This window comes from Pseudophryne corroboree, chromosome 4 (genome assembly GCF_028390025.1).
Source record: "Pseudophryne corroboree isolate aPseCor3 chromosome 4, aPseCor3.hap2, whole genome shotgun sequence".
Classification (NCBI taxonomy): domain Eukaryota; kingdom Metazoa; phylum Chordata; class Amphibia; order Anura; family Myobatrachidae; genus Pseudophryne; species Pseudophryne corroboree.
The window spans coordinates 99987827-100059915 of NC_086447.1; the positions used below are offsets into that span (position 1 = coordinate 99987827).

Genomic DNA, 72089 nt, shown 5'->3' on the forward strand with positions numbered 1-72089 from the left:
AGGTTGTAGAGGATGCAATGTCAGAGATGTCAAGCCAGGTTTCTCTTATTGCAAAATGGTTCATAAGGTTTTAGAGGATTAGGGTATAGAGTGATAAAAGATTGTTACAAATAGTTCTAATTTTCCAGAGTGCACAAGTAAAAGGAAGTCACAGTAGCTGAAAGATACAGATAAGGTTGGAGGTATTTGCATAAAAAAAAAACCTATATAACATATTGAACTCTTCCCTGAATATTTTTTCCTATGTATAATACAAATGTGTATATATTTTTAAGCATATTGGCTGTAAGTATCCTGAAAGTTAAGTTTTGCAATAAAGGTTTTTAAACACTTATTTAAACTGACTAGTGAAACAATAAAGTATATAATTGCTTGCCAGCTGTCGTGACTGGTTTTTGGTTTTTCAAATAACTGAGATTACATTTAGGGGGTATAAATACAATAGGTGTAAGTCAAGAAAGCACAGTACAAGTACATTTAAAATTACAGACTGTGCGATTTAAATCACTTGAGATGTTAGCGAATCTAAGCAAAACCTCTAATTTTATTGTAAATAGCTATTATTCAGAAGAATACTTGATTGAAAAATAAAGGCAGGGAAAAGTTGCATGAAAGTTTGCATTACTATGATTCAAAGAATAAAGAAAAGAAAAAATATATATTTTTTTCCATTTAATTAATTTGAGTTCATCTATTGTACTAGAGCTGTACAGGACAAAACATTCTCATTTCCTGCCTTATTAATAAAGCCGCTTCTTATAGAAAAGAACTACTGTACTGATAACACAATGCACACATACAGTACAAAAGAGAAATTTGCTGTCAATGTATGTCCTTACCACTGTGAAATGAAAGAGTGAGGTACAGTATTAACATAAGCTTACAACTCAACATCAAAGGACTTATTCTCAGTTGAGAGCAAAACAAAAGAATCAGTAACTTTGTATTTGGTACAAACCATGGCCCTCATTCCGAGTTGTTCGCTCGCTAGCTGCTTTAAGCAGCTTTGCACACGCTAAGCCGCCGCCTACTGGGAGTGAATCTTAGCTTTGCAGAATTGCGAACGAAAGATTCGCAGAATTGCGAAAAGAAGTTTCTTTGCAGTTTCTGAGTAGCTCGAGACTTACTCTGCCACTGAGATCAGTTCAGTCAGTTTCGTTCCTGGTTTGACGGCACAAACACACCCAGCGTTCGCCCAGACACTCCCCCATTTCTCCAGCCACTCCCGCGTTTTTCCCAGAAACGGCAGCGTTTTTTCACACACACCCATAAAACGGCCAGTTTCCGCCCAGAAACACCCACTTCCTGTCAATCACACTACGATCACCAGAACGAAGAGATTTCTTCGTAAAGCCGTGAGTAAAATACCAAACTTTTTAGCAAATTTACTTGGCGCAGACGCACTGCGAACATTGCGCATGCGCAGTTTGCGACAAATCGCTCCGTTGCAAAAAAAAAATAACGAGCGAACAACTCGGAATGAGGGCCCATGTTGCAATGCAAGGGCAGCAAATGCACTTATATTTTCATACAGGTTAAATACTGGCTGCATTTGCTTGTGGAAAGCTTTGTTTTTTCACTGCAATTTAGATTTTAACTTAGACACATACTGTATCTCTCATATCTAAATCTCTTTAAACATTTTAAGTGCACCCACCTGCAGTGTTGCCTATACTGTACTTGTCTACTTTCTTGGACTCTTCTCCAGGAGATATCCAGAGAGGAGACTCTACAGGCAACTTAGGGGGCTGGCCATACTGTTACGTCATTTTGCCCCACCCCAGTAACAGCAAAATTGCTGCATTTTGTGGGTCTGAAAGGAAGGGGCGGAGCAAAATGATGCAAATTTGCATAATTTCACCCCACCCCCTGAAAACAGAGCCATGATTCCCAGTGTTTTCTCCAACATCTTCCCAGCTTCACTAGGAAGTGGGTGGGATGTGGGAGATCTGGCCTCTCTCCTGTGAGGTGTGGGGGACTAGTCAAAAAATGGATCATCTCCTAAGTGTTCTCATTTATTATAGCAGGTCCTACACTTACAGATGCAGTTAAAATCAAGTACATAGACTTCCGAAGAGGGTCACAACTGAGAATCAGCTGTTTGATGTTGGGTTGCAAGCTTATGTTTTGACCAAACTATGAAATAATACCTCACAATTTAGCTTCACAGTTTTGCAGTGCTAAGAACAGACACTGGCCCTCATTTTGAGTTGATCGCTAGCTGCCGTTGTTCGCTGCGTAGCGATCATTTAAAAAAAATGGCAAAACTGCACATGCATATGCACCGCAATGCGAATGCTAGGCGTACGGGTACAAAGAGCATCGTGGTTTTGTACAGGTTCTAGCGACACTTTCAGGCGCACTGGCGAACGCAGGGAGATTGACAGGAAATGGGAGTTTCTGGGTAGCAACTGACCGTTTTCTGGGAGTGTTTGGAAAAATGCAGGCGTGGCCGGGCGTTTGCAGGACGGGTATCTGATGTCATTACCATGTCATTCGTCGCAGCAATCATCGCACAGAATAAGTAACTTCAGGGCTGGTCTTGTTCTGCACAAAATGTGTTTGCTGACGCTCGGCTGCACAGGCGTTCTCACGCCTGAGTGTAAATAAACTCCCCCGTGGGCGGCGACTATGCGTTTGCACAGCTGCTAAAAGTAGCTAGCGAGCGATCAACTTGGAATGAGGGCCATTGACAGCAAATTTTTATTTTGTATTATATGTGTGCGTTGGATTATCAGTAAAGTATTTTATCTCTTTTCTATAAGATGCAGCGTTATTATTAAGGCAGGAAATGAGCAATGTTTTGTCTAGTGATGTGCACCTGAAATTTTTCGGGTTTTGGGTTTTGGTTTTGGGTTCGGTTCCGTGGCCGTGTTTTGGGTTCGGACGCGTTTTGGCAAAACCTCACCGAATTTTTTTTGTCGGATTCGGGTGTGTTTTGGATTAAGGTGTTTTTTTCAAAAGACCCTAAAAAACAGCTTAAATCATAGAATTTGGGGGTAATTTTGATCCCATAGTATTATTAACCTCAATAACCATAATTTCCACTAATTTTCAGTCTATTCTGAACACCTCACACCTCACAATATTATTTTTAGTCCTAAAATTTGCACCGAGGTCGCTGGATGGCTAAGCTAAGCGACCCTAGTGGCCGACACAAACACCTGGCCCATCTAGGAGTGGCACTGCAGTGTCACGCAGGATGGCCCTTCAAAAAAATACTCCCCAAACAGCACATGACGCAAAGCAAAAAAGAGGCGCAATGGGGTAGCTGTGTGACTAAGCTAAGCGACCCTAGTGGCCGACACAAACACCTGGCCCATCTAGGAGTGGCACTGCAGTGTCACGCAGGATGGCCCTTCAAAAAAATACTCCACAAACAGCACATGACGCAAAGAAAAATGAAAGAAAAAAGAGGTGCAAGATGGAATTGTCCTTGGGCCCTCCCACCCACCCTTATGTTGTAAAAACAGGACATGCACACTTTAACGAACCCATCATTTCAGCGACAGGGTCTGCCACACGACTGTGACTGAAATGACTGGTTGGTTTGGGCCCCCACCAAAAAAGAAGCAATCAATCTCTCCTTGCACAAACTGGCTCTACGGAGGCAAGATGTCCACCTCATCATCATCGTCCGATTCATCACCCCTTTCACTGTGTACATGCCCCTCCTCACAGATTATTAATTCGTCCCCACTGGAATCCACCATCTCAGGTCCTCGTGTACTTTCTGGAGGCAATTGCTGCTGGTGAATGTCTCCATGGAGGAATTGATTATAATTCATTTTAATGAACATCATCTTCTCCACATTTTCTGGAAGTAACCTCGTACGCCGATTGCTGACAAGGTGAGCGGCGGCACTAAACACTCTTTCGGAGTACACACTGGAGGGAGGGCAACTTAGGTAGAATAAAGCCAGTTTGTGCAAGGGCCTCCAAATTGCCTCTTTTTCCTGCCAGTATACGTACGGACTGTCTGACGTGCCTACTTGGATGCGGTCACTCATATAATCCTCCACCATTCTTTCAATGGTGAGAGAATCATATGCAGTGACAGTAGACGACTTGTCAGTAATCGTTGGCAGGTCCTTCAGTCCGGACCAGATGTCAGCATCAGCAGTCGCTCCAGACTGCCCTCCATCACCGCCAGCGGGTGGGCTCAGAATTCGTAGCCTTTTCCTCGCACCCCCAGTTGCGGGAGAATGTGAAGGAGGAGATGTTGACGGGTCGCGTTCCGCTTGACTTGACAATTTTGTCACCAGCAGGTCTTTGAACCTCTGCAGACTTGTGTCTGCCGTAAAGAGAGATCCAAGGTAGGTTTTAAATCTAGGATCGAGCACGGTGGCCAAAATGTAGTGCTCTGATTTCAACAGATTGACCACACGTGAATCCTGGTTAAGCGAATGAAGGGCTCCATCCACAAGTCCCACATGCCTAGCGGAATCGCTCTGTTTTAGCTCCTCCTTCAATGCCTCCAGCTTCTTCTGCAAAAGCCTGATGAGGGGAATGACCTGACTCAGGCTGGCAGTGTCTGAACTGACTTCACGTGTGGCAAGTTCAAAAGGTTGCAGAACCTTGCACAACGTTGAAATCATTCTCCACTGCGCTTGAGACAGGTGCATTCCACCTCCTTTGCCTATATCATGGCCAGATGTATAGGCTTGAATGGCCTTTTGCTGCTCCTCCATCCTCTGAAGCATATAGAGGGTTGAATTCCACCTTGTTACCACCTCTTGCTTCAGATGATGGCAGGGCAGGTTCAGGTGTTTTTGGTGGTGCTCCAGTCTTCTGTACGCGGTGCCTGTACGCCGAAAGTGGCCCGCAATTCTTCTGGCCACCGACAGCATCTCTTGCACGCCCCTGTCATTTTTTAAATAATTCTGCACCACCAAATTCAAGGTATGTGCAAAACATGGGACGTGCTGGAATTTGCCCAGATGTAATGCACTCACAATATTGCTGGCATTGTCCGATGTCACAAATCCCCAGGAGAGTCCAATTGGGGTAAGCCATTCTGCGATGATCTTCCTCAGTTGCCGTAAGAGGTTTTCAGCTGTGTGCCTATTCTGGAAAGCGGTGATACAAAGCGTAGCCTGCCTAGGAACGAGTTGGCATTTGCGAGATGCTGCTACTGGTGCCACCGCTGCTGTTCTTGCAGCGGGAGGCAATACATCTACCCAGTGGGCTGTCACAGTCATGTAGTCCTGAGTCTGCCCTGCTCCACTTGTCCACATGTCCGTGGTTAAGTGGACATTGGGTACAACTGCATTTTTTAGGACACTGGTGAGTCTTTTTCTGACGTCCGTGTACATTCTCGGTATCGCCTGCCTAGAGAAGTGGAACCTAGATGGTATTTGGTAACGGGGGCACACTACCTCAAGAAATTGTCTAGTTCCCTGTGAACTAACGGCGGATACCGGACGCACGTCTAACACCAACATAGTTGTCAAGGCCTCAGTTATCCGCTTTGCAACAGGATGACTGCTGTGATATTTCATCTTCCTCGCAAAGGACTGTTGGACAGTCAGTTGCTTACTGGAAGTAGTACAAGTGGTCTTCCGACTTCCCCTCTGGGATGACGATCGACTCCCAGCAGCAACAACAGCAGCGCCAGCAGCAGTAGGCGTTACACTCAAGGTAGCATCGGAGGAATCCCAGGCAGGAGAGGACTCGTCAGACTTGCCAGTGACATGGCCTGCAGGACTATTGGCTTTCCTGGGTAAGGAGGAAATTGACACTGAGGGAGTTGGTGGTGTGGTTTGCGCGAGCTTGGTTACAAGAGGAAGGGATTTACTGGTCAGTGGACTGCTTCCACTGTCGCCCAAAGTTTTTGAACTTGTCACTGACTTATTATGAATGCGCTGCAGGTGACGTATAAGGGAGGATGTTCCGAGGTGGTTAACGTCCTTACCCCTACTTATTACAGCTTGACAAAGGCAACACACGGCTTGACACCTGTTGTCCGCATTTCTGTTGAAATACTTCCACACTGAAGAGCTGATTTTTTTGGTATTTTCACCAGGCATGTCAATGGCCATATTCCTCCCACGGACAACAGGTGTCTCCCCGGGTGCCTGACTTAAACAAACCACCTCACCATCAGAATCCTCCTTGTCAATTTCCTCCCCAGTGCCAGCAACACCCATATCCTCTTCCTGGTGTACTTCAACACTGACATCTTCAATTTCACTATCAGGAACTGGACTGCGGGTGCTCCTTTCAACACTTGCAGGGGGCGTGCAAATGGTGGAAGGCGCAAGCTCTTCCCGCCCAGTGTTGGGAAGGTCAGGCATCGCAACCGATACAATTGGACTCTCCTTTGGGATTTGTGATTTCGAAGAACGCACAGTTCTTTGCTGTGCTTTTGCCGCAAGTCTTTTCTTTTTTCTAGCGAGAGGATGAGTGCTTCCATCCTCATGTGAAGCTGAACCACTAGCCATGAACATAGGCCAGGGCCTCAGCCGTTCCTTGCCACTCCGTGTCGTAAATGGCATACTGGCAAGTTTACGCTTCTCCTCAGACGCTTTTAATTTTGATTTTTGGGTCATTTTTTTACTGATCTTTTGTGTTTTGGATTTTACATGCTCTGTACTATGACATTGGGCATCGGCCTTGGCAGACGACGTTGATGGCATTTCATCGTCTCGGCCATGACTAGTGGCAGCAGCTTCAGCACGAGGTGGAAGTGGATCTTGATCTTTCCCTATTTTTTAACCTCCACATTTTTGTTCTCCATATTTTGCGCACAGCTAAAAGCCACCACAGGTATACAATGTAGATGGATGGATAGTATAGTATTACTTATACTTATGGACGACGAGTGACGACACAGAGGTAGGTACAGCCGTGGCCTACCGTACTGCTGCTTAGTGCTTATATATAAATATAATATACTGTATAACGGACCTGGTGGACAGTGTCAGCAGCAGACTGCTAAACTAGTATGAAGAAAGAAAAAAAAACACCACAGGTATACAATGTAGATGGATGGATAGTATAGTATTACTTATACTTATGGACGACGAGTGACGACACAGAGGTAGGTACAGCCGTGGCCTACCGTACTGCTGCTTAGTGCTTATATATAAATATAATATACTGTATAACGGACCTGGTGGACAGTGTCAGCAGACTGCTAAACTAGTATGAAGAAAGAAAAAAAAACCACCACAGGTATACAATGTAGATGGATGGATAGTATAGTATTACTTATACTTATGGACGACGAGTGCACTGACGACACAGAGGTAGGTACAGCCGTGGCCTACCGTACTGCTGCTTAGTGCTTATATATAAATATAATATACTGTATAACGGACCTGGTGGACAGTGTCAGCAGACTGCTAAACTAGTATGAAGAAAGAAAAAAAAACCACCACAGGTATACAATGTAGATGGATGGATAGTATAGTATTACTTATACTTATGGACGACGAGTGTACTGACGACACAGAAGTAGGTACAGCCGTGGCCTACCGTACTGCTGCTTAGTGCTTATATATAAATATAATATACTGTATAACGGACCTGGTGGACAGTGTCAGCAGACTGCTAAACTAGTATGAAGAAAGAAAAAAAAACCACCACAGGTATACAATGTAGATGGATGGATAGTATAGTATTACTTACACTTATGGACGACGAGTGCACTGACGACACAGAGGTAGGTACAGCCGTGGCCTACCGTACTGCTGCTTAGTGCTTATATATAAATATAATATACTGTGTGTATAACGGACCTGGTGGACAGTGTCAGCAGACTGCTAAACTAGTATGAAGAAAGAAAAAAAAAACACCACAGGTATACAATGTAGATGGATGGATAGTATAGTATTACTTATACTTATGGACGAGTGACGACACAGAGGTAGGTACAGCCGTGGCCTACCGTACTGCTGCTTAGTGCTTATATATAAATATAATATACTGTATAACGGACCTGGTGGACAGTGTCAGCAGCAGACTGCTAAACTAGTATGAAGAAGGAAAAAAAAAACACAGGTATACAATGTAGATGGATGGATAGTATTACTTATACTTATGGACGACGAGTGACGAGTCGACACAGAGGTAGGTACAGCCGTGGCCTACCGTACTGCTGCTTAGTGCTTAATTATATATATAATATACTGTATAACGGACCTGGTGGACACTGCAGTGTCAGCAGACTGCTAAACAAACTAGCATGAAGAAAGAAAAAAAAAACACCACAGTGTTTTTCAGGCAGACAAACGTATACTGGACTGGTGGTCACTGTCAGCAAAACTGTGCACTGTACTCCTGCTATAACTGCTCCCCAGTCCCCACAATTAGGCAGTGTGAGCAGTGCACTCAGCACAGATATATCATGCAGCAGTGCAGCACACTGAGTGAGCACAGATATGGTGGAGCGTTTTTTTTCAGGCAGAGAAACAACGGATTAAACTCAAAACCCTGCACTGTACTCCCTAACAGCTGCCCCCCGTCCCCAATCCTCACCACAATTATAACTAACTAAGTTCTAATATAATACAACGGACTCGGAGAGGACGCCAGCCACGTCCTCTCCCTATCAATCTCAATGCACGTGTGAAAATGGCGGCGACGCGCGGCTCCTTATATAGAATCCGAGTCTCGCGAGAATCCGACAGCGGGATGATGACGTTCGGGCGCGCTCGGGTTAACCGAGCAAGGCGGGAGGATCCGAGTCGCTCGGACCCGTGTAAAAAAAAGGTGAAGTTCGGGAGGGTCGGATTCCGAGGATCCGAACCCGCTCATCACTAGTTTTGTCCTGTAAGGCTCTATTACAATAACAATAACATTGTAATGGTATTTATGGTATTTACTTTAATGAATCATTTGTGTATTTTTGAGGGCCAATATCATATGACTGTAGGAGAATCATGTCATCTTGGCCCCAATTTCCAGCATTATGCCACAAGAAGGTTGGACCTATTGACAAAGGCACATGACCCCGCCCTCATCAGGGATAAGGTAAATGTACCCTAAGGGTCTTTTTCCAGGGGAGAGAAATGTAAAGTAGGAAAAGATGTTGGACAAATACTCTCAGCCTTCATCAGCTGCCCTCGATGGTCCTGCTGGACATTTATCATGTGGGGAGGATGTGACAGCAGGTTGCCCATCTCTGAATAGGTCAGGTTGAGTGCAGAGGATGGAAAACAAAGAAAATAAATAATGTTACTCAGATTCAAATTTACACTGTCATACCACTGGGGACCCAGATTAGGGACTTCAAAGTGTCACCAGGAGCTGTAAAATAAGTATACTATAATGTAAAATCTTCTTTATTTACTAGGAGAATTCATCACCTGGGAAAGTTTACCTCGATAAGTCACCTCTTGTTCATACCCATCCGTTAATCATGACTTCCAGCTGTAGTGAAATGTTGCTGTTGTTAAATGAATCTACTGTAATTCTTAGGAAAACATAAAAATTCATCACTATTTATGAAAGATATGTGCAGGGGTGTGCACAGGCCACTTTTCATGTTTTGTGTTTTGGTTTTGGATCTGGATCTTTCTTCGTGTTTTGGATCTGGATTGGATTTGTCAAAACCACCCTTGCGGGTTTTGGTTCTGGATCTGTATTTTGGGGGGAAAAAAGCATAAAAACAGCTAAAATCACAGAATGTGTTTTTTTTCTTGTTCCTATGCTATTATTAACCACAATAACATTCCTTTCCACTCATTTCCAGTCTATTCTGAACACCTTCCACCACACAATATTGTTCTTAGGCCAAAAGTTTGCACCGAGGTCGCTGGATGACTATGCTAAGCGACACAAGTGGGCGGCACAAACACCTGGCCCATCTAGGAGTGGCACTGCAGTGGCAGACAGGATGGCAGAAAAACTAGGCCACAAAGAGTACATACTGCAAAAAAAAAAAAAAAAAAAAGCGGTGCAAGAAAGAATTGTCCTTGGGCCCTCCCACCCACCCTTATGTTGTATAAACAGGACATGCACACTTTAACAAACCAATAATTTCAACACCAGGGTCTGCCACATGACTGTGGCTGAAATGATTGGTTCATTTGGACCCCCACAAAACAAGCTGGCAATGAATCTGTCCATGCACAAACTGGCTCTACAGAGGCAAGATGTCATCCTCATCGACCGATTCCTCACCCCGTTCAGTGTTGTGTACATCCTCATCCTCACAGTGTATTAATATGTCCTTGCTGGAATCCACCACCACAGGTCCTTCTGTACTTTCTGGAGACTGGTCTTCCTGGAAGAATTGATAATTAATTTTGATGAACATCATCTTCTCCACATTGTGTTGAAGTAACCTCCTACGCTTATCGCTAACAAAGTTACCGGCTGCACTAAAAACTCTTTTGGAGTACACACTGGAGGGGGGGGGGCAACTTAGGTAAAATAGAGCCAGTTTGTACAGGGGCCTCCAAATTGCCTCTTTTTCCTACCAGTACAGGTACGGACTGTCTGACATGTCTACTTGGATGCTATCATCGATGTAATCCTCCACCATTCTTTCAAAGGTGACAGCATCAATGCAGTGACAGTAGACAAGTCAGAAATTGTTGGCAGGTCCGTTAGTCCAGACCAGATGTCCAAAGTTGGTCCTGCCTGCCCTGCATCACCGCCAGTGGGTTGGTTAGGAATCGGATATCTAAGTTGTTTCCTGGCAGAAAATTTGCCTCGTTCTGGTAACCAAGTCTGGCGGGAAAACCCCGAGCTGGACTCTGTTCCCGACTTGGACAGAGGGTGTTTGGTGGGGGTTTGGATTTCCAAAATCCGAACCCGCTCATCCCTAGTGCAGACCCCAGTGTTGTGGTTTGGGCTCTAAAACTTTATTGTGTTTTGGTTATGGCTAACCACTCTAAAAATGTTTTGGTTTAGAATCTTTAAAACTTGTTAAAAATACCCCAAATCATGTAATTTGGACCTGTTGTTGTTCATACAGTATTATCAACATTAACAGCATTCATTTCCAGTAAATTTTGACCACATCACTGATCACAATTTTGTTTTTTCCAATATTGGCTAAAGGTTGCAGTGAGCTGGCTGGCAAAACTACAGAGCAGTAGCACAAACACATGGCAGTTTAAAAGAATATAGTACATCTATGAAACATAGTGGAACAGCAGTGGCAGACATGATAAACTATGTACAATAAAAATATAAATTTGGGGCTTCAAAACGGAGAGCTGCAAAAAACCTCTATGCCGCCTGTAGGGCAAAACTATAGTTCTGGAAGGTACAAAGGTGTGGTTTTTGCGCAATCTCCTGTTGTGATAAGATATAGTCACAGTAATATGTCCTTATTTCTCCCTTCTTGTAGTGGGATGGATGCCAAGATAGATTCACAGTGTATAGTTTCAATAAAGATGCCCAAACATATGTGATTCCCTTATTCTCTCCGGTCCGTTTGAGTTATAGGTTCTCCAATTCTCTCTTCACTTTTGGTTCAGAGAAATGTTAGTTGTTCATCTCCAATATATGTAAAGAAAAAATAGGAGGAACCACAATAGTGTAACTCAATTTTAATATAAGAACAAGGGTATAAAAACATATGGCTGGCAGCGTACCTCAAATTAAGGTGTATAGTACACACCAAGTCTCGTTTTTTTAAAGTCTGTGGTGACTCCCTGGAGCAAGAATCCACCGTCAGGGTCCAAAAACTGGGTCACTATCCAGGCAGATGCTGTTCACCGACGCGTTTCGGCTCACCAGAGCCTTTATCAAGGTGTTTGGGCTGATGTGAATGTAGGTGTATATATACCCCTTCCTGCTGCTGGTGGCCGCTGACGTCACCCGGCTCAGTCAGTCAGTGTGTGACGTCGCAGCAGCAGTAGTATACTACACACACTGACTGACTGACTGAGCCGGGTGACGTCAGCGGCTTCCAAAAATAGTCCCCAAAAAGCACATGATGCAAAGAAAAATGAAAGAAAAAAGAGGTGCAGGCATCGCAACCGACACAATTGGACTCTCCTTGGGGATTTGTGATTTAGAAGAACACACAGTTCTTTGCTGTGCTTTTGCCATCTTAACTCTTTTAAGTTTTCTAGCAGGAAGATGAGTGCTTCCATCCTCATGTGAAGCTGAACCACTAGCCTTGAACATAGGCCATGCCCTCAGCCGTTCCTTGCCACTCCATGTCGTAAATGGCACACTGGCAAGTTTACGCTTCTCCTCAGACGATTTTGATTTAGATTTTTGGGTCATTTTACTGAGCTTTATTTTTTTGGATTTTACATGCTCTCTACTATGACATTGGGCATTGGCCTTGGCAGACGACGTTGATGGCATTTCATCGTCTCGGCCATGACTAGTGGCAGCAGCTTCAGCACGAGGTGGTAGTGTGTCTTGATCTTTCCCTATTTTACCCTCCACATTTTTGTTCTCCATTTTTTAATGTGTGGAATTATATGCCAGTAATATATCAATAGCAATGGCCTACTACTATATATACACTGCGCACAACTGAAATGCACCACAGGTATGGATGGATAGTATACTTGATGACACAGAGGTAGGTAGAGCAGTGGCCTTCTGTACCGTACTGCTATATAGTATATACTGTTGGTCAGCAAACTGTGCAAAACTGAAATGCACCACAGGTATGGATGGATAGTATACTTGACGACACAGAGGTAGGTAGAGCAGTGGCCTACTGTACCGTACTGCTATATATTATATACTGGTGGTCAGCAAACTGTGCAAAACTGAAATACACCACAGGTATGGATGGATAGTATACTTGATGACACAGAGGTAGGTAGAGCAGTGGCCTACTGTACTGTACTGCTATATATTATATACTGGTGGTCAGCAAACTGCAAAACTGAAATGCACCACAGGTATGGATTGATAGTATACTTGACGACACAGAGGTAGGTAGAGCAGTGGCCTTCTGTACCGTACTGCTATATAGTTATACTGGTGGTCAGCAAACTGTGCAAAACTGAAATGCACCACAGGTATGGATGGATAGTATACTTGACGACACAGAGGTAGGTAGAGCAGTGGACTACTGTACCGTACTGCTATATATATATATAGTTATACTGGTGGTCAGCAAAATTCTGCACTGTCCTCCTACTATATACTACAATGCAGCACAGATATGGAACGTTTTTCAGGCAGAGAACGTATAATACTGGTGGTCACTGGTCAGCAAAACTCTGCACTGTCCTCCTACTATATAATACTGCTGGTCCCCAGTCCCCACAATAAAGCAATTAGCACACTGAGCACAGTCAGATATGGAGCGTTTTTCAGGCAGAGAACGTAGATATTTGCACTTGCAGCACACTGAGCACAGATATTTGCAGCACACTGAGCACAGATATTTGCAGCACAATTTGCAGCCCACTGAACATAGAAACTGAGAGGACGCCAGCCACGTCCTCTCACGATCATCTCCAATGCACGAGTGAAAAATGGCGGCGACGCGCGGCTCCTTATATAGAATACGAATCTCGCGAGAATCCGACCGCGGTATGATGATGTTCGGGCGCGCTCGGGTTAACCGAGCAAGGCAGGAGGATCCAAGTCTGCCTCGGACCCGTGTAAAATGGGTGAAGTTCGGGGGGGTTCGGATCCCGAGGATCCGAACCCACTCATCACTAACTGGTAGCCAGGTAAAACATTGATTGATTGATTGATTGATTGACAAAGTCACAGCCTCATCCAAGTTGATAGCTACTATGACTCAAGAGTCAGGACAATACAAAATATTCAATGAAGGCAGAATCACATACAGTACTAGTTAAATATGATATAAATAATTTTAATTATAATTTATTATATTTTGCCTGTCAAGCACACACATAAAAGGATTATAAGAAGGAAGAGCTGGTGATGGGTGACTTATGCTGGATACACACTGGACAATATATTGTCCACTCTATAAAACAGACTATATATAGTTTGTGGATTGGTGGGTGTGTACACATGATATGCCTGCAGCCACCCTTCCTACTGACTCCATCTACTTACTGCACCTCTCTCTGGCCATCCTAATAGTGCCCTAATGGTATCCTAAAGACATTGTAAAAAAATGTTTACACAGTCCCACAATCTTTACCTCCACTGTCAAGTGTGGAATGAGCCTGATCATGAGGGAGGCACTCTTATACGCAATCCAATACATGCGAGATCTGATATTAAGTTTTGCCTTATTTTGAGATCCAAGGTTGTTGGCTAGAGCCAAGCCAGAACTTGGCTCTACGTGGAAACCCCAAGCTGGGATATGTTAGTTTCTCTACGAACTGAATGCGCATATCTCTTCTAAACATATAGGTTGTGCGGCAGAACACTATCCAATATAGCAAGAACTACAATCTTTCAGTTGCACCTTTACTGTATCACCCAAAAGAATTGTATTCCATGACATTTGGAAATTCTACTTTCCACATGCCCTGTAGTATAGTCAGAGAGGGGGCGTAAAAAAATTCCATGTAGAAGGCTTAAATTCAGTAGAAGAAAATAAAAATACTGTATATATTTTTTTTACTTTGTATTTTTTTTTAATTGTCATTATTTATTACACGCATGCTGGCACCAAAATCACAAACATATGTTTTGTCTATTTTTTTTTAATTGTTGATGCTTTACAACTGAGTACAGTAATAGTAAAGTCTTTGGATTCTTTTTTTTTTTTTAAATATTCTATACTTATGCTAATGAATTATCAGCAAGACCATGAAACAACATCGAGCAAGGATTTTCTGGCTGGGCAAGCCACCTGGTCCTGTCATTTATTACAAATGGGCTTATAAAGAAGCATAACAAACAGGCATACCTTAACACGCACAAATCAATCTTTATGATATTTCCCCATAACTCTTTCATCAAAAGACATGGGTATAACAGTATGGGAGAACCAAATATAATTGAACATACAAATAATTTTAGATTTTTATAAATATATACTAAGACAGGTTGAAAAAATCAATATTTTATTATCGTGATTAATGGATGGCAGAGTTTTAAATCTTCTTAACAGTCAATTAACTAAATGTTTTAGGGAAAAAAGAAAAGGAAGTGTAAAAATATTTCTAATATGAAAAGTCCAGTTTAATATTGTCCTTAAAATAAAACCATTGTATGAAAACATTGCTGCTACAACTGTTATAATTTTAATAACTTTGACATGCAGTGTTTGTTTTATATGTTCTATGTTATGAGAATAATTATCTATCTATCTATCTATCTATCTATCTATCTATCTATCTATCTATCTATCTATCTACAGTATCTATCCAGAGCCATAGCCAAATGTTTAGCTCCTTCGGTAGGAGACCTTCCCTGCCCTTATCTTCTGACCTGTAACAAAACTACACTAATTTGTAAACATTAAGCAGAGTTTTTTGAATCAGGCTACTTGAGAGGTCCAAGAGTAGAGATCTAGTGGAGAACTTCAGAGAAAAAGCGGTGATGTGATCAAGCAAAGAGAGTATGCTGGCCCAAAGCCAGAAGAAGCAGAAGGATCAGCATGAGAAGACCCCCAGAAAGAAGATGCGGAAGTCCTTCCCTTTCCAAGAGAGCTTAGTAAACACTTTTCTCTCTGCTTCCCATGTGAGCACCTGGAACAGGTAAGGCTGCTTGCACCTTCCTTCATTAAGGGGCACTACTAGTCTACCAGGCATCACTTAGAGGTCTTGTGTAGCCCATTGCTCACCACTGTCCTCCAGTATGCTCTTTCTATTGGGCAAAAGGCTAGGTCTCTTTTGAGATGTGGGCAGTAACCCCAGCAACCAATCTAAGAGGTACCTTGTAGGTGAAAAAAAAATTTCACAGAAAGAATATAAAAAATAAAATTAAAAAAATACGTGTACCTGAACTTAGGAATCATAAATACAACTATCTTGTAATTATCTTACATGTGTTATAAACAAAAAACACTTGACCCATAAAAGCAATCAGACTACTAAACATGAAAACCGTCTGGCTAGTAGTAATTAGATACTCTGTGTATACATAGAGCAGTGATTCTCAGACTTGGTCCTCAGAACCCCACACAGTGCATGTTTTGCAGGTAACACAGCAAGTGCACAGGTGTATTAATTACTCACTGACACATTTTAAAAGGTCCACAGGTGGAGCTAATTATTTCACTTGTGATTCTGTGAGGAGACCCGCAAAACATGCACTGTTGTATGGGGTCCTGGGGACCGAGTTTGAGAACCTTGTCAAAGAGCATCTGGTTAGTCGGGGCAATAAGAAGTTCCAAAAGGTAAGTAAAAACAGAGGTAAAATACCTAGATCTATGAATAGGGGCATACAGTACAGGTATTATATCTAAGGAAATTAGAATATAATTAAGCTTTAGATGGGTATAAAGAATAATCTATAGGAAGGATAAATCAATGAACTTAATGGATTGATAATAGAATGAAAGTAATTAATTTGATAACAAATTGTTACAAGTGCAGTAGCTGAAAGAAACTTTCCCATAGCTATAAAATAATGTGACAATGCAATGAGCTTTACAACCAGCATGATAAAATTATACATGGATCTAGCTCACTCCAACCTAGAACAGTACAGTAGATGCAATGAACATATTATGAAATTTTAAAAATATATATATACACATATGCAGCGAAGCCCAGCACTCACATTACAGGTAACAGCGGCCTGGTGCCTTCCACAGAAGTATGCTACACAGGGAAATGGAGGTGGCACTAATCGGACTTCTTGTAATGAATAAAGAACACTGTACCAACCACTGTACAGTACTAATGTTTCAGAATTGTATTATTCCTTCATCAGAGTACAAAATACAAAGTGTAAGTGACATACCTATATAGATACCATGCCCAGTTCAATCAAACACTCACAGCGCAGCCTACCCAGCTGTAAGCCATACCTCCCAACTGTCCCGATTTTGGCGGGACAGTCCCATTTTTCACGGTCTGTCCTGCTGTCCCACCCGCGGGTCGCAGTGTCCCGCGAGTAGGGGGGCAGTTGGGAGATCCCTCCCTGTCACTCGCTGCTCTGAGGAGAGCAGCGGTGAATAGACGCTGTGCGCATGTGCACAGTGTCTATTCCTGGCAGAGAGGGACAGGGGGCATGACCAGCAGCTCTCACAGTGTTGTTCATGCCCCCATAATGATGAAAATGGGGGCGTGGCTAGCGATCGCGGCACTTGCAGCGAGGTATGAATGCCAAATTGATTTCTCACAAATATTTAAAATGCCCGCTCTAATATATATTGTAAATGCCTGCACATCTTATTACCAAATCCCATAAATGTGCGCTGTACATCGCACAACACTGCATCCCATAAGAGAAAACAATACACCCACACATTATCTGAGTTCCAAAGCTCATTGATGCATATATTTGTTGTTAAAAGGATATGGATTCAATATATATTACAAAGTACAGTATACCTATAGTTTCATTAATACAACTCACACAGTAAACAGTTAGAACATAGTTAAAACACAGTTACATATAGTTACAGTTAAATGCCAGCGATACAATTACCAGATCTTTCTCATATAAGTTTGTCCCTCCATATGACTCTCTCTTCCTCTCTTTCCTCTGTAAAATCATGCAAGACCTCCATCTCTGTCTGAGTCCATAAAGCAAGTAAGTCTGAGCCCACCAGAGACAGGAACTACTTTCCTTTGAGACTAGTTCCTGGGGGAGGGGTCTCTCTCTCCTTCATGATTGAGTCACTATTCTCTTTGTATATGCTGATCAGGTTCAGCCCTGAAGACTGCCAAAGGGGCTGACCTGAGTTCTCTGTCCACTGTATCATTCATTGTTCTAACAAAGTGATTTTAGCTTTTATACATTCAATCATAATTATCCGCTGCAATGTCCTACAACTTAATAACAAGTATCAAATTAATCTACACACCAATCTGCTTGTTTTAAAAGTAAACATGACAGGTGTATCTGGTTCCGTTCAAATAATACACATTCATGACATTAATTCATTAGGTGATTTTAAATCACCATGATGTCTGGCGCTTGATATTATTATAATTATGTACTGTATGAAATAAGTGTCGAATCCATCTCTGTGGCATGTCCGTGAAAATGCGTCTGTTACCATAAATTGCTGTGCTCGCTGCGCATATTTGCAAGTATAGCGACTTAAATGTGTGTAGTTTGTATGTTCTCTTTATGTAATATTTTTTAATTTGACAGAGGTCACGCCCCTTTTGGTAGGCCACACCCCCTAATTTAAGGCGCGCAGATGTCCCTCTTTCCATTCAAGCAAAGTTGGGAGGTATGTGTAAGCAGGCACTCTGACGTCATCCATCAGCGCCTTACATCAGGCCATGCTGAAACGTTAGTACTGTACAGTGGTTGGTACAGTGTTCTTTATTCATTACAAGAAGCCCGATGAGTGCCACCTCCATTTCCCTGTGTGTGTCAGCATTCGGAGTCTTACCTCCGGTTCTGGTCCCTGCAGCCTTCCTGTTAGCTGGCTGTTGTGGCTGCGGCAGATAGGAGCTGCGACACTGGGAAGCGGAGCATGGCAGCCAGAGGTGTCTGTTTCCAAGTGTCCTGTTGCTGGAGTGTGATGTCTGGGAGGCTGAGGCCAGAGGTAGTGACTGTGTGCAGGTTCCACATGTGTGCAGGGAGTCGCCATGTTGGAGACCAAGCCAAGCCAATAGGTATCCCAGTTCGCGTCCAGCCAATCTGGTGCTGTTTTCCCTTATAAAAAGGGGTTGATGCTTTGCTATGGTGCCAGTGCTTAAAGTTACTTGCTGCTGTAAGGTGCTCAAGCTCTGTGCTCCCAGGTTAACCCCTGATATCCTGGTTCTGTGGAGGTCACCCGGTGGTCAGTTCTGTTATTGCAGTCCTTTGCTTCCAGTCCACCTGCCCTTGTGGTTTAACTGCTGGGTCCTCTATCTGGTAGAGGGTCTCCGTTTGCTGTCAGTGCACACCGTGATCCTCTCTTCAACATCGTTTTTCAAGTCTTCTCATCATTCAGTGTTCTTCAGCATCGTTTACAAATCACAAGTCATTTCTTCATCTAGTGTATTTCAGCATTGTTTACAAATCACAAGTCATCTCCTCATTTGGTGTTCTTCAGAATTGTTTACAAATCACAAGTCATCTCCTCATTCAGTGTTCTTCAGCATTGTTTACAAATCACAAGTCATCTCCTCATTCAGTGTTCTTCAGCATAGTTTACAAATCACAACTCATCTCCTCATTCAGTGTTCATCAGCATCATTCACAAATCACAAGTCATCCCTTCATTCAGTGTATTTCAACATCATTTACAGATCACAAGTCACTTCTCCATTCAGTATTATTCAGCACTGTCTACAAGTCACGAACATTTTGTTCTTCAGAACTCACTCGGACTGGTGTATTATTGAAGTCTCATTAAAACTGAATTAATCTTTCTTCAGTGTATCGTTCTCAGTCATTGTTCTCATTACTTACCCCTCTTCATCTTCAGGCCAACTCTTCAATCCATGAATAAGAACTATATTCAGCCACCTTGTTTCCTTCTTTGTCGAAAGCTGCACCCTCAGTCAATTGTCAGTCGTCAGATCCTCAACTCAAGCCGAGCATGACAGTGTGTGTATATGTATATATACAGTGTATATATATATATATATATATATATGTATTCGATATTGTGGTTTGAAGTGTTAAATGCTATTCAGTATAGAAGTGCAAGGGTTAAGGGGGCTAAATGTAGTATTAATGGTAGGACTGGTTTACTGACATTCTAGTTTAGGCCTGGGGTATGCTCATCCATCTCCCATGGAGAAGAAAGGAAGCACACCTGTTGCAATCAAACAAACCACCTCCGAACCAACAGACACCAATATAGGCAGGTTGGCAAGAGGCCATCTTCCAGGGGCCTCCACACTCTGGGGCCTCTACAAGTTCACCACTGTTATGGGCAACTGAAGAGGCTTCCAGTCCCCTACTCACTTGAGTCCCCACTTGCAGCAATTATACTGCCCTCAGTGGTTTGCTGCCACGTTTATATAAGCAGGAAGCTACGCAAACTGAAATCATGCAGTTTATGCAAAGTATGTCAGCCTGTCTCGACTCTCTCCATGCAGTCATATCTGTAACTCAAGTGCCAGCTCCCGTTCCTACCACTCCAGTTCTAACAGCTCCTGTGCCAGTTCCGTTTCCACAGTTGCAATTACCTTCACCTAGTAAGTTTGACGGTACTGAGTTACAGTCTGTGAATTTCCCAACTGCCCGGACCAAGATAGCTTATATTATTTCTCTGCTGACCAGTCAGGCGTTAGAATAGGAATCGACGAACCGGGCAGGACTTCTTCAACTTCTTTGGAGATTCTGCGTTTGTGACAGGGAATTCGAACCGTCAGTTAATACGTAATTCAGTTTTATACCCTCTCTTCCAAACTTGGTTGGAACAAAGAAACTCTCATAGCAGCTTTCTGGAATGGTCTTTCAGACAAGATTAAGGACGATCTAGCCACCCTAGACATTCCAGACAAGATAGATAGACAAACTAATCTCTCTGTGCAACAAGCTGGATATGAGATATAGAGAGCGTTACCGGGAAAGATCAAAGTCGGACCATCCGAGACCTCGGGTTGCTCCTCTTCCTAAACCATCTTCTCCATCCACAGAGGAACCCATGCAGGTTAACCGGTTCTGTCTCACTGATGAAGAACGACAAAGGCGGAGACAAGGAAACCTCTGTATGTATTGCGGAGCGGCTGATCACATTGTCAAGTCCTGCAGTCATCGGCCGGGAAACTTCCTCTCCTCACGTACGCAGGAGAGGTAAAGTTAGGAGTCTCCTCAGAATTACCTTTCAAGAAAGAATCTGTGCTTAACACTTGTCTAGAGCTCCCCCCTTCATCTCTTTTTGTTTCTGCACTACTCGACTCTGGAGCAGCTGAAAATGTTATCACCTTGGCACTAGTCAAGCAAACCGGAATTCAGACGGTGAAGTTGGATCGTCCTATTTCAATCACTGCAGTTGATGGACGTTACATCCCCAAAGGAATCATTACTCACCGCACTGTTACTCTCAAATTAAAGATTGAAGCTCTTCACTCAGAAAATATCTCTTTTCTAGTAATTCCTAAAGCCTCTCAAGAATTAATTCTCGGATTCCCTTGGCTTAAAGACATAATCCCCACATCGATTGGCAGACTATGGATGTGCTCGCTTGGGGTGAGTCTTGCTTCCATGAGTGCTTGGTGTCTGTGAAACCTCTTTGTAATTTGAATCCTGCTGAACTCCCGGTAGTCTATCAGGACTTTCAAGATGTCTTTAGCAAACAGGGAGCTGACACTCTGCCTACCCTTTGTACTTGGGACTGTCCCATTGATTTGATTCCTGGCAAGACTCCTCCAAGAGTTCGAATATATCCATTATCCCTTCCAGAGACCCAGACCATGTCAGATTACATTTCAGAAAACCTCAGTAAAGGTTTTATTTGCCCCTCTTCCTCTCTGGCCGGGCGAAGGTTTCTTCTTTGTGAAAAAGAATGATGTAGGTCTGTGGCCATGCATTGACTATCGGGCGTTAGATGAGATCACTGTAATAGGAAGGTAATAGGGAGTTAGAGTTTTCAAACAAATGGATGGGGCCGTGATTGAGAGTCTCACTCAAAGCGTATCATGCAAGATGTATGCGCACCTGGAGCAGCCGTCCCAGTGCAAATACATATGCACGAGATGTGTGCTAACGATTGCCCTGGAAGCCCAGGTGACTGATCTAGAGCAGACCGTTACGCAACTGAGGGATATTTATAATCTCGATCAAGGCTTACATAGAACGGTGGAGGAGTTGCGGGAGGGGTCACAGGTAGACGATGATAATCAGGTAGCCAGTTGGGTGACTGTTAAAAGGAAGAAAAAGAGGGGGAGGCATGACATCTTTGAACTATCAAACCCGAACAAATTTGCCCAATTGGACGAAGATTAGGTGGATGATAGCGATGAAATGACGGAGCCGGAGGAGACTGTTCCCTCTAGCAACTGGAGGAGTGGTCCCTCTGGCTCAGATGGGATGAAAGCTAGAGAGGCACCCAGGCAGATGGTGGTGGTAGGGGACTCTGTCATCAGGAAGGCAGATAGGGCAATCTGCTACTGGGATCGTGATCACCATATGGTCTGTTGTCTCCCGGGTGCTCGGGTACGGCACATCGTGGACGGGTAGATAGATTGTTGGGAGGGGCTGGGAACGACCCAGCGGTCTTGGTGCACATTGGCTCCAACGACAAAGTTAGTGATACTTGGGATGTCCTTAAGAAAGACTATAGGGACTTAGGCCAGGAACTAAAAAAAAGGGCATCTAAGGTAATATTTTCTGAAATATTACCAGTGCCATGCGCTAGCCCAGGGAGGCAGAAGGAGATCAGGGAGGTAAATGTGTGGCTTAGAGACTGGTGTAGGAAAGAGGGGTTTGTGTTCTTGGAACACTGGGCAGACTTCTCAGTCAGGCGCCATCTTTTTTGTCGCGATGGATTGCACCTGAATGAGGAGGGGGCTGCGGTGCTGGGGGGGAAGGATGATTAGTAGGTTGGAGGAGCTTTTAAACTAGGAGCCTGGGGGGAGGGTTTAGCTAGAAACTATGGGTCATGCAGTGAGAATAGTAAAGATGGTGTTAGTGAGTTAAATGGAGGTGGAGAAGGGGGGAGGGAAAGAGCAGCTGGCAAGGGCAATGGTATTGACATGGGTTCTAAAAAGGGTATTAACAAAGGTATTGCCAAAACATTAACTAACAAGTGCAAGTGGGAGTAGTGCATAACGATAGTGACAGTAATGATTCATGGTTAGAACTTGTTTATGTGAAGAAGTAGTCCGAGAGAGACTAAGCAAAATAATATTAATAAATCACCTGGTCCTGATGGACTTCACCCGAGGGTTCTTATGTAGCTTAGGTCACAACTAGCAAGACCCCTATACTTGATTTTCAATAGTTCAATTAGATCAGGTATGTTACCGAAGGATTGGCGTATAGCTGAGGAAGTGCCATTATTTAAAAAGGGATCCAAAAATCATCCGGTAACTACAGACTGGTTAGTTTGACGTCTATAGTGGGGAAAATATTGGAAGGAATTCTAAGGGATAGCATACAGGAGTATCTACAGTCCGCTATGATTATTAGCAAGAACCATGCTGGTTCTTGCTAATAATCATAGCGGACTGTAGATACTCCTGTATGCTATCCCTTAGAATTCCTTCCAATATTTTCCCCACTATAGACGTCAAACTAACCAGTCTGTAGTTACCGGATGATTTTTGGATCCCTTTTTAAATAATGGCACTTCCTCAGCTATACGCCAATCCTTCGGTAACATACCTGATCTAATTGAACTATTGAAAATCAAGTATAGGGGTCTTGCTAGTTGTGACCTAAGCTACATAAGAACCCTCGGGTGAAGTCCATCAGGACCAGGTGATTTATTAATATTATTTTGCTTAGTCTCTCTCGGACTACTTCTTCACATAAACAAGTTCTAACCATGAATCATTACTGTCACTATCGTTATGCACTACTCCCACTTGCACTTGTTAGTTAATGTTTTGGCAATACCTTTGTTAATACCCTGTGAGGGACAGATCATGTCAAACTAACTTAATTAGCTTCTACGAGGAAGTGAGCAATAATCTTGACCAGGGAAAAACAGTGGATGTGGTCTACTTAGATTTTGTAAAAGCCTTCGATACAGTACCTCACAGGAGACTAATCACCAAATTAAAGGAGCTTGGCCTAGAAAAAACTGTTTGCACATGGATAAGTAACTGGATTGATAACAGGGTACAGCGAGTAGTGGTCAAAGGGAAGTCCTCAAGCTGGACCCCAGTAGTCAGCGGAATACCACAAGGGTCCGTACTCGGAAATATTTATCAATGACCTAGAAATAGGCCTGGAATGCACAGTGTCAATCTTTGCAGATGATACTAAACTGTGTAGGGTAATTAATTCGGAAATAGATGTGGAGTCTCTGCAGAATGATTTATCTAAACTTGAAACCTGGGCGTCTAAATGGAGAATGAGGTTCAATATAGAAAAATGCAAGGTTATGCATTTCGGGACTAAAAACAAACTTGCATCCTACATATTAAATGGGGAAAGTCTAGGGGTAACAGTATTGGAAAAAGATTTGGGGGTACTCATTGATAATATGCTTAATAACCATACACTACAGTATGTCAAAGCGCAGTAAAGAAGTCAAGTAAGGTGCTAGCGTGCATAAAACGGGGAATTGAGACAAGGGACGAGGATGTAATCCTGCCGCTGTACAAATCATTAGTACGTCCGCACCTGGAATATTGTGTTCAGTTTTGGGCACCACTGTATAAAAAAGATATCGGTGAACTCGAAAGGGTTCAAAGGCGAGCTACTAAATTGATTAAAGGGCTAGAGGGACTGGATTACGAGGAAAGGCTTTCTAGGTTGAATATGTATACACTGGAAAAGAGGCGTCTAAGAGGAGACATTATTAATATCTTCAAATATGTAAAGGGGCATTACAATGAGTTATCAGAGGAATTATTTATTATAAGAACTCTGTTTAGGACACGTGGGCACTCGCTGAGGCTGGAGGAGAGACAATTCCGTATGCAACGGAGGAAAGGGTTCTTCACTGTTAGGGCAATAAGGATTTGGAATTCCCTGCCAGGGAAGGTGGTAATGGCGGACTCTGTAAATGCATTTAAAAAAGGATTGGATAAATTTCTGATTGAAAATGATATCCAAGGTTATAACATTTAAAATACTGACGTTGTTAATCCGGGTGTAACATGATTTATAGTTGTTAACTAGTCATAAAACATTACTTCAGCAGGTACATTATAACCAACTCAAGTTAATACAGGTTGAACACGATGGGCATTTTGCCTCTATTCAACCTCAATTAATATGTTACCCCCGTATTTTGTTTTTGGTTCTAAATCATCATGTTTTGGTTTTGGTAAAACCTTCCTCAAGTGTTTTGGTTGGATTAGGATTTTGATTGGTTTAAAATCCATGAAAAAAAATGATAATCATTCCTAAAAAAAATCAATAAAAATCTATGAAAACAACTAAAATCATGTCATTTTTGCAATCCAAAACACTAAATTCAGATTTAAAATCCGAATTCATGAACCGCGTGAAGATTCAAACTGGAACTCGATTGGGATCGTATCTCCTCGGGGGGATCCAGGCTGGGTTTTGGTTCAGTTCTGATCCACAAAATTCAGGTAGATTTGGATTTCTGGAGAACAAAATTGCTACTTAAAATCTCTACTCTTAGTATATGTACAATTTTAACTTTAGATATGTATTAACAGCATATACATGAATAAAAATAGGTACACCAATAAATCTCGGCAAAGGCTACTGTGTTTTCATTTAAAACATTAAAGAAATAATACATATTACAAAACCCATCTGTGAAAATCAATATTTTGATTTTAATGGGCGCATAATGGGCGGAATGTAATGCCATTAGAGTTGGCCAGAGGTGCAGGTTGCCGGCCGAACTCAGACAATTTTTAAAGCAAAAATCATTTACAAGGCATGGTTTTGCCTAGAGATATGCGGCGGGCATTTTTTGAGTTTTGTGTTTTGATTATGGTTCTGGTTCCGTGCTCATGTTTTGGATCTGGATTGGTTTTGCCAAAACCACCCTTTCGTGTTTTGGTTTTGGTTTTGGATCTGGATGATTTTTGAAAAAAATATAAAAACAACTAAAATCACATAATTTGGGGGTAATTTTGATCCTACGGTATTACTAACCTCAATAATATTAATTTCCACTAATTTCGAGTCTATTCTGAACACCTCACACCTCACAATATTGTTTCAAAGGCCAAAATGTTGCACCAAGGTGGCTGGATGACTAAGCTAAGCAACACAAGTGTGTGGCACAAACACCTGGCCCATCTAGGAGAGGCACTGCAAAGGCAGACAGGATGGCACTTAAAAAAACTAGGCCCCAAACAGCACATCATGCAAAGAAGAAAAAGAGGTGCAATGAGGTAGCTGTATGACTAAGGTAAGCGACACAAGTGTGCGGCACAAACACCTGGCCTATCTAGTAGTGGCACTGCAGTTGCAGACAGGGTGGCATTTAAAATCTAGACCCCAAACAGCACATCATGCAAAGAAGAAAAAGAGGTGCAATGAGGTAGCTATATGACTAAGCTAAGTGACACAATTGTGCGGCACAAACAACATGGGACGTGCTGGAATTTGCCCAGATGTAATACACGCACAATGTTGGTGGCACAGGAGTGCATACCCCTAAACCACACACACACACATACACACACACACACGGCAAAGCCTGTCAAATTAATTTGGATAATAATAACACATTTATTTAGAGCTATTATAATAATGTGCAGCACAGGTGAGCATACCCTTACACCACAAAGGGCAAACCCTGTAAAAATTATTTGGATAATAATATAAGTAATGTGTATACAGTAAGCCTTTTATTTGGAGTAAATAATATACAGCACAGGACACCACCACTGGACTTATGGCAGCACAAGACACTACCACTGGACTGATGCAGCACAAGACAGCACCACTGGACTGGACTGGACTTATACCGCAGTACCCCTACAGTTGTACGGCAGTGTCAGACAGGATGGCACTTTAAGAAACTTTTCCCAAAACAGCACAGGATGCAAAGAAGAAAAAGAGGTGCAAGATGGAATTGTCCTTGGGCCCTCCCACCCACCCTTATGTTCTATAAACAGGACATGCACACTTTAACAAACCAATAAGTTCGGCGACAGGGTCTGCCACACAACTGTGGCTGAAATGACTGGTTTGTTTGGGCCCCCACCAAAAAAGAAGCAATCAATCTCTCCTTGCACAAACTGGCTCTACAGAGGCAAGATGTCGACCTCATCCTCCGATTCCTCACCTCTTTCACTGTGTACATCCTCCTCCTCACAGATTATTAATTCATCCCCACTGGAATCCACCATCACAGGTCCCTGTGTACTTTCTGGAGGCAATTGCTGGTAAAGGTCTTCCCGAAGGAATGTATCATTCATTTTGATGAACATCATCTTCTCCACATTTTGTGGAAGTAACCTCCTACGCCGATCGCTGACAAGGTTACCGGCTGCACTAAATACTCTTTTGGAGTACACACTGGAGGTGGTGCAACTTAGGTAAAATAAAGCCAGTTTGTGCAAGGGCACCCAAATTGCCTCTTTTTCCTGCCAGTATACATACGGACTGTCTGACATGCCTACTTGGATGCTGACACTCATATAATCCTCCACCATTATTTCAATGGTGACAGAATCATATGCAGTGACAGTAGACATGTCAATAATTGTTGGCAGGTCCTTCAGTCCGGACCAGATGTCAGCACTTGCTCCTGACTGTCCTGCATCACCGCCAGCGGGTGGACTAGGAAATCTTATACTTTTCCCCGCAGCCTCAGTCGTGGGAGAAAATGAAGGAGGAGCTGTTGACTGGTCACGTTCCGCTTGAGTTGACAATTTTCTCAGCAGCAGGTCTTTGAACCTCTGCAGACTTGTGTCTGCCAGAAAGAAAGATACAACGTAGGCTTTAAATCTAGGATCGAGCACGGTGGCCAAATGTAGTGCTCTGATTTCAACAGATTGACCACTCTTGAATCCTGGCAAAGCGAATGAAGGGCTCCATCCACAAGTCCCACATACTTTGCGGAATCGCTCCATCTTAGCTCCTCCTTCAATTTCTCCAGCTGCTACTGCAAAAGCCTGTTGAGGGGAATGACCTGATTCTAACTGGCAGTGTCTATACTGACTTCACGTGTGGCAAGTTCAAAGGGTTGAAATACCTTGCACAAGACGGAAATCATTCCCCACTGCGCTTGAGTCAGGTGCATTTCCCCTCCTTTGCCTATATCGTAGGTGGATGTATAGGCTTGAATGGCCTTATGCTGCTCCTACAACTGCATTTTTTAGGACACCGAGGACACTTTTTCTGACGTCTCTGTACATTCTCGGTATCGCCTGTCTAGTGAAGTGGAACCTAGATGGGATTTGGTACCGGGGACACACTACCTTAAACAATTTTCTAAGTCCCACTGAACTAATGGCGGATACCGGACACACGTCAAACACCAACATAGATGTCAAGGCCTCAGTTATCCGCTTTGCAAAAGGATGACTGCTGTCATATTTCATCTTCCTCACAAAGGACTGTTGGACAGTCAATTGCTTACTGGAAGTAGTACAAGTGGTCTTCCGACTTCCCCTCTGGAATGACGATCAACTTCCAGCAGCAACAACAGCAGCGGCAGCAGCAGTAGGCGAACCACTCAAGGATCCTCTGGAGGAATCCCGGTTAGGAGAGGACTCCTCAGTTTTGCCAGTGACATGGCCTGCAGGACTACTGATGTTCCTGACTGATGAGGAAGTTGCAAACGCTGACACATTTGGACTCTCCTTGGGGATTTGTGATACCATTTTAGAATGCACAGTTCTTTGCTGTGCTTTTGCCAGATTAACTCTAAACATTTTTCTAACGGAAGGATGAGGGCTTCCATCGTCATGTGAAGCTGAACCACTAGTCATGAACATAGGCCAGCGCCTTAGCCGTTCCTTGCCACTCCGTGTCGTAAATGGCATATTGGCAAGTTTACGTTTCTCCTCAGACCATTTAAATTTATTTTTTGGGGTCTTTTTACTCAAACTTTGGGCTTTTTGGATTTTACATGCCCTCTACTATCACAATGGGCATCGGCCTTGGCAGCCGACGTTGATGGCATTTCATCATCTATGTCATGACTAGTTGCAGCATCTTCAGCACTCGGAGGAAGTGGTTCTTGATCTTTCCATGTTTTATCCTTCACATTTTTGTTCTCCATTATTTTTCTGGAGTTATATAACAATATGCGGTACAGGAGAGCGTACTGCTACACCACACAGGGCAAACCCTGTGAAAATTATTTGTATTAAATATTAATAACCCCTTTATTTGCAGTAAATAATATACAGCACAGGACAGCACCACTGAACTTATATGGCAGCACCACTTGACTTGATTTATACGGCGGTACCACTGGAATTATATGGCAGTATCACAGGAATTATATGGCAGTATTACTGGAATTATACGGCAGTATCACTGGAATTATGCGCAGTACCACTGGATTTATACGGCAGTACCACTGGATTTATGCGGCAGTACCACTGGACCGGATTTATACGGCAGTATCACTGGATTTATACGCCAGTATCACTGGAATTATACGGCAGTATCACTGGAATTATACGGCAGTACCACTGGACTGAATTTATACGTCAGTATCACTGGATTTATACGCCAGTACCACTGGAATTATACGGCTGTATCATTGGAATTATACGGCAGTATCACTGGAATTATATGGCAGTACCACTGGACTGGATTTAAATAGCAGTATTACTGGATTTATACATCAGTATCACTGGAATTATATGGCAGTATCACTGGAATTATATGGCAGTACCAATGGACATATATGGCAGTATCACTGGTATGGATTTTTACGCCAGTACCACTGGACATATACGGCAGTATCACTGGATTTATACGGCAATACCACTGGACATATATGGCAGTATTACTGGACTTGATTTATACGCCAGTACCACTGGATTTATATAGCAGTACCACTGGCATATACGCCAGTACCACTGGATTTATACGGCAGTACCAGTGGACATGTACGGCAGTATCACTGGACATATATGGCAGTATCTCTGGACATATACGGCAGTATCACTGGATTTATACTGCAGTACCACTGGACATATACAGCAGTATCACTGGACTGGATTTATATGCCAGTACCACTGGATTTATACTGCATGACCACTGGACATGTATGGCAGTATCACTGGAATTATATGGCAGTACCACTGGAATTATACGGCAGTATCACTGGACTGGATTTATACGCCAGTACCACTGGAATTATACGGCAGTACCACTGGAATTATACGGCAGTACCACTGGACATATACGGCAGTATTACTGGACTGGATTTATACGCCAGTACCACTGGATTTATATAGCAGTACCACTGCCATATACGCCAGTACCACTGGATTTATACGGCAGTACCAGTGGACATGTACGGCAGTATCACTGGACATATATGGCAGTATCTCTGGACATATAAGGCAGTATCACTGGATTTATACTGCAGTACCACTGGACATATACAGCAGTATCACTGGACTGGATTTATATGCCAGTACCACTGGATTTATACTGCATGACCACTGGACATGTATGGCAGTATCACTGGAATTATATGGCAGTACCAGTGGAATTATACGGCAGTATCACTGGACTGGATTTATACGTCAGTACCACTGGAATTATACGGCAGTACCACTGGAATTATACGGCAGTACCACTGGACATATATACGGTAGTATCACTGAACTGGATTTATACACCAGTACCACTGGATTTATACACCAGTACCACTGGAATTATACGGCAGTATTATTGGAATTATACGGCAGTGCCACTGGAATTATACAGCAGCACCACTGGACATATACGGCAGTATCACTGAACATATACATCAGTATCACTGGACTGGATTTATACACCAGTACCAATGGAATTATAAGGCAGTACCGCTGGATATATACGGCAGTATCACTGGACATATACGACAGTATCACAGGAATTATATGGCAGTATCACTGGAATTATACGGCAGTATCACTGGAATTATTCGGCAGTACCACTGGATTTATATGGCAGTACCACTGGACTGGATTTATACGGCAGTATCACTGGATTTATACGGCAGTATCACTGGAATTATATGGCAGTATCACTGGAATTATATGGCAGTACCACTGGACTGGTTTTATACATCAGTATCCCTGGATTTATACGCCAGTACCACTGGAATTATACAGCTGTATCATTGAAATTATACGGCAGTATCACTGGAATTATATGGCAGTACCACTGGATTTATACGCCAGTACCACTGGAATTATACGGCTGTATCATTGGAATTATACGGCAGTAACACTGGAATTATATGGCAGTACCACTGGACTTATACGGCAGTACCACTTGACTGGATTTAAATAGCAGTATCACTGGATTTATACATCAGTACCAATGGACATATATGGCAGTATCACTGGAATGGATTTAAACGCCAGTACCACTGGATTTATACAGCAGTACCACTGGACATACACGGAAGTATCACTGGATTTATACGGCAATACCACTGGACATATATGGCAGTATTACTGGACTGGTTTTATATGCCAGTACCACTGGATTTATACAGCAGTACTACTGGACATATACGGCAGTATCACTGGATTTATATGGCAGTACTACTGAACATATATGGCAGTTTCACTGGACTGTATTTATACGCCAGTACCACTGGATTTATACGGCAGTACCAGTGGACATATACGGCAGTATCACTGGACATATACGGCAGTATCTCTGGACATATACGGCAGTATCACTGTACTGGATTTATACGACAGTACCACTGGATTTATACGGCAGTAGCACTGGACACATACGGCAGTATCACTGGATTTATACGGCAGTACCACTGGACATATACAGCAGTATCACTGGACTGGATTTATATGCCAGTACCACTGGATTTATATGGCATGACCACTGGACATGTATGGCAGTATCACTGGAATTATATGGCAGTACCACTGGAATTATACGGCAGTATCACTGGACTGGATTTATACACCAGTACCACTGGAATTATACGGCAGTACCACTGGAATTATACGGCAGTACTACTGGACATATATACAGTAGTATCACTGGACTGGATTTATATACCAGTACCGCTGGATTTATACGTTAATACCACTGGAATTATACGGCAGTATCATTGGAATTATACGGTAGTAGCACTGGGATTATACAGCAGTACCAGTGGACATATACGGCAGTATCACTGAACATACAGTATACATCAGTATCACTGGACTGGATTTATATGCCAGTACCACTGGAATTATAAGGCAGTACCACTGGACATATACGGCAGTATCACTGGATTAATACATTTTTACCGCTGGACATACACAGCAGCACAGGGACACCACCGCTGGACTGATGCAGGATAACACAGCACCATTGCAATGGACTGAATTTATACATCAGCACTGGACATATGGCAGTAGAGGACACCACTACTGTGACTGGACTGATGCAGCACAAGACACTACCACTGTACTGATGCAGGGCACTGAGGACGGAGACACGGCCTCTCTCTACAATCTCCAATGCCGGAGTGAAAATGGCGGCGACGCGCGGAATATTTGGAATACAAACCCAGCGAGAATCCGACAGCGGGATGATGACATTTTGCCTCGTTCTGGTTCCCGAGTCAGATGGGAAAACCCGAGCCTCGGGTAGTGAAGTTCGGGGGGGGTTCGGTTCTCAGGGAACCAAACCCGCTCATCTCTAGTTTTGCCCTGTAAATGCTTGATGCTTTAAAAAAGGCATGAGCACATTCTGAAGGAAGAAAGTATATTACATACTCTTGAAATAAAACAGCAAGACAGAACCTTAAGGAGCACATACACTGTCAATATACAAACCTCGACATCAAACCCCACTGGCTTGCTGGATTTTATGTTCACATGTGCGTAGGAAACATGGACCCTGATAGAAAACATCAGCTGAAGCTGTTGCCTGATATCATGGAAGAAATGCCCTAACAGGGTGCTTCCTGGGCCACCCCACTCACCGACCCACCCTTCACACACGTGATGTCATACCTTCACACAGCAAGCACACGGGGTGGCTCTGGGAGCATGAAGATGGCCGCCAGGCACGTCCTTAGGACTCGGATTTGCTGCCACCTCGGATTTGCGCCTTGCGCAACCCCATCAGTCGCATATCCCTTGTTATGGAATCTACGTAAGCATGGAAGCATAAGAAAACTTTGTGCACATACAAAAAAACAGCATCAGGCCAAAACTATCCAAATGTGTATGGGATATTTAAGAGGGTTGGGCACGATATGTCAACAGTCAATATCTACAGTCATCATGTCGACAAAACAATGTCAATATGGTCATAAGGTCAACGTTCACCATGTCAACCTTCATCACGTAGTCAGTGATGAAATGTCAACATGTCAGTATAACATTTTGTCTTGGTCGCCCTGAGGTAATTTACCTTCTCCTGGCAGCTCCAGTGGTGTCTTCCAGGTCCCTGTGGGTCATGTGACTGCCGCTTCTGAATGAGATCTGCGGTCCCTATCCTTAACTGTAATCTCTATCCCACACCCTGCTTCTAGTTTCTAACCCTAACCTCCCCCTGCAGCCTAACCTTAACTTTCCCACCCACAGCCTAAACCTAACCTCCTTTCCCTGCAGCCTAACCCTAACCTCCTATCCCTGCAGCCTAACCCTAACTTTCCCACCCACAGCCTAAACCTAACCTCCTTTCCCTGCAGCCTAACCCTAACCCCCTCTCCCTGCAGCCTAACCCTAACCTCCTATCCCTGCAGCCTAACCCTAATGTTCCCACCTGCAGCCTAACAATAACCTCCTCCAGCTGCAGCCTAACTCTAGCTCTCCCTCCTGCAGCCTAACTCTAACCTCCTCTCCCTGCAGACTAACCCTAACTCAGTGCCGTAATTACACATTTTGGTGCCCTGTGCCAGAAAAAGAATTGGTGCCCCCTCTCCCACTATATTGAAAATAGGAACAAATGGAGAATAGAATAGAGACCAAAAATATAGAGGGTGTGGCTTTATGGGGAACGGGTGTGGGCACAGAATAGTACCAATTCACATTACACTACAGTAGAGACTCTGATACACATTATGCCAGGTAGAGCCCACATTATGCTAGGTAGATCCCCTGATATGCATTACACCAGGTAGAGCCCACATTATGCCAGGTAAAGCCCCTGACATGAATTACACCACGTAGAGTCCACATTATGCCAAGCAGAGCCCCGATACGCAGTACACCACATAGAGTGCACATTATGTCAGGTAGAGCCAGTGATTAGCATTACACCAGGAAAAGCCCACATTATGCCATGGAGAGCCTATGATTCGCATTATGCCAGGCAGAGCACCTGATATGCATTATGAAAGGAAGATCCCACATTATGCCAGGTAGAGCCCCTAATATGCATTACACCAGGGAGAGCCCACATTATGCCAGGTAGATCCTCTGATAAGCATTACACCATGCAGAGCCAACATTATGCCAGGCAGAGCCCCTGATATGCATTAAGCCAGAGAGAGTTCACATTAGGCCAGGCGGAGCCCCTGATAAGCATTACAATATGTAGAGACAACATTATGCCAAGCAGAGCCTGTGATAGGCATTTACACCAGGAAGAGCCTACATTATACCAGGCAGAGGCCCTGATATGCATTACTCTAGGAAGAGCCACATTATGCCATGCAGAGCCCGTGATACACATTACACCAGGATTACACCAGGAAGAGCCCACATTATGCCAGGCAGAGCCTATAATCTGCATTACGCTATGAGGAGCCACATTATGCCATGCAAAGCCCGTGATACGCATTACACCAGGTGTAGAGAGGGGGTGGTGTGTGTGTGTGTGTGTGTGTGTGTGTGTGTGTGTGTGTGTGTGTGTGTGTGTGTTTGTGTGTGTGTGTTTCCCAACTCCCCCACAGTGCACAACTACAATAGTGACAACAAAAACAAGGGAGGACCACAGTGTTCTCCGACAAACTGCTGCCCTGTAACAACTCCCAAGTACTTTTCTGTTTTCTCCCTCCTGCCCTAACGCTGCACACGTCGCTGTGGGTGGGTTGGGGGTGGCCTGGGAGAGATGTCATCTCTCCCAGAAGACATGAGGGTGGGAGAAGGGGAAGCTGGGAGGGGAGGGGCAGAGCCAGAGCATTAGCATGAAGTCCTGCTGCAGGGCTGTCTGGCTACCTATGTTGGATGAGGTAGCAAGGCAAGGCAGCAGAGATAGACAGCGGGTGGGCGAGTGGACAGACCCAGAGTGTGGTGGTGGTTGCATGGCCCAGTGGATGTTGCCGGTGGTCCTGAGCCCACAGTGTATATGTGCTGTGTGCCAGGCACCACTGGCACACACCTAGTTGCGGCCCTGTCCTAACTTTTCTGTCCACAGCCTAAACCTAACCTCCTCTGCCTGCAGCCTAACCCTAACTTTCCCATCCGCAGCCTAACCCTAACCTCCTCTCCCTTCACCCTAACCTTAACTTTCCCACCAGCAGCCTAACCCAAGCTGTCCCTTCAACAGCCTAACCCTAACCTCCTTCCCCTGCAGCCTAACCCTAACCTCCTCTCCCTGCAGCCTATCCCTAAGTTTCCTGCCCGCAGCCTAACCCTAACCTCCTCTCCCTTCAGCCTAACCCCTAAGTTTCCCATTCGCAGCCTAACCCTAGCTATCCCTTTCACAGCCTAACCCTAACCTCCTTCCCCTGCAGCCTAACCCTAGCTCTCCTGCCCGCAGCCTAACCCAAACCTTCTCCCCCTGTAGCCTAATCCTAGCCCTCCCATCCGCAGCTTAAACCTAATGTTCACATTCTGACAATGTCATCATTGCACCTGTTTATGTTCTGAGAGTGCTGTCAACATCATGAATGTCAACATTATTATTAATGACATTTTGACTGCATCCCCTTTAAGATTTATTTTAAGATTTATTCACTACAGGAGGAAAATATTAGGTACATCTCAACTAAGTTCAGAGAGAGAGATACCCCTTTCACATCGCCAAAATAACCCAGGTATTGCTGGGCTATTGACGGGTTGTTGCCGGGTTGACCCAGGTCGAGGAACAGTGTGAAAGCACGAAAGCGTATAACCCGGGTCGAGCAAACCCGGCATTTTAACCCGGATTAAAAGAAGGGTTAAACATGGGTCGGACCCAGTGTGAATGCCTCTGACCCGGGATATTCAACCCGGGTCTCTGAAAAAGGTGCTGTTTGGCTATTTGTGTGTTTACTCAGAGTAGTCTCCTTCCTTTTCTTTCCTTTAAAACCTCATCAATGTGAGCCAGAAAAGTCCATTTTAAATAGCATCACAGTGTTTAACATGGGTGACCCGGGTTCAGTGTGAAAGGCACCAACCCAGGAATAACCTGGGTCGAAAATGCAATGTGAAAGGGTCTGAGCCTGCTCAGACCCGGGTCGGACCCAGGTTCAAAGCCGGGTCCGAACTGGTTTTGCGATCTGAGGACCCTAATCAGTAAGGATTGTAAATTGTTTTTGATCGGAGCAACTGCATGTCACATCACGCAGCCGCCCCGATCACGCCCATGCCATGAACCCCGCTTGGAAGCTGTCGCCTTGGTAACAGAGCGTTGCCACCCCACGAACACCTCTGCCCGTCAATCAGGCAGAGGTGTTCACATTAACTGCGGGTCACCCACAGAAAATGCGGGCGAGAGAGAGAGAAGAAGAGAGAGTAGCACTAGAATAAGAGTAGGAAGAATACTGTGGCAATGTAAAAAAAAAAGTCATTAATTGAAAGGTTAGTTGATACTCAAAACACTTTTAAAAAGTTACTTGATTATTTCAGAATCATCAACTTTTTGTTTGTTCTTTTTAATTAATCATAATAAAATTGCAAATACCTTTGCAATTAGCGAAATAAAACAAAGACAGTGTACAGAATAGATGTTCGTAATTGCAAACAAAGAACAAAGATATATGGAAAGGCTTTGAGACATTGCAGTCAATTCATTTGCACAAGAGGATTTTTAATCAACTTTAAACTAGATTTTAATTTTCTCTCTTCGCAAAAAAAAAAAGTTAATTCTCCCATCTAAGAAGAGGATGAAAACGTAAACTGCAAGGAATACGAGGAAATGAAGACAGGAATAAATATCAACCAGTACAGAGCGTTCCCTGGCAGGTTACTAAAACAAAGCTGGTACGGTAAAACAGTGGATGATTGACACACTGCATCCCTCCCCATGTCACCACCTGAGGTCCGAATAATACCTTACAGCAGGTATGCTATTATTAAGTCCTGAGCGAGAGATACACTAATCTGACATGCACTAGTCCACAGAGACATATCGTGGGATCAAAATAGATATGTTAGTGAAAAAGCACCGGGAACACAGCAGGTGTCTTAAGATACAAGGTCAGCGCTGAGCTTGTGACAGCCGAGAGTAAAAGATGAAGAAATATATTTTTATTAAAAATAAACCCTGTCACAAGCTCCAAATTTTTAATGGATGAGTGCAATTTCCGAAACTGTTCCTGCTCTATGTTGGTAGACATCTTTACCCTTCAATTGTGTCTTCTTCTGTCACTCAAGACATTTAATTTATTCATCAAACAGACAAAATCGTGGGAACTGGGAGCTGCTTAAAATATTTTAAACAGTTTGCACAAAAAAAGAAAAGGAAGCATCTTCTTATTTATTTCTTAACAGCTATTTATACTGCATGAACATGTTTCCATGCGCTTTTCAGAGGATATTTAATCATTGACCTCGGACCCTGCCCCAGTGAAGCTTACAATTCATATTAATAACACGCATACACCAGGGTTAATTTCATCCCATTAACCTGGCAGTATGTCTTTGGAGAGTAGGAGGAAAACGGAACAGTAGGAAGAAACTCATGCAAATGTTTGGAAAACATACAAACTCAACCCCTATAGGGCCATGGCTGGAAGGGAACCCCAGTTTTATTAGGCAACCATAGGCATTTCTATAATGGGTGCAGTGTACATGGGCCCCTGGGGGGGCACGCACTGCACGCATATATTATACTTACCCCTCTGGAGTCCCGTGACGGAGGCCCTGTTGTTTGGGTACAAATCACTTGGAAAATGACTGCCGGTGCCAGTTTACCAAATATATCACCCAAAAGATGGGCTCGCCACAGGTTCTATTTTTCCTCTATGGGTGTTATGAACACCCACGAGTGGGAATAGTCCCTGTTAGTCGGAATGTCTGCTGTTGGGTTGTACACCAGTCGGGATCCCTGCGTCGGTATAGTGACCAGCGGTCTCCCGACCAGCGGTCACATAACTACATCCCTTACAGAGGCCAGTGGTCTCATATAGATCCACCGCACGACCTCTTTACTGGTATACTGTATATGTACAGTAACAGAGCTCACATGCATGCTCCATTGGCAGCACTGTATACACAGACACATGTGTGTGCTACCTGTCGCACACCACCTGAGCTAGTCTATACAACCCTGGCTGGATCTGTTGTATACATTGTATACAGCGCCGTAAACCTGCTATACAGTATGTATCTGTTGCATTAACTCTGCTTCATCCTGTAAACCTGTTCCGCCTGGTTAATAACCTAAGACCTGGTTAAGTAATTTACTGTGTGGGCTGACCTCCATCACACACAGCTGCCACCTGTACCAAATATAGGATATGCCAATACTGTGTAAGTCACACACTTTACAGCCATTAGAGATATGTAACTACTGTGAGGGTAGGTATCAGTGGCAGTTACAGAGGTGGGGCTGCAGCACAGTCCAAAATTTAAATAGGGGAGACACATCAACTGCCACCCCAAACACTGCCAAAGATCACCGGCCAGCACTCACTGGCAGCTGGTGTGGCTCCCCTATTGGAATTTTGGACTGTGCTGCAGCCCCGCCTCTGAAGCCGCCACTTGTAGATATGGTACTTACAAGATCAGCAGTCATTACAGTATGTCGACAGTGACTACTACAGGTTGAGTCTCCCTTATCCAAAATGCTTGGGACCAGAGGTATTTTGGATATCGGATATTTCCGTAGTTTGGAATAATTGCATACCATAATGAGATATCATGGTGATGGGACCTAAGTCTAAGCACAGAATGCATTTATGTTACATATACACCATATACACACAGCCTGAAGGTAATTTTAGCCAATATTTTTTATAACTTTGTGCATTAAACAAAGTGTGTGTACATTCATACAATTCATTTATGTTTCATATACACCTTATACACACAGCCTGAAGGTCATTTAATACAATATTATTAATAACTTTGTGTATTAAACAAAGTTTGTGTACATTGAGCCATCAAAAAACAAAGGTTTCACTATCTCAGTCTCACTCAAAAAAGTCCGTATTTCGGAATATTCCGTATTTCGGAATATTTGGATATGGGATACTCAACCTGTATTGACTCCAGAATGCAGCCACCGGTGATTTAGAGTCATAGGCAGTCTGATCTCATCCAAACTTGCGACCGCAGAGGACAGAACTGATGGGGTATGCAGAGTCATATGTAAGTGTAAATGTACCTGTTTGGAGGTGTATCCTTTGAACCTACTGTAATATAGAGTAGGTGTAAGTATGCATAGATAATAATTATGATTAGCATACCATGCTGTTGAATTCTTTTGGGTTAACTAAATTAACCATCTTGTTGCTGTTTGGGTTGTTAGGTAAAAGAATGAATTGAAAATGGATTTATAAAAATCAATTATTATTTATTCAAAGGGCCACGCCCGTATACAGGGGAGAGGTAGCCTTCTCTCCGCCTGGGTTAAATCCTGTTGAATTCTCCTTGTGAGGTTCATATATCCCCTATTGAATGAAGGGATATATCTTTAAATCTGAAATCTCTCCGTAAGCTACACTATTGCATTTTATATCTAAGTTGTATACTGTCAGAGGTAAAATGTACACATCATATACAATCTACTGCTTAACCTCAGTATTAAACATATATACTCAGTATTAAACATATATGTTCTTGCTTATGCATAAGTGGATGGTTTGGCTCTGACTGTGTATCCATAATGTCTTATTCATGATAAAGTGTAATATTGTATTACCTTCTATAATTTCTTTGGTTATGAACTTGAATGTATGCATATAGCATTTCCCAAAAAAAAATTACTGTATCTAGAGATTTATCATCTGGTCATACATATCTATCTATCAATAAATGTATACCAAGGCTCCACCCTCTAAGGGTTTTAACTATCTTTGGCCTAGCGCCAAATAATGATCTAGGTAGTTAACTATGTCAGCACACCGTTGACTTTTGTCTTGCGACACCTTGTGTCCTTTTTCTGCAAGAAAACACAACTGTTTAGTATCTGACACCAATACTTCAAATAATTTATAGCACAAAGGTATATCATCCACATACTGGTTACATTTCTTTCCTTATTTCAACATATCATTCAGACTGGCCAGTCCACACAAACTCCACGCTTCCCCATGCACACCCACCATGTGCCTCCAAGCAAACTTTTCTTGGACTGTGTCCATCCTATGGAATGCCTTGGCACATATACATATTCACAGAAAACTCACCTACTTAACAACGCTCCTATTTTCTGTATAACTATTCCCCACACTTCCTGGCTACGGAACCTGGTTCATCACTGCATATTGTGCAGTCCACTAAGAACTTTTGCAACGTATTATATCGATGCCTATACAATGAGATGGATTTTAGCAAGCATATTTTTTTACCTCACGAACCCAGGGTAAGTGATATATAGATATGCTATGCATCCAACTGAATCTGTTCCTACTTTATTCTTCCTGGAATCTTTAGAAATACCTCATCCGTGATGTAGTATATTTTACACTGTAACTTTTACATTAGGTTTCTTCCACATAACTTTGAAGAATTGTCTAAAAGTATGTTAATACGGGAATCGTAGTGATTAATTGCTTGTCGCAATGTTTGATTTACAGCATATACATTAAAGAATGCGTATTCCTTTATCTTTCCCTATGATTTTAGCTGCTGCTTTTACTGCTTTGAAAACTCTTTTCCCCGTATAGTTCACCAGAGTTAGGGCGTTGTCTTCTTGACTGTCTGCCAGATGCAGATCTGTTAGCTTTAACGCTGTTAGCGTATCTCTAGCCCATATCTGTTGCTGGGATTTTTATTTTTATTTTTTTCTGATTACAGTTATGCTGTAGAAAGAAATTGGCAGCATTTTCTACAGGTTATCTGGTAAAGATATTAATTTTTATATTAAAACTGGAGTAGATAGTTTGTATAACAAACATTTCTAGAGTATTGCTTATGCAGAGGTTCCCAAACTGTGTGCCGTAGCTACCTGGGGTGCCTAGGACACTTGTAGGGGTGCCCTGGGTTGATGGTCTAGTACTAATTCAAATTATCCAGTGCTGGTGGCTGCCAGTCATAAAATATGTGGCCAAACAGAAGCAAATATCCCTCACCACACAACTGACTCTAAGGATGACATATAAACGCCATCTACTTAATGTAATATCTATTTTTACATTTCTCAATAATACATTTTTTTCCTAGGGGTGCTGTGAAAAAAATTCTGATATTCTAGGGCCACATGATTAAAAAAATTTGGAAACCACTGACTTATGCTTATTATGATCCATCTTATTAGATGAAAAAAATCAAAGCTCACTGAACACTTTTTTTTTCTTTACTGCGTCATGGCTTACACTGCTGCTGGAAAGGAGGGGGCACGTTTCTGCGCTTTTGCAGCCCCCTAGCTCTCTGTGCTTTTACACAGCATTGGAAACTGAAGGGGTTTTCTTTTTTTTTCTTTTTTTCTTTTTATTTTTTTTCTCTTTCTGCTGGCAGACCTTCTCACAATATATTGCATTAAAGAATATTTGCGTATTAAACAATACCATATGGAAACTTCACTTCATAGTTAGATAGTAACATTAGATAAACACATATTTTTAACTACAGATCTGCCAAAAGCCATTTTAACACGGACATCAACTTTTGTTTCCTCCGTTCACAAATATATATATAAATATATATATATATATATATATAAACCTTATTATTTCAAAACTTGTAACCGTGCCAATCACAGACAGAAGGTTTCCATTAGACACAGATCTGAGAATATACTTAACTGAACATTATGTTCCACACACAAAACACCATAACACAAAAATTTAAATACAGTTTGCAAACTTCAATTTCTTGCAGATTTCAACAGTTTTGCCGATTTCAAAATACGCTTAGTATTGGTTGATCAGGCCAATATTATACAGCATGATTGAAATGCAAAACATATACTGTACCCTTTGTCACAGTACTATACAAAATTTGTGCTTCTATGGAATATTTCTTCCATACATGATATGCACACTTAGGGTTAATCCTCCCTGCCCTTCCCATACGCTGGAAAAATTTGCAATCCCTGCAATTTTTCACACACGCGACACGTCTATCAACTGGGAAGCTGCAGTAGATCCTCTTATCACAGACTACTATCACAAAGCAACATGCCATGTTATGGTTGCTTAAAACAACCAGCAGCTCTTAGCAGCTCAGTATTGCAATATATAGTTACCCTCAAATACATATAATCCCTATAACCTCGGGTTGTTCACTCTATTTCATGTAAACTTCTTGTACACATGTAGCTGACTAACAAGGGAGGTGGTCTATGTGCTTTTTACTTTATTTGGCTCTTGGTCCAAAGCACTTATTCACGCAATCATTCATAGAGTGAAAAACACAGGTCACTGTTTCTTTGCTCAAATCTTTGAATTAATTTTGGTATTCTTATTTACATGCAACAACAAACAGCATCTGTCAATCATCATTTCCGAGTTACTTGGTCCTTCAACCGATTTGGACATAATTTTGGTATTAATTTTACAAACAAGCAACAACAAACAGGTCCCTGAGTTATTTTACTAGTTTTGTCAATCTCTCCACTCCTAATTATCATATTATAAAAAATACAATCACACAGACAGCTGGCAGGTATAGAAACAGCATGTACTGGAATACAGCACATACCATGGTATTCTATACTTACCAGTGCTGTAATGACTTGGGATGTTCCTTCCATCCTTAGCTGCTGGCTGGCTGGCACACCCCTTTGAGAATTTGATGAAGAGATCGAGATCTATAGTTCCAAGGACCGCGAGCCCCCATCTGTTGAATTCTTTTGGGTTAACTAAATTAACCATCTTGTTGCTGTTTGGGTTGTTAGGTAAAAGAATGAATTGAAAATGGATTTATAAAAATCAATTATTATTTATTCAAAGGGCCACGCCCGTATACAGGGGAGAGGTAGCCTTCTCTCCGCCTGGGTTAAATCCTTTTAACAACAACATACACGTAACAACAATGAGTTTTATATAATACACAGTTACGCCCTTTTCTTATATCCCTCCCATATGATTTCATACCTCAGGAATACAATGTTAGGCAATAGAGTTATGCAATATTGGGACAATTGTCAAGAATACTAAAAAGATACTCGTGATATTCAACTGTGTCCATATTAGGAATTACATCTGGTCTCTATGAGCTTTTAGAAAGTGCGTAGTTGGAAACAATACTCAGCCAACAAAGTTGTTTTTCTCTCAGGGTGTGTATAAAGTTCAAGATGAATTTGCTATATCATCTAGCTAGAATCAAAATGGATTCTGTTATGCTTTCATATTATACTAGTGAATATGAGAACCCTTTGCTTATTGGATGTATACATAATATACGTACTATCCCGTAGTGCACACACATAACTGTTAGGCCTTCAGCAGGTTGCCTCAGTCACAGTATTCGACAATGCATACACAAAAGGGGCAATTACAGTGAAAGATCGGTATAACTCTGCATGCATGCAAAATACTGATATTTTTTTCCCATGCATGTTTCTCCTGAGCTATGTATACCCAACTGATGTATATCTATCTGCGTTAGGCCCAAAGTTTGCTGTTTTAGGGTAACATGGGAATTAGCATGGACAAGATACAAGATTAGGTTGCATCTGTATTATTTCCCCATTTCATCTTTTAAGGAATTCTCTGGTGCTGTTAACATGGTGATATCATCATCATGAGGTCATGAGGTCACAAAGATTAATAGAAACCCTAGTGCTCTAAAACAGTTTAAAAAAAAACAACAGATCTTCAGTGCAGGACAGAGGTGCTCAACTTTTTGCCAGTTTACAAATGTTCATTGACCCCCAAGGAGGTGGCTTCCACAAGAATGCATTGCATATCTGTCAATCATGGGAATAAAAATAAAGAAAAAAATATAGCACCCCATTTTGAGTCATGAGACATGATACAGGTCGCATAATCCTACAGCAGGACTAAAAGCTGAAATTACAAAGCATCTCATTTCAGTTATTTATTTTTTGAAATAGTGCTATAACGGGTCCTAATGTAACTCCCACTGCATGGTGTGGTCTAAAAGAGGCTTTGAAGGGTAAAACACCAGTAACACAGATCTATGTGGGTGGAGCCTACGTGCTTGGGAAGCTTGTGCATTTTGCCAGAGACTGGAAGAGCAGCATGAGCCTCTAAGGATCTAGTATCTAGTAGTGATGAGCGGGTTCGGTTCCTCGAGATACGAACCCCCCCGAACTTCACCCATTTTACACGGTTCCGAGGTAAACTCGAATCTTCCCGCCTTGCTCGGTTAACCCGAGTGTGCCCGAACGTCATCATCCGGCTGTCGGATTCTCGCAAGATTAGAATTCTATATAAGGAGCCGCGCGTCGCCGCCATTTTCACTCGTGCTTTGGAGATGATAGCGAGAGGACGTGGCTGCGTTCTCTCAGTTTCTGTGTTCAGTGTGCTGCAAATATCTGCTCAGTGTGCTGCAAATATCTGCTCAGTGTGCTGCAAATATCTGTGCTCAGTGTGCTTGCAAATATCTGTGCTCAGTGTGCTGAAAATATCTACGTTCTCTGCCTGAAAAACGCTCCATATCTGTGCTGCATTGTAGTATATAGTAGGAGGACAGTGCAGAATGTTGCTGTGACCAGTGACCACCAGTATATATATAGCAGTACGGTACAGTAGTCCACTGCTCTACCTCTGTGTTGTCAAGTATACTATGCATCCATACCTGTGCTGCATTTTAGTTGTGCGCAGTATATAGTAGGAGGGGACTGTGCAGAATGTTGCAGTGACCACCAGTATGTATATAGCAGTACGGTACAGTAGTCCACTGCTCTACCCCTGTGTCGTCAAGTATACTATGCATCCATACCTGTGCTGCATTTTAGTTGTGCGCAGTATATAGTAGGAGGGGACAGTGCAGAATGTTGCTGTGACCACCAGTATATATATAAAGCAGTACGGTACAGTAGTCCATTGCTCTACCTCTGTGTCGTCAAGTACACTACAAAAGTTCAGTAAAATGACCCAAAAATCAAAATTAAAAGCGTCTGATGAGAAGCGTAAACTTGCCAATATGCCATTTTCGACACGGAGTGACAAGGAACGGCTGAGGCCCTGGCCTATGTTCATGGCTAGTGGTTCAGATTCACATGAGGATGGAAGCACTCATCCTCTCGCTAGAAAACTGCAGTGCCACTCCTAGATGGGCCAGGTGTTTGTGTCGGCCACTTGGGTCGCTTAGCTTAGCCACACAGCTACCTTATTGCACCTCTTTTTTTCTTTGCATCATGTGCTGTTTGGGGACTATTTTTTAAATCTGCCATCCTGTCTGACACTGCAGTGCCACTCCTAGATGGGCCAGGTGTTTGTGTCGGCCACTTGGGTCGCTTAGCTTAGTCACACAGCTACCTCATTGCACCTCTTTTTTTCTTTGCATCATGTGCTGTTTGGGGACTATTTTTTAAATCTGCCATCCTGTCTGACACTGCAGTGCCACTCCTAGATGGGCCAGGTGTTTGTGTCGGCCACTTGGGTCGCTTAGCTTAGCCACACAGCTACCTCATTGCACCTCTTTTTTTCTTTGCACCATGTTCTGTTTGGGGACTATTTTTTAAATCTGCCATCCTGTCTGACACTGCAGTGCCACTCCTAGATGGGCCAGGTGTTTGTGTCGGCCACTTGGGTCGCTTAGCTTAGTCACACAGCTACCTCATTGCACCTCTTTTTTTCTTTGCATCATGTGCTGTTTGGGGACTATTTTTAAAATCTGTCATCCTGTCTGACACTGCAGTGCCACTCCTAGATGGGCCAGGTGTTTGTGTCGGCCACTTGGGTCGCTTAGCTTAGTCACACAGCTACCTCATTGCACCTCTTTTTTTCTTTGCATCATGTGCTGTTTGGGGACTATTTTTTAAATCTGCCATCCTGTCTGACACTGCAGTGCCACTCCTAGATGGGCCAGGTGTTTGTGTCGGCCACTTGGGTCGCTTAGCTTAGTCACACAGCTACCTCATTGCACCTCTTTTTTTCTTTGCATCATGTGCTGTTTGGGGACTATTTTTTTAAATCTGCCATCCTGTCTAACACTGCAGTGCCACTCCTAGATGGGCCAGGTGTTTGTGTCGGCCATTTGGGTCGCTTAGCTTAGTCACACAGCTACCTCATTGCACCTCTTTTTTTCTTTGCATTATGTGCTGCTTGGGGACAATTTTTTAAATCTGCCATCCTGTCTAACACTGCAGTGCCACTCCTAGATGGGTCAGGTGTTTGTGTCGGCCACTTGGGTCGATTAGCTTAGTCACACAGCTACCTCATTGCACCTTTTTTTTTCTTTGCATCATGTGCTGTTTGGGGACTATTTTTTAAATCTGCTATCCTGTCTGACACTGCAGTGCATCTCCTAGATGGGCCAGGTGTTTGTGTCGGCCACTTGGGTCACTTAGCTTAGTCACACAGCGACCTTGGTGCACCTCTTTTTTTCTTTGCATCATGTGCTGTTTTTGGGGACTATTTTTTGAAGTGCCATCCTGTCTGACACTGCAGTGCCACTCCTAGATGGGCCAGGTGTTTGTGTCGGCCACTTGGGTCGCTTAGCTTAGTCATCCAGCGACCTCGGTGCAAATTTTAAGACTAAAAATAATATTGTGAGGTGTTCAGAATAGACTGGAAATGAGTGGAAATTATGGTTCTTGAGGTTAATAATACTATGGGATCAAAATGACCCCCAAATTCTATGATTTAAGCTGTTTTTGAGGGGTTTTTGTAAAAAAAACACCTGAATCCAAAACACACCCGAAAACGACAACAAATTTTCAGGGAGGTTTTGCCAAAACGCGTCCGAATCCAAAACATGGTCGTGGGACCGAATCCAAAACCAAAACACAAAACCGAAAAATTTCCGGTGCACATCACTAGTATCTAGTGGTGCTGTGCATTCTGAGAAGGAGCCTGGGGTAACTAGAGGACAACATATACATATCTTAACAAATAGTTTATTTCTTTCAGCTATGACTTACTAGTGATTTCCTCTCAGAGCATCAGAGTAAGTTGTGGAGCAGAAAAGGAATCATGAAGAGCCTATTGACAGGAGATAGAATTGCTTTAAATTGTTGGTGCCAGCCAGCAGAGGGTGTTCCCAAGAGTGAATAGTGCTATCATCCTCTTCATGGGAGCCACATATCTAAGGTCTAAACCAGGGGTGTCCAAACTTTTTGCAAAGAGGGCCAGACTTGGTGAGGTGAAAATGTGCAGGGGCCGACCATTCAGCCTGACATTGAACCCTAGACACCCCACCCCCACCCCCATTCTCGTAACATAAAACACCTTGGTAGACATTTATTTTAATCTAGCAGCCCAGTTATGCTAAAAAAAAAAAAAAAAAATCCTTAACACAAAAAACTTATTATGGAGTCGATTGTGTGCTGCCAGATGAAAGCTAAAGGCACACCAGGCATTATATATAGCTTATTCTGGCACCACTCAACTGCTAACAGCTGGCTCGGCAAACATTACACTGGAGAGCTACCTACAAGTGAAAATGCTTTAGCCCAGAACACCTATGAGGGGGTGAAGCACTGAATGTATTGAGACTGCTGATCACCGCATACTGCTGTGGAGCTGCAGTAAAGATGGCCACTGTGATGATCCTCCCTGTTGTCTCCTTTTATACAGTAGATTCACACACACAGGAGGGCTAGGTTAGTCTCGGCGGGAGAGGCAACCCCACCCCTCCTGTCTCACCAGATCATCAGCAGACCAGCCTATAGTCTGCACGCAAAGGAGGGGAAGATAGCGGTGAGTCACCGTGTAGCGCGGCTGACAGAAATGGGCGGGGAGTGTCAGTGCGGCAGTGTTCAGCGGTCTGCAAAGGCAGTGTGCCTGAGAGACACCGGGCTGCAGGGCTGAGTGTCAGCATGGTCGGGTGCGGCAATCAGTAAAAAACATCATGGTGGCAGGGCGCACACAAACGGGCAGGGCAGAATTCGGATCTTTAAAAAGGGGCAGGGTGCAGCGCCTTGTGAAAGACATCTAGCTTCCGGCTGCACAGAGGCTGTGGGCTGGTGGAAATGTGAGCACAGGCCGCAATTGGCCCCCGGGCCGAACTTTGGACATGCCTGGTCTAAACCATTAAGCTCTATCCTCAGTTAGGACTGAGATAGTCGTTCTCTGTTTACATGCCTCTGCAAAGTGTATTAAAGACCCAGCATTGATAATACTAACACATTGGGTACACATTAATACATTGTATAAGCGAGTGTTATAAAAAGCCAGCTGATAAGAACAGTACATAATATAAATACACTGCGGCAGATGCACAGACACATCAATGTCCTGGTCTTTAGTGAGTGCTATTGAACACCATCAGAAAAGAGGCTTATCTTAATACCAATGCACGGTGGCAGATTTGCAGACAAAATCACATTCAGTGAGTGTCATGGGAAACCATTGAGAAGCAGTTGCAATGATTTTCACTACAATACAGCAGACTTAGGTTCTAGCAAAGAGATGTTACTGTATGTGATTTGGAAAGAAATAGTAACATAGTTTTGGGAAAGTACTGCAGCTTCTTGCTCATTAAATACCTAGGTCTAACAGTTTCAGTATGTGCACCAACAACAGATTGGACATACCATTACAGTCCAATCTTTTGTCGTGATCCCATGTATCTGCTCTGCCTGTGGCGTCGCTATCCTTGGAGGTTTCTTCAGCACATCTCTGACTCTATGGGGTAAATTTACTAAGCTCCCGATTTTGACCGAGATGCCGTTTTTTCATCAAAGTGTCATCTCGGTAATTTACTAAGCAATAATCACGGCAGTGATGAGGGCATTCGTAATATTTTGAAGTCCTAGGAAAAAAATCACGAATGAATACACCATCGGTCAAAACGCGGCTGTTTAAGTATGAATCTCTGTCATTTACTAAGAAGTGCAAAGCAAAAAAAAACAAACACTGCCGTGAAAAATTACAACTCGTAAAAAAGTGCTAAAAAAAACAGACCTTTTTTTTTTTTTCGTGATTGGATAGGCATGCACGGATCCATGAGATCCGTGCATGTATATCAGTGGGAAGGGGTGGGAAAGTGCTTATTTTTTCAAAAAAAATTGCGTGGGGTCCCCCCTCCTAAGCATAACCAGCCTCGGGCTCTTTGAGCCGATCCTGGTTGCAGAAATATGGGGAAAAAATTGACAGGGGTTCCCCCATATTTAAGCAACCAGCATCGGGCTCTGCGCCTGGTCCTGGTTCCAAAAATACGGGGGACAAAAAGAGTAGGGGTCCCCCGTATTTTTAAAACCAGCACCGGGCTCCACTAGCTGGACAGATAATGCCACAGCCGGGGGTCACTTTTATCTAGTGCCCTGCGGCCGTGGCATCAAAAATCCAACTAGTCACCCCTGGCCGGGGTACCCTGGGGGAGTGGGGACCCCTTCAATCAAGGGGTCCCCCCCCCAGCCACCCAAGGGCCAGGGGTGAAGCCCGAGGCTGTCCCCCCCCATCCAATGGGCTGCGGATGGGGGGGCTGATAGCCTTTGTTGTAAAAGAACAGATATTGTTTTTAGTAGCAGTACTACAAGTCCCAGCAAGCCTCCCCCGCATGCTGGTACTTGGAGAACCACAAGTACCAGCATGCGGCGGAAAAACGGGCCCGCTGGTACCTGTAGTACTACTACTAAAAAAATACCCAAAAAAACACAAGACACACACACCGTGAAAGTATAATTTTATTACATACATACACACATACATACATACTTACCTTATGTTCCCACGCAGGTCGGTCCTCTTCTCCAGTAGAATCCAAGGGGTACCTGTTGAAGAAATTATACTCACGAGATCCAGGGGTCCAGGCTCCTCGGGGAATCCAGGTGTAATCCACGTACTTGAAAAAAATAACAAAACGCTGACCCGAGCCACGAACTAAAAGGGGACCCATGTTTGCACATGGATCCCCTTTTCCCGACTGCCAGAAAACCCACTCTGACTTCTGTCTAAGTGGGTTTCCTCAGCCAATCAGGGAGTGCCACGTTGTAGCACTCTCCTGATCGGCTGTGTGCTCCTGTACTGAATGACAGGCAGCACACGGCAGTGTTACAATGTAGCGCCTATGCGCTCCATTGTAACCAATGCTGGGAACTTTCTGCCCTGCGGTTGACCTAAAGTGACGTCACCGCTGAGCAGAAAGTTCCCAGCATTGGTTACAATGGAGCGCATAGGCGCTACATTGTAACACTGCCGTGTGCTGCCTGTCATTCAGTACAGGAGCACACAGCCGATCAGGAGAGTGCTACAACGTGGCACTCCCTGATTGGCTGAGGAAACCCACTTAGACAGAAGTCAGAGTGGGTTTTCTGGCAGTTGGGAAAAGGGGATCCATGTGCAAACATGGGTCCCCTTTTAGTTCGTGGCTCGGGTCAGCGTTTTGTTATTTTTTTCAAGTACGTGGATTACACCTGGATTCCCCGAGGAGCCTGGACCCCTGGATCTCGTGAGTATAATTTCTTCAACAGGTACCCCTTGGATTCTACTGGAGAAGAGGACCGACCTGCGTGGGAACATAAGGTAAGTATGTATGTATGTGTGTATGTATGTAATAAAATTATACTTTCACGGTGTGTGTGTCTTGTGTTTTTTTGGGTATTTTTTTAGTAGTAGTACTACAGGTACCAGCGGGCCCGTTTTTCCGCCGCATGCTGGTACTTGTGGTTCTCCAAGTACCAGCATGCGGGGGAGGCTTGCTGGGACTTGTAGTACTGCTACTAAAAACAATATCTGTTCTTTTACAACAAAGGCTATCAGCCCCCCCATCCGCAGCCCATTGGATGGGGGGGGACAGCCTCGGGCTTCACCCCTGGCCCTTGGGTGGCTGGGGGGGGGACCCCTTGATTGAAGGGGTCCCCACTCCCCCAGGGTACCCCGGCCAGGGGTGACTAGTTGGATTTTTGATGCCACGGCCGCAGGGCACTATATAAAAGTGACCCCCGGCTGTGGCATTATCTGTCCAGCTAGTGGAGCCCGGTGCTGGTTTTAAAAATACAGGGGACCCCTCCTCTTTTTGTCCCCCGTATTTTTGGAACCAGGACCAGGCGCAGAGCCCGATGCTGGTTGCTTAAATATGGGGGAACCCCTGTCATTTTTTTTCCCATATTTCTGCAACCAGGATCGGCTCAAAGAGCCCGAGGCTGGTTATGCTTAGGAGGGGGGACCCCACGCAATTTTTTTTTTTATATTTTACAGTGTTTAATTTAAAAAAACAAAATAAATGAACCCCAGCACGGATCACACAGATCCGGCCGAGATTCATTGTAAAAAAGTCGGCAGTGTTTTGCTAATCACTGCCGTAAAAATAGAAAAAAAACCACGAATGACATCGACATCGGAACAAAAGAAAAACCCGAATACGACAGCTTAGTAAATTAGTCGTAATCAATTCAAAAAGTTGCAGTTTTACACTTTCGATGTCATTCGTGATTGAACTTTGACCTTTTCCCGAAAATTACGAATGTTAGTAAATTTACCCCAATGTCTGTGATTACCTGGACTGATTGCCTAATTAAGCATCTGTGGTTGCACATGCTACTTAACACTGTCCCACGGTGTGCTCCCTGCTGGATCATGAAGTCTGTTTCCTGCTGTGCCAGTGGCAAAACGCCTCATGTCAACTTCCTGAATACTCTGGCTACATTTTGTTCCTGGTGGAACTGCTCCTAGGACTTCTGATCTCTCAGTGGCCCTCATTCCGAGTTGTTCGCTCGCTAGCTGCTTTTAGCAGCATTGCAAACGCTAGGTCGCCGCCCTCTGGGAGTGTATCTTAGCTTAGCAGAATAGCGAATGAAAGTTTAGCAGAACTTCTACTAAATAATTCCTTGCAGTTTCTGAGTAGCTCCAGACCTACTTCTAGATTGTGATCACCTCAGTCCGTTTAGTTCCTGGTTTGACGTCACAAACACGCCCTGCGTTCGGCCATCCACTCCCCCGTTTCTCCAGCCACTCCTGCGTTTTTATCTGGCACGCCTGCGTTTTTTAGCACACTCCCTGAAAACGGGCAGTTTCCGCCCAGAAACACCCACTTCCTGTCAATCACACTACGATCACTTGAGCGATGAAAAAACGTTGCTCCAGCTTGTGCAAATCTTCAAAGTTTTGTGTTAAATTACTGAAGGCATGCGCGCTGCATACCATGCGCATGCGCATTTTCCACCTAATCGCTCCATTGCGAAAAACGGCAACGAGCAAACAACTCCGAATGGCCACCAGTGTCTCTACAAGCATTCAGGTTCTATATTTTGATACATATACATGTTTTTTTCTGATGGTACTCCATGGTATCCAGTTCTGCCACCTTTCTGTTGAGGCAGTTAGTAATAATAACTAGTTCTATAAACAGGAAGAAATCAAATAAATCATCGCAGAAGTTCTTAAAATAAGTTTCCAAAGAGTTTGGAGGCTACTATAAATCTTATTTCATCTTGTAACAGGAGGCGTACCAGTTGCATTTTTCTGAGTACCTGAGAATTTCTTTACAGAAAAAGCACTGTACAGTATATTAATGTCCAGTGGCCAGTTAGTCTGTTTGCCTGCTATTTATTTTCAGAGCACACATTAAACTAAAAAAGAAGCCAAACTTCCTGTGAAACATCCCCTGACCACTGACTCTTAGATCTTGTACAAGTCATTTCATTATTACTCAAGGGATGATTTTGAGAGCACAGGAGGGGGAATTCACATTTTCTCTTGTCCTGTCAAGTGCTTTCTTAAGTATGGTACTTACAGCTGAGATATTATTATGAATATCTATTTTACATTAAGATGATTGTCTCCAGGGAGTTTTAATTTAAAGCAATTCATGCATATTCAAAGTAAATTACAGCGAAATGGTGATTACACCTTTTCAATGGCTTGGATCTGCAGAAAGTAAAGGATTTCAGCTTCTATCACCCATGTTTTTCCTTTCATTATAATTAATTAGTCATTATTGCAAATTGCAATCAGACACATAAAGTGCTTAGACAATAATACTGTATGATGATTCCCCTGGAAAGATGTTTTTGAAAAGCCTAGAAATGTCATCTAACTATCAACACATAAGTAATATAGCATCATTATTCAAGGGTGGTGGTGTACATAAATCTATGTTCCTGTCCTGGCTGTTAGTTGAAATGGTATCCGGACTCTGAATCGACACCAATTAGATCGACACCCATTGGTCGACAGTGAATAGGTCGACACTAGAAATAGGATGACATGGCCATTAGGTCGACATGAAAAAAGGTAACATAAGTTTTTCACTTTTTTTACTTATTCATACTTTACAATCCACGTGGACTACGATTGGGAACAGTAACCTGTGCCAAGTGTAGCGGTAGCAAAGCGAGCCACCTTGCCCGCAGCATGGGGAGCAAAGTGAGACATGCAAGGGGACGCGGTGCACTAATTGGGGTTCCCAGTCACTTAACGGAGAAAACGACACTAAAAGAACATAAAAAATCACTTTGACCTTTTTTCATGTCGACCTTGTGCATGTAGACCTAATGGCCGTGTCAACCTATTTCTAGTGTTGACCTACCCACTGTCAACCAATGGGTGTCAACCTAATGGGTGTCAACCTAAATGGTGTCGACCCTGAGTCCCATACCCATTGAAATACCTATGTAGTTCCTCTCCTGCAGTCAATTCTGCCAGAATTAACCTCAACTACATACCAAGGTAGGGATGTGGAAAGCAAGGGGATGGGTACGGAATCCCAACAGTCAGAATGTCAGCAGCAGGATCTCAATGGTGAAAGTGCCGGCAATCATTGGTAAGTATTGTACGGCTAACACTATCCCCAACCAACTGCTCTCTCAGCCTAACCCTAACCGTCCTCTTCGACAGCCTAACCCTATTCCCCACCCGTAGCCTAACACTATCCCTCCACCAGCCTTAACCTAACCCCCCATCTTCTGCAACCTAACCCTCGTACTTACTGTTTCAAGTTGTCAGCATTTTTACCCGTTGGGATCCCACCGACCGGTATTCTGACAGTTGGTATTATGAATATCAAGATGCCGACTAAATCCCAAATTAAAGAACCAGATCTGTTTTAATAGTCAAAATCGGGCAGATGAAACACTGGGGCATCAGAGACTTTTTTTGAACAGTTATGTGATACCCTTGACTATTAGAAGAGTCCATGGACATTGTAGTATGGGAGACTGCCACTAGGTGGAGCTGGAAAGGAACACGCTGCCACTAGGTGGAGCTCCATAAAGGAACAAGCTGGAAAGAAAAAGTGATTTACTGGTTGCACATGTGCAGTGCAGACTAAGGGGGTCATTCCGAGTTGATCGCACGGTAGCAGTTTTCTGCAGTAGTCGCCGCCTATGGGGGAGTGTATTTTAGCATAGCAAGTGTGCGATCGCTTGTACAGGGGAGCTGTGCAAAAAATTTTGTGCATTTTATGAGTAGCTTTGAACTTACTCAGCCACTGCGATCACTTCAGCCTGTCAGGTCCCGGAATTGACATAAGACACCTGCCCTGCAAACGTCTGGACACGCCTGCGTTTTTCATGGCACGCCCAGAAAATGGTCAGTTGACACCCACAAATGCCCTCTTCCTGTCAATCTCCTTGCGATCGGCTGTGCGAATGGATTTTTTGTTAAATCCATCACACAGCAACGATCCGCTTTGTACCCGTACGATGCGCCTGCGCATTGCGGTGCATACGCATGCGCAGTAGTGACCTGATCGCTGCGAAAAATGGCAGCGTGCGATCAGGTCAGAATGACCCCCTAGGAGACACCCAGGAGCTGAACTGGCGAGCACGGTGAGGTGCTGCAGGTCTTAGGCCAGTGAATTACCACTGATGGTGTGATTTGGTGACTGAAGTAGAAATGCCAGCAGTGTGTCTGAGAGATCCGGAGACAGAGCAGGGAGCCGCATCAGAGACTCTATAACTGCAAAGAAACTGAGTTAGAAATATAAATGCACTGAATTTCTCTGGTGATAAGTATCCCCTGCCACAACTCGTAGCAAGTTGGATACTTAATCATCAGGGGCCAACCAGTATCACAATGATGAATCAGCCCTCCACCTCTCTACAAAACTTCAAACGGGCTCTCAAGACCCACTTCTTCACCAAACCCAGCCAAATATCATCCTAACCCTCTGTTCTACGCTCTCTATGTACCCCATCTGTGTCACCCCTGTCTGTCTACCCCTCCCCTTTAGAATGTAAGCTCTCACGAGCAGGGCCCTCTTCCCTCATGTGCTTATCCTTTCTTACTTTAATAATCTTCAACTGCACCAAATCCAGCAGTCTTCTGCCACCTGATACTTATTCCAGTGTCATCTGCTGATGTAACTATGTTTATTTACCCTGTACTTGTCCTATATTGTCGTCAACTGTAAGTTGCTGTTTTCTTGTTTGATTATTTGTTTATGTACTCTGTAATTGGGCACTGCGGAACCCTTGTGGCGCCATATAAATAAAGGATAATAATAATAATAATAATAATAATATCGGTTGGCTAATCAGTAAGGATGAATCAGCTAAGGAGTGAGCAAACCTAGAACTTTCTTCTTTGATAGCTGAAATTGCTTGACCACTGTCCTGGCACGAGCAGATATCCTCAGCTGACTAGCTCACCAGGATTAAGGCACTTGAAGGCCAACTAAATGCCATACTGTCCTTCAGGTTGGCAAGCATTTTGAAAAAATGACAAGAAAGATACTGTACTATGACAAAGCCAATAAAGTGAGCAAGCTCAGAGAAGACAACAATAAACAGAAGAGCGATCTTCAAGCGCTGCTACATAAGATTCAGATCCAGCTGTCTCCACGATCCTCAAAAGAAGAACATATCCATTAACAGATTTCAAAGCTTTTTGTTGATCCCGAATTATGTCACTGGAAACTGACCTGCATTTAAAATGATGTGTTCCCATAAAGGTTTTTTTTAAAACTTCATCTACCTGGATGGTATAGCTTCAAAATATTAATATATGGCCCATCTGAATATGGCTTACCTTTATAATAAGCCCTATATGCACTGAAAGGTATCTTAAGTCCTCGCTTGCGTACGGACCTTCTATACCACCATCAGACAGCTCCAATGTGTTGATAAGACTGCAGATTTAAAAAAAACACTTATTTAATCTTAAGTAAAATAGAATTTATTTTCACAAACACTGTGAAACATAAAAAAAATCCATAAAAAGTCCAAAAATATACAGACAGGAGGCACCCTGATATAAACTGGCAAGGCCACTTCCACTTTCAGCCCTTAGATGGAATGGGGGAATGTTACCTGCCACTATGGGATCAGAATGGAAAACACCTGTGGAATAGGTACCAACATCAGCAGTGTGGTCAAGCCTGGGGTCCTCTTGTGTTAATACCAACGCGTTTTGGATATAATCCTTCCTCAGGGTGTATAGTGGAAGTGACCCCCCTCCCCCGGTTTTTTATACCTCTTGGCACTGTCACATGACCATATCAGCCAATGGGGTATCACTACCTTCAAATCACATTAATATTCCATACATAATGCTCTAAAATACATAAAACATTATCATATACGTATATCACATTACTGCTGTCTATCTTCACTGTTAGGGCAATCAGGATGTGGAATTCCCTGCCAGGGAAGGTGGTAATAGCAGACTCTGTAATTGGATTTAAAAAAGGAATGGATAAATTTCTGAATGAAAAAGCTATCCAAGGTTATAATACTTAAAATATCAACGTGGTTAATCTGGGGGTAACATGAGTTATAGTAGCTAACTAGTAGTGATGTGCACCGGACATTTTTCGGGTTTTGTGTTTTGGTTTTGGATTCGGTTCCGCGGCCGTGTTTTGGATTCGGACGCGTTTTGGCAAAACCTCCCTGAAAATTTTTTGTCAGATTCGGGTGTGTTTTGGATTTGGGTGTTTTTTTACAAAAAACCCTCAAAAACAGCTTAAATCATAGAATTTGGGGGTCATTTTGATCCCATAGTATTATTAACCTCAATAACCATAATTTCCACTCATTTCCAGTCTATTCTGAACACCTCACACCTCACAATATTATTTTTAGTCCTAAAATTTGCACCGAGGTCGCTGAATGACTAAGCTAAGCGACCCAAGTGGCCGACACAAACACCTGGCCCATCTAGGAGTGGCACTGCAGTGTCAGACAGGATGGCACTTCAAAAAATAGTCCCCAAACAGCACATGATGCAAAGAAAAAAAGAGGTGCAATGAGGTAGCTGTGTGGCTAAGCTAAGCGACCCAAGTGGCCGACACAAACACCTGGCCCATCTAGGAGTGGCACTGCAGTGTCACACAGGATGGCAGATTTAAAAAATAGTCCCCAAACAGCACATGATGCAAAGAAAAAAAGAGGTGCACCAAGGTCGCTGAATGACTAAGATAAGTGACCCAAGTAGCCGACACAAACAACTGGCCAGTCTAGGAGTGGCACTGCAGTGTCAGACAGGATGGCAGATTTAAAAAATAGTCCCCAAACAGCACATGATGCAAAGAAAAAAAGAGGTGCAATGAGGTAGCTGTGTGGCTAAGCTAAGCGACATAAGTGGCCGACACAAACACCTGGCCCATCTGAGAGTGGCACTGCAGTGTCAGACAGGATGGCAGATTTAAAAAATAGTCCCCAAACAGCACATGATGCAAAGAAAAAAAGAGGTGCACCAAGGTCGCTGGATGGTTAAGCTAAGCGACCCAAGTGGCCGACACAAACAACTGGCCCATCTAGGAGTGGCACTGCAGTGTCAGACAGGATGGCACTTCAAAAAATAGTCCCCAAACAGCACATGATGCAAAGACCAAAAGAAGTGCACCAAGGTTGCTGGATGGCTAAGCTAAGTGACCCAAGTGGCCGACACAAACAACTGGCCAGTCTAGGAGTGGCACTGCAGTGTCAGACAGGATGGCAGATTTAAAAAATAGTCCCCAAACAGCACATGATGCAAAGAAAAAAAGAGGTGCAATGAGGTAGCTGTGTGGCTAAGCTAAGCGACCCAAGTGGCCGACACAAACATCTGGCCCATCTAGGAGTGGCACTGCAGTGTCAGATAGGATGGTAGATTTAAAAAATAGTCCCCCAACAGCACATGATGCAAAGAAAAAAAATAGGTGCACCAAGGTCGCTGGATGGTTAAGCTAAGCGACCCAAGTGGCCGACACAAACACCTGGTCCATCTAGGAGTGGCACTGCAGTGTCAGACAGGATGGCACTTCAAAAAATAGTCCCCAAACAGCACATGATGCAAAGAAAAAAAGAGGTGCACCAAGGTCGCTGAATGGTTAGTATACTTGACGACACAGAGGTAGGTAGAGCAGTGGACTACTGTACCGTACTGCTATATATTATATACTGGTCGTCAGCAAAATTATGCACTGTCCTCCTACTACTGCGCACAACAACTAAAATGCACCACAGGTATGGATGGATAGTATACTTGACGACACAGAGGTAGGTAGAGCAGTGGACTACTGTACCGTACTGCTATATATTATATACTGGTGGTCAGCAAAATTATGCACTGTCCTCCTACTACTGCGCACAACAACTAAAATGCACCAAAGGTAAGGATGGATAGTATACTTGACGACAAAGAGGTAGGTAGAGCAGTGGACTACTGTACCGTACTGCTATATATTATATACTGGTGGTCAGCAAAATTATGCACTGTCCTCCTACTACTGCACACAACAACTAAAATGCACCACAGGTATGGATGGATAGTATACTTGACGACACAGAGGTAGGTTGAGCAGTGGACTACTGCACCGTACTGCTATATATTATATACTGGTGGTCATCAAAATAATGCACTGTCCTCCTTCTACTGCGCACAACAACTAAAATGCACCACAGGTATGGATGGATAGTATACTTGACGACACAGAGGTAGGTAGAGCAGTGGACTACTGTACCGTACTGCTATATATTATATACTGGTGGTAAGCAAAATTATGCACTGTCCTCCAACTACTGCGCACAACAACTAAAATGCACCACAGGTATGGATGGATATAGTATACTTGATGACACAGAGGTAGGTAGAGCAGTGGACTACTGTACCGTACTGCTATATATTATATACTGGTGGTCAGCAAAATTATGCACTGTCCTCCTACTACTGCGCACAACAACTAAAATGCACCACAGGTATGGATGGATACCAGGTCTGGTAACATCAAAACAGTAGTCCACTGCTCTACCTACCTCTTTGTCGTCAAGTATACTATCCATCCTTACCTTTGGTGCATTTTAGTTGTTGTGCGCAGTAGTAGGAGGACAGTGCATAATTTTGCTGACCACCAGTATATAATATATAGCAGTACGGTACAGTAGTCCACTGCTCTACCTACCTCTGTGTCGTCAAGTATACTATCCATCCATACCTGTGGTGCATTTTAGTTGTTGTGCGCAGTAGTAGGAGGACAGTGCATAATTTTGCTGACCACCAGTATATAATATATAGCAGTACGGTACAGTAGTCCACTGCTCTACCTACCTCTGTGTCGTCAAGTATACTATCCATCCATACCTGTGGTGCATTTTAGTTGTTGTGCGCAGTAGTAGGAGGACAGTGCATAATTTTGCTGATGTTACCAGGCCTGGTAACATCAAAGGAGGGGGTGTTGGAATATTACTATCCAAATGTTACACGCACATTGTTTTACCACCTGTTCCCTCACTCACATTTACATCCTTTGAAGTACACTCTATTAGGATTTTCACCCCTTTCTCTCTGCGTGTTGCAGCTATCTATCGCCCACCTGGGCAACCCAAAAAGTTTCTGGAAGATTTTTCTGCATGGCTCCCTCACTTTCTATCCTCTGACATCTCCACCATCATTATGGGTGATTTCAATCTCTCTATTGACAGTTCACAATCTCCCCATGCCTCTAAACTACTTTCTCTAACCTCCTCTCTTGGCCTCTCCCAATGGACTGACTCCCCTACTCATCAGGAGGGCCACTGCCTTGATCTTGTATTCACCAGACTATGCTCTGTTTCTGAACTCACTAACACTCCTTTCCCTCTCTCAGATCACAACCTTATCACATGCATGCTCTCCTCCATTACTTCAAACTCCATGTCCCTAAAGTCTACAAGGACACCTCTTACCCGCAGAAATATTAACGCTATTAATTTTCAACAACTATCTACCTCTCTGCAACCACTGCTTTCACCAATTTCTACATTCACCTCTCCAGAGACTGCTGTGTCACACCTTAACCAAACTCTAGTAACAGCACTTGATGAAGTGGCTCCAGCTACCCATCACACTCCACGTAGACTTAGATGTCAACCGTGGCACTCTAAATACACTAGACACTTACAAAAACTCTCAAGAAAAGTTGAACGCCAGTGGCGTAAATCTCGTAGTTCAAGTGACTTTCTCACATATAAGACCACCTACCACTCTTATCGTACTGCTCTGGACACTGCCAAACAAACATATTTTCAATCTCTCATCTCTGCTCAAGCCTCTAACCCCAAGCGACTTTTTAATACATTTAAATCACTTCTTGTCCCTCCCTCACCTAACCCACCAGCCACTGTCAGTGCGCAAGATCTTGCTTCCTATTTCAAGGACAAGATTGACAAGATCCGAAATGAAATGGTATGCTCTTCCACAGCAAGTGACCTGCTCAATTTCCTGCCTGAACCCTCTAACACCTTCTCTTCCTTTGATCCTACAAATGAAGATGAAGTATCTGCACTCTTTTCATCTGCCTACTCTAATACCTCTCCCCTTGACTCTATACCCTCACAAATTAGTAAAGCTCTGTCTACTGTGCTCATCCCAACCTTAACGAAAATCTGTAATCTCTCCCTGTCTACTGGTATCTTTCCTTCTCTAGAGGAAATACAGGGTTTAAGAGGTTCTAAAGTGCGCAATAAAACCCAGAAATCAGCTCAGTGATATATATAGATGAAGTTTCACCTACTTCACAGATTTGTCACAATTTATACAGATAATATATTCCACTTTAGCGCTCTCCGGATCTAACACGTCACCTTTGCATACACAAGTCTTCCAGAAGGTCACAACCTGTATAGTATGTGTCTCTGATGGTATACACCAGTCAGAGTGCACACAGAAGAAAACAAAAGGCACAAAATAGTGCAGAGTCTTTTTGTCAGGCGGTGATAATTCTTATTTTAATACATCACACTCACAAGAATCCATGAGATCTTAAGCATATCTTGGTTTCTTTATATCAAACAGTCTGTCCCATTCCACGGAGTAAATGGAGGAGGGGGAGGGCCACTTCGTCTGAGGATTCAAACCCCTATTTCTCCAATTCTCATACAACAAAGAAAAGAAGGCAAATAGTGCAGCAAGCCCTTACAAAATAACGGGTATTTATTTTAAAAAATGCACTCACATGTTAACACAAATAAAAAGGCATATCACACAACGTTATTCCCGATTTCCCAAAGGACACCTCACTGGCTCGCTGAGATATTCTTCAGCAGGTATAGTCAGAGTCCCGGACACTCACGGCTTTCCTTCCAGGTGGTGAAGAATGGAGTCTCAGGAAACGTCAGGATATCCAGCACAATCCTGCTTAACGCGTTTCGGTTATTACCTTTCTCAAAAGCAGATTTTGAGAAAGGTATGGGACAGACTGTTTGATATAAAGAAACCAAGATATGCTTAAGATCTCATGGATTCTTGTGAGTGTGATGTATTAAAATAAGAATTATCACCGCCTGACAAAAAGACTCTGCACTATTTTGTGCCTTTTGTTTTCTTCTGTGTGCACTCTGACTGGTGTATACCATCAGAGACACATACTATACAGGTTGTGACCTTCTGGAAGACTTGTGTATGCAAAGGTGACGTGTTAGATCCGGAGAGCGCTAAAGTGGAATATATTATCTTTCCTTCTCTATACAAGCATGCAGTGATTACTCCCATTCTGAAAAAACAAAACTCTGACCCGAACTCTCTCTCTAACTACTGTCCCATCTCTCAGCTCCCATGCCCCTCCAAGCTACTGGAGAGACTTGCCTACACTCGCCTCACACACTTTCTTAACTCACACAGCCTACTGGACCCACTTCAGTCAGGATTTCGTGCCCAACACTCCACAGAGACAGCACTGACTAAGGTAGTGAATGATTTGGTCACTGCTAAATCTAAAGGACATTTCTCTCTCCTTATTCTCCTTGATCTCTCTGCTGCTTTTGACACTGTTGACCACTCTCTTCTCATACAAACACTACAATCCCTAGGTATTCAGGACACAGCCCTTTCTTGGTTCTCATCCTACCTATCTAATCGCTCCTTCAGTGTTCGTTTCTCTGATTCCACCTCTACTTCGCTACCTCTCTCAGTTGGAGTACCGCAAGGCTCAGTCCTAGGTCCTCTGCTTTTCTCTATCTATACCACATCTCTTGGCAAACTAATCAACTCTTGCGGATTTCAGTACCATCTGTATGCGGATGATACTCAAATCTACCTATCCTCCCCTGATTTGTCACCATCTGTATTGGGCCGTGTCACTGAATGCCTTTCTGCCATTTCATCTTGGATGACATCTCGCCACCTCAAACTTAATATTTCCAAAACAGAATTAATTATATTTCCACCGGCCAATAGTAGTTTCCAACCTGATATCTCTATCACTGTTGAGAACTCTGCAATCACCCCTACCCCACAAGCTCGCTGCCTAGGTGTCATTCTTGACTCTGAACTGTCCTTTGTTACCCACATTCAATCTGTCTCAAGATCATGTTACATACATCTAAGAAACATATCCAAAATACGCCCTTATCTTACACAAGACACAGCAAAAACTCTAATCCATGCTCTCATTATCTCCCGCATTGATTATTGTAATAGTCTCCTGACCGGTCTTCCCAAACATAGGCTCTCACCACTACAATCCATTTTGAATGCAGCTGCGAGGCTAATCTTCCTTGCCAGACGTTCATCGTCTGCAGATCCGCTCTGTCAGTCCCTCCATTGGTTACCGGTATTCTACCGTATTAAATATAAAATACTTTTACTCACATACAAGGCTATTAACCAAACTGCACCAACATACATCTCTTCACTCATCTCAAAATATCTCCCTACCCGACCTCTCCGCTCTACACAAGATCTACGTCTCTCATCCACACGCATTACTTGTTCACACTCAAAATTACAGGACTTTATCCGGGCTTCACCCACTCTGTGGAATGCCCTCCCACGCACAGTAAGACTCGCCTCTAGTCTCCAAACCTTTAAATGTTCCCTGAAAACTCACCTCTTCAGACAAGCCTATCAAATTCCAGACCCACCCACATAACCTTCAGTGCTTCCCTATCTAATTACATCCTCTGTAGAGTATTCATAACATCACATATCTTGTCTTTCTTTAGTCTCACACCCTCCTGACACTTGGATAACTTTGTGGGGTATCATCATACAACCCATTAAGAACCTAGCAATCTGGTGGACCATTATGCAATAGGTAGCATCTATCCTTGTGTATCTATGCCTATTTCCCTATAGATTGTAAGCTTGCGAGCAGGGCCTTCCTACCTCTATGTCTGTCTGTTTTTACCCAGTTTTGTTCTATTACTGTTGTCCTAATTGTAAAGTGCAACGGAATATGCTGCGCTATATAAGAAACTGTTAATAAATAATAAATAAATATAGTATACTTGACGACACAGAGGTAGGTAGAGCAGTGGACTACTGTACCGTACTGCTATATATTATATTCTGGTGGTTAGCAATATTATGCACTGTCCTCCTACTACTGCGCACAACAACTAAAATGCACCACAGGTATGGATGGATAGTATACTTGACGACACAGAGGTAGGTAGAGCAGTGGACTACTGTACGGTACTGATATAATACTGGTGGTCACTGGTCAGCAAAATTCTGCACTGTCATCCTACTATATACTACAATGCAGCACAGATATGGAACGTTTTTCAGGCAGAGAACGTATAATACTGGTGGTCACTGGTCAGCAAAACTCTGCACTGTCCTCCTACTATATAATACTGGTGGTCCCCAGTCCCCACAATAAAGCACACTGAGCACAGATATTTGCAGCACACTGAGCACAGATATGGAGCGTTTTTCAGGCAGAGAACGTAGATATTTTCAGCACACTGAGCACAGATATTTGCAAGCACACTGAGCACAGATATTTGCAGCACACTGAGCACAGATATTTGCAGCACACTGAACACAACTGAGAGAACGCTGCACACGTCCTCTCCCTATCATCTCCAATGCACGAGTGAAAATGGCAGCGCCGCGCGGCTCCTTATATAGAATACGAATCTCGCGAGAGTCCGACAGCGGTATGATGACGTTCGGGAGCGCTCGGGTTAACCTGAGCAAGGCGGGAGGATCCGAGTCTGCCTCGGATCCGTGTAAAATGGGTGAAGTTCGGGGGGGGGGGTCGGATTCCGAGGAACCGAATCCGCTCATCTCTACTAACTAGTCATAAAACATTATTTAGCCAGTATGTAGAATCATCACAACTTAAAATAGGTTGAACACGATGGGCAATTTGCCTCTATTCAACCTCAAATACTATGTTACTATGTCACTATCCACCATTAAACTAAAAGCACATCTGTATAAATGCATAACAATATTCAATTGGTTCCATGTAAAGTCCGGGATGAGTCCATTAAATAGAGTTTCCTGGTTAATTTCCATCCTACTCCAGGGTGGCGATGCCCAGGATTTATGTGTATCCCACCAGTCATGTGATTCCAGGCTCCAATGGTCTAATACTATTCACTTCCTGTAACTCTCAATGTTTGTATCCATCTCCATGGATACCGCATGTACCCCTCTCCTACACGGTTACCACTGATGGTGTGATTTGGTGACTGAAGTAGAAATGCCAGCAGTGTGTCTGACAGATCCGGAGACAGAGCAGGGAGCCACATCAGAGATCATTGGGTGATCAAATTGGTGATTTATTGGTGATGGGGTTCTCCTGCCAACTGGCAGCTTAATGGAAACAAACAGGAGTACTAAGTCTACAAGAACTTAAAGTTTGCATATTTATACAATGAAATACATGACTAGTATCCTCAGTGACTCCTCCAAGACCTTCTCTAAAACATGAGAGTCATGGACCTCTCACTATAATATTCCCCTGGTGTCCTTTTAACACAACTTCCACACTGTGGGTCATGTACATTCATATTCACATGACTGAAAATCTAATATCACCTTGAGCCCTCAGGAGAATCTGGATGAGCTGATTCCCCCTTTATTCTAACACTTTTACTTCTAGGAGGTGGCCACCACGCTATGGGGGTAATTCCAAGTTGATCGCAGCAGGAAATTTTTTAGCAGTTGGGCAAAACCATGTGCACTGCAGGGGGGGCAGATATAACATTTGCAGAGAGAGTTAGATTTGGGAGGGTTATTTTGTTTCTGTGCAGGGTAAATACTGGCTGCTTTATTTTTACACTGCAATTTAGATTGCAGATTGAACACACCCCACCCAAATCTATCTCTCTCTGCAAATGTTATATCTGCCCCTCCCCCCCCCATGCAGTGCACATGGTTTTGCCCAACTGCTAAAAAATTTCCTGCTGCGATCAACTTGGAATTACCCCCCATGTGTTTCACTTTTTTTCTACTCTTGAAATTTTCCGCTATCCCACCAACTATTAAAATTGAACTTGTAGTCTTTTATGTATTTTGTTTTCCATTAGACGTCAAGCTATGCAGATCATTTTGCAGATTTATTAGTGTATTGTACAATCACTATTGAATGTACCTCAACATGTGTAACTGGTGCCTGATTGTTTTATTTCAGCATATTGATCAATGTTCTCAATAAATAAAAAAAAGCTGTGAAAATACTGTAGCTTTATCATTGATAAAGAACTTTGTAGCTGCTTCAGACTATTCATGTAGTGGGATACAGAAAGAAAATCTACACAAGGAAGAGGAAAGCAACAATCTAATGTACTAAGCTATGCGGGATGCGGTCAATTTACCTACAATCAAAATCCCGACAACCATTGATCGACGGTCACAATACCGACATTTAAAATGTTGACAGGTCAAAAAGTCGACATGAGTTTTTCATGATTTTTTTTCAATGAAACCGACTTGTTCATACAATCCCAGTGGACCTGGAGGGTAAATATAAGTATAGCGAGTTCAGCGAGTCATGTGAGGGGATGCGGAACACTTACTGTATACGGTGTCCATGTCGACCTTTTTTGACAGACACTAAAATATGAAAAACTTGTGTCGACTTTTTGATCTGTCAACATTTTAAATGTCGGTATTTTGACTTTGTTGGTATTTTAAATGTCGGTATTTTGACCTTGTTGGGATTTTGACATTGTCCGGATTTTTACCATCGGTCAATGGTTGTTGGTATTTTGACCATCGGGATTTTGATTGTAGGTGTTTCATACTAATTCCAAGCTATGCTTACCACAGTTTTTGATGAGAGCATAACAGCTCAGGATACAGTACTTACCTATTTGCCACAAAGTCATATGATGTGTACCACTAACGATGGAAAAATCTTTAAATAGATCTCAAGGCACACTAGGTAATGAATACAAAAACCCATCAAGGCAGGCATATCCTGGATTGTGCACTTAATATTCCCATGGGCGCCAGCAGATTAGTTAGAATAACAACCCCTGGAGATTGAAACATAACATAGACCTCTCAGAATGATCACATAATTCACACAAAATGCCAGAATTATGCCATGATCAAAAAGGACAGACACTAGTTATATAGATGAAAATCCTATCCCTCGGGATGTAGTTAAAATGCCACTGGACAGGATCCCGGCAGTCAAAATACCAAAGCCGGAATTCCGAACGACGTCATAAGGCTGGTGTCAAAATCGCGACGGAGCTCAGGATCTCAGAGTCAAAATACCAACATCCGGAAATCCAATCGTTCTTCCAGCAGGACGTGCTCCCTAACCACCCTCGTCTAAAGGTTTAGCCATTAGACGAGGGGGGTTAAGGTTACGGTGCAGGGAAGGGAAGGTTATGGTTAGGTACCGGGAAGGAGAGGTTAGGGTTAGGCACCAAGGGGGAGGGTTAGGTTTAGGCAGCAGGGAAGGGAGGCTTAGGGTTAGGCACCACCAGGGAGGGTTAGGCACCACCGGGGAGCTTTAGGGTTAGGCACCCACAAGGGTTAGGGTAGGGGGCAGGGGTGGGTTAGGGTGCTTTTGGACTGGCTGTCAGGATTCCAGTGGCCAGGATGTTGCTGTCTGTATTCTGGCCGCCGGCATCCCGTCCATCGGGATATAATATTGAATTCCCTCTAACACCACAATCACGTCATCTCTAACTGCCATCTCCATACTGCAATTATTAATATTATGGTAATTGATGTTTACTATTTCTGCTACAATGAAAGTACAAACGGGTGTTACTAATGATAGTAGCATATTATTTATCATTACAAATTTTGGGGATAAGTGAAACTTGCTTTCACTTTGGGGTGGAAGATGTGAGCAGAGTGCACAATCAGGGGGTGTCTCTCCTACCATGTATTAGATGCATACTGTGGGGCAGCTGCCCAGAGTTGTCACCCTACGCAAGTTAATAGACAATAAAACACACTGAATCTTGCCCCACTGTGCATAAGACCGCACTTGGCATCTTACCTATAAGTAGTGATGTGCACCGAAAATTTTTCGGGCTTTGTGTTTTGGTTTTGGATTCGGTTCCGCGGCCGTGTTTTGGATTCGGACGCGTTTTGGCAAAACCTCCCTGAAAATTTTTTTGGCGGATTCGGGTGTGTTTTGGATTCGGTTTCTTTTACAAAAAACCCTCAAAAACAGCTTAAATCATAGAATTTTGGGGGTAATTTTGATCCCATAGTATTATTAACCTCAATAACCATAATTTCCACTAATTTCCAGTCTATTCTGAATACCTCACACCTCACAATATTATTTTTAGTCCTAAAATTTGCACCGAGGTCGCTGGATGACTAAGCTAAGCGACCCAAGTGGCCGACACAAACACCTGGCCCATCTAGGAGTGGCACTGCAGTATCAGACAGGATGGCCGATTTAAAAAATAGTCCCCAAACAGCACATGATGCAAAGAAAAAAAGAGGTGCACCAAGGTCGCTGGATGGCTAAGCTAAGCGACCCAAGTGGCCGACACAAACACCTGGCCCACCTAGGAGTGGCACTGCAGTTTTCTAGCGAGAGGATGAGTGCTTCCATCCTCATGTGAATCTGAACCACTAGCCATGAACATAGGCCAGGGCCTCAGCCGTTCCTTGCCACTCCGTGTCGAAAATGGCATATTGGCAAGTTTACGCTTCTCATCAGATGCTTTTAATTTAGATTTTTGGGTCATTTTACTGAACTTTTGTAGTATACTTGATGACACAGAGGTAGAGCAATTGTCTACTGTACCGTACTGCTATATATATACTGGTGGTCAGCAAAATTCTGAACTCTATATGGAGTAGTGATGAGCGGGTTCGGTTCCTTGAAATCCGAACCCCCCCGAACGAATACGAATCTCGCGAGAATCTGACAGCGGGATGATGACGTTCGGGCGCGTTCGGGTTAACCGAGCAAGGCGGGAAGATCCGAGTCTGCCTCGGACCCGTGTAAAATGGGTGAAGTTCGGGGGGGGTTTGGATTTCGAGAAACCGAACCCGCTCATCACTACCTATAAGGACACAGAATAACCCCCAGCAACACAAAGCTCCACAGCTTTGTGTTGCTGGGGGTTATTCTGTGTCCTTATAGGATGGCCTGATATACTGACTGTCGTAGATCCCTTACAGCTTGACTTTCACGGCTGTCCATGGTGGAGAGAGACTTGGGGAAAAGGTGACGCGTGAGACACATGGAAAAAGGAGGAGAGATTAAAAATGGGAGGAATTAAAAAAATAGAGAGGGGAAGGAAGAGAGTTGGGATAGGACAGGAGGACAGGTAGAGAGAAGAGGGGAAGAAAGAAACGGAAAACATTGGCAGCACCAAGCACAATAGCTAGAGAGCTAGCAAATGATGGGTCCAAAAAACTAGTAACAGAAAAGAGACAGCACATAGAAAACACTGGAGTCGATGGGGAGTTTGACTAATATCCCTAAACATTCCTTTGCATAATATCAATTCCGCAAATGTATATGGCTCATACTCACCAAACAAGAGACACACCTATGCAGAATTGATCACTCTCCTCTCCTATCCATGGCCTGGTATGAGTGAAGGCAGGGCCAGGGTCAATGGAGAATGAGACTGGATCATACAGTACAAGAAACCTATGGGGAGATTTATCCAAGCTGCGAAAGAGGTAAAGTGGAATATTTGCTCTTATCAGCTTCTAGCTGTCATTTATCTAGCACATGACAGCTAGAAGCTGTTTAGTTGCTATGGACCACTTCTACGTTTCCTCTCTCTCTCAAAGCTTTGACGCATCTCCCCTCTAGAATGGCAAAACAATGTGAACAAAGCTCCTAGTCCACAATTGCCTATCGGCAGGGCCGTAACTACGTGTGTGCCAAGTGGGCTTGGCACACAGCGCAGTTGCCCTGAGGGCGCACGGCCAGCGGCATGTAATGAGTCAAATTGACTCATTACATGCCGCCTCTGAAGTCCGCGCCGTGCGCCGCAGCCACGCTGGAGGAGAGAGAAGCGCCGGAGGCAGCTGAGAAGGAGGAGGAGGGAGGGGGACTGGAGCCGCAGCAGCGCTATTTCATTGGTAGTAAGCGCCGCTGCAGCATCCCCCTCTCCTTCCGTATAGGCTGCCCGGTGCTGCTGTGGATGCTGGGATGCGGTTCTTCCATCCCAGCATCCACAGCAGCGCCAGGCAACCAATACGGAAGGAGAGGGGGATGCTGCAGCGGCGCTTACTACCAATGACATAGCGCTGCTGCGGCTCCAGTCCCCCTCCCTCCTCATCCTTGTCCGATGCCTGCACACTGCACAGAGGGAGATGCCAGCACGAGGAGCCTGTCAGCGGGGAGAAGGTAAGTATATCCCTCTCTCTCTTTCTCTATCTCTCTCTCTCTCTCTCGGGGACACCGTCTGCCATAATGTGTAAAAAGGGGTCCTGGCTGTCGCAATGTATAAAAAGGGGGCCTGGCTGCCGCAATGTGTAAAAAGGGGGACTGGCTGCCGCAATGTGTAAAAATGGGGCCTGGCTGCTGCAATGTGTAAAAAGGGGGACTGGCTGCCGCAATGTGTAAAAAGGGGGCCTGGCTGCTGCAATGTGTAAAAAGTAGAGATGAGCGCCTGAAATTTTTCGGGTTTTGTGTTTTGGTTTTGGGTTCGGTTCCGCGGCCGTGTTTTGGGTTCGACCGCGTTTTGGCAAAACCTCACCGAATTTTTTTTGTCGGATTCGGGTGTGTTTTGGATTCGGGTGTTTTTTTCAAAAAACCCTAAAAAACAGCTTAAATCATAAAATTTGGGGGTAATTTTGATCCCAAAGTATTATTAACCTCAAAAAACATAATTTACACTCATTTTCAGCCTATTCTGAACACATCACACCTCACAATATTATTTTTAGTCCTAAAATTTGCACCGAGGTCGCTGTGTGAGTAAGATAAGCGACCCTAGTGGCCGACACAAACACCGGGCCCATCTAGGAGTGGCACTGCAGTGTCACGCAGGATGTCCCTTCCAAAAAACCCTCCCCAAACAGCACATGACGCAAAGAAAAAAAGAGGCGCAATGAGGTAGCTGACTGTGTGAGAAAGATAAGCGACCCTAGTGGCCGACACAAACACCGGGCCCATCTAGGAGTGGCACTGCAGTGTCACGCAGGATGTCCCTTCCAAAAAACCCTCCCCAATCAGCACATGATGCAAAGAAAAAGAAAAGAAAAAAGAGGTGCAAGATGGAATTATCCTTGGGCCCTCCCACCCACCCTTATGTTGTATAAACAAAACAGGACATGCACACTTTAACCAACCCATCATTTCAGTGACAGGGTCTGCCACACGACTGTGACTGATATGACGGGTTGGTTTGGACCCCCCCCAAAAAAGAAGCAATTAATCTCTCCTTGCACAAACTGGCTCTACAGAGGCAAGATGTCCACCTCATCTTCACCCTCCGATATATCACCGTGTACATCCCCCTCCTCACAGATTATCAATTCGTCCCCACTGGAATCCACCATCTCAGCTCCCTGTGTACTTTGTGGAGGCAATTGCTGCTGGTCAATGTCTCCGCGGAGGAATTGATTATAATTCATTTTAATGAACATCATCTTCTCCACATTTTCTGGATGTAACCTCGTACGCCGATTGCTGACAAGGTGAGCGGCGGCACTAAACACTCTTTCGGAGTACACACTTGTGGGAGGGCAACTTAGGTAGAATAAAGCCAGTTTGTGCAAGGGCCTCCAAATTGCCTCTTTTTCCTGCCAGTATAAGTACGGACTGTGTGACGTGCCTACTTGGATGCGGTCACTCATATAATCCTCCACCATTCTATCAATGTTGAGAGAATCATATGCAGTGACAGTAGACGACATGTCCGTAATCGTTGTCAGGTCCTTCAGTCCGGACCAGATGTCAGCATCAGCAGTCGCTCCAGACTGCCCTGCATCACCGCCAGCGGGTGGGCTCGGAATTCTGAGCCTTTTCCTCGCACCCCCAGTTGCGGGAGAATGTGAAGGAGGAGATGTTGACAGGTCGCGTTCCGCTTGACTTGACAATTTTGTCACCAGCAGGTCTTTCAACCCCAGCAGACCTGTGTCTGCCGGAAAGAGAGATCCAAGGTAGGCTTTAAATCTAGGATCGAGCACGGTGGCCAAAATGTAGTGCTCTGATTTCAACAGATTGACCACCCGTGAATCCTTGTTAAGCGAATTAAGGGCTGCATCCACAAGTCCCACATGCCTAGCGGAATCGCTCCGTGTTAGCTCCTTCTTCAATGCCTCCAGCTTCTTCTGCAAAAGCCTGATGAGGGGAATGACCTGACTCAGGCTGGCAGTGTCTGAACTGACTTCACGTGTGGCAAGTTCAAAGGGCATCAGAACCTTGCACAACGTTGAAATCATTCTCCACTGCACTTGAGACAGGTGCATTCCATCTCCTATATCGTGCTCAATTGTATAGGCTTGAATGGCCTTTTGCTGCTCCTCCAACCTCTGAAGCATA

The 72089-nt window shown here is 43.6% G+C and overlaps 1 long non-coding RNA gene across 1 annotated transcript; it reads right to left on the minus strand.

The window, feature by feature from the left end:
• Positions 1 to 9140: 9140 nt before the first annotated feature.
• On the minus strand, positions 9141 to 56084 carry LOC134911137 (uncharacterized). Its single transcript, XR_010176343.1, has 3 exons — positions 55988 to 56084; positions 10129 to 10231; positions 9141 to 9584 (listed from the first exon to the last, which is right to left on the minus strand). It is a non-coding gene; the product is annotated as an uncharacterized LOC134911137 (long non-coding RNA).
• Positions 56085 to 72089: the final 16005 nt, after the last annotated feature.